Source organism: Benincasa hispida, chromosome 12 (genome assembly GCF_009727055.1).
Source record: "Benincasa hispida cultivar B227 chromosome 12, ASM972705v1, whole genome shotgun sequence".
Taxonomy (NCBI): Eukaryota; Viridiplantae; Streptophyta; class Magnoliopsida; order Cucurbitales; family Cucurbitaceae; genus Benincasa; species Benincasa hispida.
The window spans coordinates 33606107-33657893 of NC_052360.1; the positions used below are offsets into that span (position 1 = coordinate 33606107).

The window sequence follows — 51787 nt, forward strand, 5'->3', positions numbered from 1 at the left end:
TTACAAATGATTTGCGCCTAATCATTCTTATGGACACATGTGAGTGGAGGTATCCTATACAAAGAGTTTATATAAGACCAGGCCACAAAATTATTCGTCTCTCTTTATAATGTCGTTACTTGAAATGACTTACATTTCAATAGGATGATCATAAGTGACTTGACCTTAATCCTGAGTGAGTTGTGAACTCCTCCTATCTACAAGGGCGGTCATTTGACTGCATGGGTGAAAGTGGCCATTTTTACCAACTCCATATGACTACCATTTTGGGGATTTGTCTAAGTGGAGAGCTGGGAATACAGCTACACAAGAAGAAATTCACTTCTTCCAGTTGTTAGGGTAAGTAGATAAATTGTTCTCTTAAGTGCTGATTCTAAGTTTTGAATAATGAGAGCCTCACCCTCTCATTGCCCAGAAAGAGATCTAGTTATAGTTGGACCTAATTGTTCATTAGAGGGATTAGTGATGCTTTAGGAGTTAGATATAACTACATAGGTAAAGCGATAATTTTGACCCAATTGTAGTTATGAGCAATTCGTGTAGGGGTCAACTTATTATTGATTGTTTATATCCAATGGACACAAGAATATATCTACAATGTTAAGAGTATAATTGTCGATCTTTAGTGGAGTGACCGACAGTTATTGAATGTTGTATTTAATAAAGAGTTTAATTAATTAATCTCATATCATTGGAGCATCTAATTTGTAGGTCCATAAGATCCTTTTACTAGCTCAATAAGAGTCTATTGAGAATCAATTAATTTTGAATTAATTTGAATTGTATAAATTAATTAAATAGAATTAATTGTATGAGATACGATTAATATAATATATTTGGATACATTATAATATAAAGTTTAATGAAAGAGAGCTATATATTTAAATATGATTCATATATTAATTACATGAATGAGATTCATATAAAAATTATAGGTTAAAATTAATGTGAATATGATTCATATTAAAACTATATGTTATATGAGAGAATATAAAGTTAATTTATATGTGATATAATATAAAATATAGATGTGATATAATCTATAGTTTTATTTAATTATATTAATGTAATATAATTAAATTGTAAAATAACTTCCTTGGAAATTATTTCATGTTATGAAGGGAGTTATTTGATAACTCCTCTCATCTCTCATATATAGAAATACAAAGGAGTTGGGCAATGCAGTTCAGTACATGAAATTCTTTAGAGTTCTCTCTGAACAATTGATCTTCTTCCTCAGTAAAGAAGAATTCTCTCTCATTTTTTTCCTTTTCCCTCACCCAAAATTTAAGAAGGCAAGCTCATACCTCTGCCTTGATTCTCACATTAAGAATAGTGAGGAAGGTTCTGTGGTGGTATTAAAAAATCATTGTGTTCTTGTTGTGTACATGGTTGAAGTGTTCGAGAGGAGGAGAAGAGATCGTGACCACTGGAGAGGAATATCTGAAGATTGAGTATCTTTAGGGGTATATTATATCTCTACTTTCCTCTTTGTGAATTAAAAAGGCATGCTTTGTTTACTATTTGTTCTATGTACTGTTCTTCTCTGTTTTTAAGTTATTCCAAAATTAAATTCATTGACACAAAGTGGATCATTGTCTCTGAATTTTTTTAGAAATTAAAATCGGAGAAACTGTGGAATTTTTGCACTGCATTGTGGATGTGGTATGCAAATTAAATGTTTTCGAAAATTAGCACTTAGTTTTACTATTTTAATTCATTTAAAGTTGTAAGGGCTCATTTGTTTTGGACATTTAAATTCTTTCTAACAAGTTTGTAAGATCGTGTCGTTTGTGGTGAAGAGTTTTCCATGGAGGAGACTTCGATTCGGAGTAAAATTTGGTGAAAAACGAAGAAGAGCAGCAGCTTCTGACCTAGAGCTCTGCGGCACTCTTACCGTAGCGCAACGGTGTTCAGGGGATTTTACGTGAGCATCGTGGCACTCGTCACAGAGCACAACGACGTTGCATGAAAATCCACTGAGCGGGGCAGCGCTCTTGCCGCAGCATAGCTACACTCCAATACCAAATGCCAGAGCACAACAATGCTCTCCCACAACACCGTTGCGTTCCAAGACGTACGTGCGCGCGCCTAATGGTTTCCCAATCGTGGGTTCAAGGCAGTATTGGTTTTTTACCAGTATTTTTTTATATTTTATATATTTATATGGTTTTGATTAATTAAATTAATATAAGTATTATATTACTTTAATTAATTCTTAGGAGTACCATTTTTTTTTCCAATTTTGTTGTTTAATTAATTTTACATTTGATGTATGATTAATTTTTATATACTGCATAATGTAAGTCATATAGTTTAAAATTCCACCATAGGGTAAACATTTTATCATGCATCATATTTGTTATAATTGTTATATTATAAGTTGCATGATATATACTAAGCATACTCATGCATCATATTAAATATAAATGTTATACTATAAGATTGCATGCATAATTAATATATTCATGCATCATACTATGGTATAAAAGTTATATTATATGGTTTGTATTATGGATATGTTTTATTTTCATTAGTTTATAATATAAGTGTTATATTATATAATGGAAATGCATTGAGTATGACATTACTTGGTAAATATAAGTGTTGTACTTAATTAATGTCAAAAGATGCATGATTATAGGTTTTAATTATTTCATTAGCTTTATAAGTGTTATGGTTTAATGATTAAAATTAAAATCTATAATCAAGAGTTGCATGCAAAAATAGGTTTAAAATCAATTAACCTAGACCTATGTTAAAATATTTTTAATATGATTGGAGATAGGTTAATTTTTTTTAATATGATTAAATTAGAAATAATAAAATATTAAATTTATAAAATAATTGTCTATAAGGGACCTTTGTCTAAGGAAGATATTGTCTCGATTAGGTATTTAAGCTAATGAAAAATAGAACACCCCTACCTAGGAACCGACCTGGAAGGTGAGTTAGATAAGTATTTTATAAGTATGCAATACATGATTAGGTTTATTAAAGTGTTTGATAAACAAGAATCATATATTGTTAAACTATCTAATATAAGTTTTATATTGGACCGATTTAACAATACACTTAGATAAATTGTTAGCTAAATTTACCTAAGTAACGAACCCTGGGTTTAAAACACTTAGTGGGAGGAAAATGATGTATATGATATGTCAATTTTCTTTCATGTTCTCCCTAATAGTTTACTCAGTGAGATCTGTGCTTGACCTCATGGCACCGTTTGCTTGTGTCCCTCTAAGGAAGGTGTTTGTATAGGTCAATATCAAGGTGAATAGAGAAAGGGTTTATAGTAAGTAGGAGAGGGATGTATGTCGACACATCCCACGGTCTCTTTCATTAGTTTGTAGTAAGGTTTCATGCTCATCCTCGTGGCACTGTTTTCTTGTATCCCCCTAAGGAAGGTGTTTGCAAGAAATTTTACTCAAACTCTAGGAATGGATAGGATTACTTTAATTTTTTCCCCCAATCGATTTTTCCTTAAGGTTGGCTTATTAGGGCGGAATTTTAGAATCTAAGATGAAGGGTTACACTTATAAGGAATTATTAAGCAAGTTAATGATTTCTTAATCGAACAATGGTGACTAATCATTATAGGAATAAGAATTATTCTGGTGTAATGATTGGTTGAGAATGTCTCAATTCAGTGAAGCGGTGATTGTCCACACTACAGTGGCTTTTATCCTAACTCACTAAAGCATCATTACAAAATTAGATGTCATTAGAATTTTATTAAAATTTGATTGGTTTCAAATTAGTAACGCATATAACTAATATAAATAGTTTGTATGGTTTCAGCAAACTTCAAAATGACTAGCGCTACTATCAACCTACTTAGTATGAATAAATTAAATAGAGAACTATACAAGTTGGAAAAACAAAACTAATATTGTGCTAAACATCAATGACCTGCGATTTGTCATACTTTAGGATTGTCCTCACGTGCCTGCTTAAAATATCGCTTGAAATGTTTAGGATGCTTACGAGAGATGGACAAGGACAAATGAGAAGGCCTGAGCGTACATACTGTTGGGTTTTATGTCCTAAAACTCGTGGTTTGTAAACAATAAACTCATTCTATAAATCGATAAAGTTATTATTAAATATATGAATTGTTTATTTCGTTTTTAGAAATAAATCCAATAAAATAAAATATCCATGACTATTACATGAGTACTTGAACTTTATGTGGAGACATAAGAGTGGATCAAGTTCGAGTAAATAGTCAAAATGATCTATAGTATACGAATAAGGTTGGGTGCCTTTATTCTGGTAACAGTATTGGATGTGGCCTACTCTATAGTTGTTACAATTTGTTGTAAAGTGCTACAAACTAAGTGATCCTGATTCATTCATGTATTGACATGGGGAGCAGGGGCGTCCTATGCAATGAGTTTGCATAAGATCGGTCTAAGAATTAAGTCACTCTTACTTTATAATGTTGTTTACTGTTTAAGACGGACTATTTCAAAGCGATGACCAGGGTAATTTGACCTTAATCCTGAGCTAATTATGAACTCCTGTTTATTTGGAATTATCCTTAGATTTGCAGGTGTGAGGGTTGGCTCAAAAGCACCAACTCAATAAGCCTCCCATTTCAGGGGTAAGACCAAGTAGATAGCTGGGGACATAGGGTGCAAGACGGAATTCACTTCTACCCGCTTTTAGGGATATAGAGAAGTTGTTCATTAAAGGTTGATTCTAGGTCTTGAACAAGGGGCCCCACGCTTTCATTGGCCTGAGAGGGATTCAGTTTATTGATTAGATCACAAACCAATTGTTCATTAGAGGATCGATGGGACTTAATGAGTAAGATGTAATCTCGGGGGTAAAACAGATTTTGACCCAGCCGTGATTACGAACAACCTGTGAATGATTAACTTACTAATCATGGTTATATCGAGTGGACATAATATATCTACAGTGAGGGAAGTGCAACTACTAGGCTTTAGTGGAGTGACCCGGTAGTTAACGAATGGTGGTTAATTAGGTTAAAGAGTTTAACCTATTAATCGCGGATCATTGGAGTTTATGATCTGTAGGTCCATGAGGTCCCCCTACTAGCTCATATTGGACTAAACCTTAGAACAGCATGACGAACGAATTTGGAGGGTTCAAATTCGGTTTTTGGAGAAAATCGTTAAATATATACGATATATTTAACCTAATATTTAAATTGTGAATTAAACATAAAAAAAAAAAAAGAGAAAACATGAGATATTTAAATAAGATTTAAATATCAAGATTATGAATAGGAATTCATATAAATTGAGATTAATGTTGGATTTAATATTATATCAAATTAATTAAATTGTTTAATTAATTATTTAATATTAATTTAATTTTTAAAATTTATTATTAGAATTAATTTTGAAATTAAATAGAATTGGTCAAAATTGCATTAAAAGTCAAATTTTTGACTAGGTAAAAAATGCAATGGAAGTCAAATTGTTAACTTTTGATTTTTGAAAATCGAAATGTCAAATATGTTGACTTTGGACTTTGAGAGTCAAACTTTGGCCAAGTTAGTGTGAGTGGAAAATTCCAACTATTGAATTGCTAAGTTGTGTCTTCATTTAAAGACACTTGCTCCACTATATCTCACTTTGAGTTCATGAATTTTTTAGTATCAAAATCTCATCAAACTCAAAGTTGCAAGTTTTCATGTTATCTTTAAAAAGAAGTGTTTATTGATTTTTAAAAACTCTTGGCCATAGTGGAATTGGATGAGATTATGTGATAATCTCATTTTAATTTTCTCTCAAATTCTTAACATTTTCCTCTCCAAATTAGTCACTCACCGGATCCTACCATCTTGTTCTAAGGTTGGAGAATAGTCAGGAAGACTCTTATGATGGTCTAAACTGTTTGTGAGGAAATTGGAGCGGATCTGGAGAAGCTTCAAAGTCTACAAAGGTTGTATTCTTTTCTCCCTCTTATCTGCTTAATTTGCATGCTTATCTTTATAATTAACCTAATTAGAGTACTTTAGATCCATTTTTCTTTTGTTGTGCATGTGTTGGTTCCATCACATACTTGTCAGCTTGTCGAAAGTTTTGGCAAAGAAGCATGAATCAATGATCATCACATGCAAGATCATGGAATCATTGTGAGAGATGTTTGGACAACTATCCTCATGGCTCAAAATGACACTCTTAAATTCATTTTCAATACCCATATGAAAGAAGAGATATTTTTTTAGATAACACGTTCTCAACATGATGGTCCACTTTAACATGGCTAAAATGAATGGGATCGACATCGATGAGGCTAGGCAAGTTAGCTTTATCTTGGAGACTCTGCCAGAGAGTTTCTTTTAGTTTCATAGCAACATTATTATGAATAATCTTGACTACAACCTGACCACCCTTCATAAAGAACTACAGACTTACCAATCCTGGATAAAAGTCAAGGAGTAAAAGGGAGAAACAAATGTTGCCAGTTCCTCTAAGAATTTCTACAGAGGTTCAACCTCTAGAACTAAGTCTATGCCTTCTTCATCTGCCACCAAAAAGTGGAAGAAGAAAAAGAGAGATCAGGGGAATAAAGCTAACCTTGATATAACCCAGGAGCATGAAATCCAATGTTGCCAAAGAAATCTACTTCGATTGCAACAAGAAGGGACACTGGAAATGGAACTGTCCCAAATACTTGGCAGAGAAAAGGAAGGCCAAACAAAGTAAATATGATTTACTAGTTTTGGAAACCTATTTAGTGGAGAATGATGATTCGTCTTGGATAATTGATCCAAGGGTCACTAATCATGTTTTTCTTTTTTTTAGGGAATTAGTTCCTGGCAGCAGCTCGGGATTGGCAAGATGATGATGTGGGTTGAAATAGGGTATTTTGTCTCAGCAGTTGCAGTGGGTGGCGTGAAACTTCTCTTTCAGAAATCATTCTATTATTCGATAATGTTGATGTGGTTCTGGGTTTGAAACGAAACCTTATTTCTGTAAAAGCTTTATTGGAACAAAATTATATTATTTTGTTTCTTAAATAAAGCATCTATTTATAGGAATGGTATGAAAATTTGTTCTGAAAACTTAGAGAGTAGCTTATATATGCTAAGGCCGTTAGCAACTAAAGTGCTTCTAAATACAGAAATGTTCATAACTACAACAACTCAACATAAAAAGAAAAAAAAAATGAATTATTTAGACAAGTGGGAGATTGTTGGGGTTGATGCCCTAAATCTTGTGGTTTCATAGTTTATATACTATTTGTACAAATGAATTATTTATTTAATAAAATAAAATGCTACTTTATTTGACATTTAGTTTATAACCTAAACTAAGATTCTAGGTTATTTAATGTAGCTTAAACATGTATGTAGTGACATACAAGTGGATCATGTTTAAGTAATAACCTGAAAGGTCTATAATAGATGGATAAGGTTGGGTCCTTATCTTGGTGACATTACAAATACGACCCACTTTGTAACAATTGTTGTAAAGTGTTACAAATGATCTGATCCTGGTCATTCATGTAGAGACATGTGAGTGGAGGTATTCTATACAAAGAATTTGTATAAGACCAGACCACGAAATGATTCGTCTCTCTTTATAATATTGTTACTTGAAGAGACTTACATTTTACTAAGATGACCATAAATGACTTGACCTTAATCCTGAGTGAGTTGTGAACTTCTTCTATTTATGAGAACAGTCCTTTGATATGCATGGGTGAGAGTGACCAGTTTCGCCAACTCAATATGACTACCATTTTAGGGATTCGACCGAGTGGAAAGTTGGGAATACAACTACACAAAAAGAAATTCACTCCATCCCGTTGTTAGGGTAAGTAGATAAGCTTTCTTAAAGGTTGATTCCGAGTCTTGAGCAATGAGGCGTCTCACTCTCTCACTAGCCAGAAAAGGGGTCTAGTTATAGTTAGACTATGACTAATTATTCATTAGAGGAATCAGTGGTACTTAAGAAGTTAGATATAACGACAGGGACAAAGCGTTAATTTTGACTCAGTTGTAATTACGAACAATTTGTGACAAGTCAACTTACTGTTGATTGGTTATAAAGAGAGAAGAGTGTAGTTGTCGGTCTTTAATGGAGTGACCGACAGTTAATAAATGTTAATTAATTTAATTAAAGAGTTTAATTATTCAATCTCGTATTATTGCAGTTCTAATCTATAAGTTCATAAGGTCCCATTGCTAGCTCAATAAGGGCTTATTAAGAATCAATTAATTTTAGATTAATTTAAATTGTTCAAATTAATTAAATGGAATTAATTGTATGAGATACAATTAATATAATATATTTGGATACATTATAATATAAAGTTTAATGAGAGAGATAAATATTTAAATATGATTCAAATATTAATTATAATGACTAAAATTCATATAAAAATTATAGGTTAAAATGAATGTGAATATGATTTATATTAAAACTATAGGTTATATGAGAGAATATAAAGTTAGTTTATATGTGATATAATATAAACTATAGGTTATATATTATAGGTGCTATAATATATAGTTTTATTTAATTATATTAATGTAATATAATTAATTTGTAAAATAACTCCACTGGGAGTTATTTCAAGTTGTGAAGGGAGTTATTTGATAACTCCCCTCATCTCTCATATACAGGGAAAATACAGAGGAGTTAGACAGAGCAGTTCGGTACGTGAAATTCTTTGGAGTTCTCTTTGAACAATTGATCTCCTTCCTCTATAAAGAAAAAATCTCTCTCATTTTTCCCTTCTCTCTCACCCAAAATTTAAGAAGGCAAGCCCAGACCTCTACTTGATCCTCACCTTGAGAATAATGAGGATGGTTTTGTGGTGGTGTTAAAAAATCACTATGTTGTTGTTTTGTTAATGGGTGTTCGAGAAGAGGATAAGAGATTGTGACCACCAGAGAGGAATATGTGAAGATTGAGTATCTTCAAAGGCATGTTGTATCTCCTTCCATTTCCTCTCTTTGAACTGAGAAAGCATGCTTAGTTTACTATTTGTCCTCTATATTGTTCTTCTCTATTTTTAAGTTATTCCAAAATTAAATTCATTGACACAAAGGCGATCATTCGCTTCCCCATCGAGAATTTTATTCTTTCACATGGACCAACCAAGCCCAAGCCCATGAAACCCACCTAAAAACTCTTTAAAATGGAGGAGTTTTTCTTGATTTGAAGGGGTAAAAAATTTTACCCTCCAGAGGGCCTAGAGAGAGTTCTCCCAACAATCAGAGACTCTTTAACTCTTGAAGTTTACTATATTTGAAGACTGAAGTCCTTTGGAGATACAAGCATTCTTCCAAGACTTCAACTCCAAGAACATCACACGCTCTGCTTCTTCAAATCAAGTGTATGCATTCAACTAAGAGAGAATCAGATGATCGAGTACTAGAGATCGAACTACATCCACATCAAAACAAGTTCAACTTCACGAAACACATTTCTCTGGAAACCTCATGTGAACAAATTGGCACACTCAGTGGGACATCTCTATCTCTCATCTCTCTCTCAACAATCGGATCCAACAATGACACCCGTAGTCATTCAAAGGAGGTCATGCAAGAACAAGAACAAGGTTCTATAAACGAGAAGAAAATCTTGGAATAGCTGATGGAATCTCCTAAAGACAGGTTCGTCATCAAAGAAAAACCCTTATTTAATAACTCTACTTCTAACTGATCAAGGAAAGAATCACATCTTGATGTGATGTCTATCATGATGACTGATGTAAAATTCGAAGCAACCATGGTAGAGATGAAGAGAAAGATCAACCTCTAAATGAAAGTTATTGAGAAGCGGGATCATGAAATCACTTCCTTGAGAGATTAAATGCAAGCTCGAGAAACTGTTGAGTCAAGTCAAACTCTTGCTATCATGTATTGTTCCATGTCATATACTCGAGGACCACTTAAAAATTTTACTGGAATATGGTCGGAGTAGATTTCATCACCCAAATCTGAACCAAATAATTTAATCGTATCCACTACAAACTGCTTGTCTTAGTTGCAAGATTGGGTCGAATACAAAGAGCTCTTGTGATACCCTCACCTTTACAGGATTCCTTAAAAAAAAGGGAGTAGCTTAAAGTACAAGCTCGAGTGAAGAAGTTTTGCTAAACTATGCTTTAGAAGAAGAAAAATTTCTAGGTGTTGAAAGCATAGTAAGTTAAAAGCCTAAAATTTTGGCTTAGTATGGAATTAGGTGTGGGTACCATGAGATGTTGGTGTGAGGATTTGGTAGGCAAGGACATTGTCATTTGAGGTTAGGTGGGCACCAAGAAAAGCTAGCTTTGTGACTAAGTGTTGAATGCATGAAGGCACCATGCGTTGGTAAGAGGTGCGCTGTCAAAGCTAGGCACCAAGCATTGGGATGTTGCACTTGGCAAGGCAAGGTGTAAACGTTGGATGGTAGTGTGATGACATGAGAACATTGGCCAGGCATTAGCGTAAGTGGGCTGCTCATGTGATGAGCTAGGCAGACGTTGGTCTAGGGACATGCGACTAGGCAAGACGCTAACGAACGTGCAAGAGCAGACCGATTGAAGCAAGGCATAGTGCTAGGGTGAAATCATGGTTGCACACGAAGGGTTGCACGAGTATGAGCGCAAGGCGCTGGGTGTGCATTAAGGTGTACGGCTATGAGATGTGCGATGATAAGACCATGCGATGCCAAAACCATGCGATGCCAAGGCTATTAGGCTAGGCGATGAGGGTGAGCTATGCGTTAGTGGAGTGAGCAATGCGTGGAATATATGCAATGCCTAGAAGCAAAATCCATGATAAGGGGAGGTAGATAATGGCTTTAGACTAAGTGATGGGCAAGAGGGATGCACGAGGGAAAGTTGGACGCATGGATGGCGGTGGAAGCAACCATGCACTCAACTAAGGACATATGCGTTGAGAATGAGAACAATGTTATGAACACTTAGAAAAATAATTAGAAGTTAAACACCATGCATCCAAGAGGGGAAGTATTCGTTGAGATTGAGCATTCTTGGGTGTTAAGGAATAAAATGGCAGCAAGATAAGTTAGGTGGCTACACCAAATGAAATCTTGGCCAAAACCAAGTAGGAGGTGGACACATACATGTATAGGACAAAGATGGAGAAGACACCTAAAAGTAGAAGGTGGTAGCAAAGTAAGATGAGGACACTTCAAAAGTTCACAAGAAGGAAGTTTCATGTGTTGGATCTCTAAGGGATGATGAGGATAGTTTTATGAAGGCTATAAATACCCAAGGGACCTTCATTCGGAATGCAAATCAGAAGCCCTCTAAAAAAGGACTAAGGAGAGAATAGGGAGACCAAGTTAGGTGTTGAGGGAAGTCTAGCAGGCATTGAGGAAGGTTCCCTAGGCATCCAAGGTGTTGTCTGGGCGTTGAGATTACACCCAGGCGTTGGGAAAGCTTATCACAGCGTAAAGATTGTTGCACCAATTTCAAACGAGAAGTTTTTTTAAACTACTCGTGCGAATTAGGTGATTTTGAGCCGAAGTCTCAGAAACTGAGTGTAATTTCTATGTGAGGGCTGCTGTGAGGAAATTATGAGGGAAGGGTTGCTAGAATTCAAGGAAACCGAGAAGAACTCACAGAAGCTGTGACAACCGAGCAAGGTGGAGTAATATTGAGCTCTTAAGCTCTTGTGTTTGGATTTGAAGCTCAAATTTTAAAATAAGTAAGTTAAGACATTTTTAAACAAGCTTGTAGAAGGAAGTATCTCAAAATAAGGTCTGGAATAATGAGTAATCTGAGCTTCCAAATGAATCTGGAAATTAGGTTTTGAAGAGGAAGCTAGGAGGAACCAGGGAACTAGCGAGAAAATGAGAGTCCCTGCAACTAAACGGTGAGTGGTATTCTTTTAAGGTCTTAAGAATATCTTTTAGATTCTATGTTTATGTTGTGAATGAGTAGCCAGAATGAAAATGAGAATATGTGGTCGAGATGATCATGGGGTCAACAGACCTAGTTCCTGAGCCCAGAGCAGAATCTCACAGGATGGTCAGGGGGCCATAAGGCCTAGTTCCTGAACCTATGGGAGGAACCTTGTATGGGATGGTCAGAGTGTTGATGGGCCTAGTTTCTAAGCCCATAAGAGGAGAAACTATCTGCACATAGGAGATAGAGTGGATATGATAAGTAATAGCTTTAACTATCTACCGTGTATGTAGGTAGGGCAGAAAACAAACTCGTTTGAGGTTGAGGTTTGAGTGTTAACCTCATATTGTGATATGCTTCTATTACTAAGAGTTGAAAAAGACTCTATAATTTGTTTACAACTCACTGGGCTTCTTAAAGCTCATTCTTTTCTTTTATGTTTTTCTTTCCAGGTAACGAATGATGAAGAGTTCAGGGGTGCTGCTAAGGTTAAGGTCTGCCACGCCATAGCCACACTTCCAGATTTAAGTTATTGTTGTAAATAGTTGTAGTTAAGCATCTGTAATTACTAAGTTAATGTGAGAATTTCATAAATGTTATATTGGTTATAATAAGTATGTAAAGCCAAAAGTTGTTCTTTATTTACTTGGCTTTAAGTTTAGTGAGGCGAAACAGGTTCAGATAGGCAGTAGGTATCACAAAAGGATGGTATCTGTCATCCTCACGCCTCCTTTTGGGTTGAAGAGGTGAGCCCGAGAGGGGGTGTGATAGCTCTAAAATTTCTCGATTAAATGATTCAAAGCCAAGGGTAACCGAAAAGGGGGATTTGTGAAATTGTTTTGTTGCAGATAAAATCAAATGCATAAAACAAAATTAAGTGTTGAAATTCAATTTAAGAAAGCCTAGCTTGGGTTGTTTCGGAATTATCCTATTTAATGTGTTCGATTATAGAATTTTCATAATCAAAGTCAAGTAATTGTTTATACCTAACCGAATTAATTGAAACAACCAGTTAATTCGACTTTATCAACAAATTAACACAATTCAAATCGATAAACAACATGCAAATTCATGTTGGCCTAATTACATTAAGATCTAAGGCAAAGTTAGGTTGAACATATAATAGGAACAATCTTAGTTAAACATTCATGGATTCAATTCTAGATTTGTTAGAACAATACTCATCCAAATTGATTTGCAAGCAAACCTAACCTCTTTCTTCTAACTAATTAACACAAGGTTATATGTCATGTATCAAATGTCAATCAAAAGCAATAATTATAAAAGTGTTCAAGCATCCAATAATATAGTCATAATCAATCAATAACATAACCGAATCTAATAATTAAAATAAACTAGTTTAAAAAACCCACAAATACATCAAATAAGTAGAAATATCCTAAACTCAAGCTAGAAACGATTACCTTAGCCCATAATATTCATGGTAAACACCAAGGAATCATTTTGATACATCCTACTGACCAAAAAGAGAACAAAAGATGAAAGCAATCGTGTAGGAGTCGACTGGTTAGCAGAACCTCTGACCTAATTTGGCAACAACCCTATTTATAAAGTGGTGGAGTGTTGCAATGCTCCTTATGTAGGGAATCGAATCTCGAGCAGAAGCGTGAAGATGCCTTGCATTTGGTTTTTAAGTTTTTAAGGAAACAAAATAGCAATCTAAAACAGAGTAGGATAGGATAAATAATATACTTAGTATTCATTATAAAGGAGAAGCAAAAGGGAATAACGATTCTTACCTTTGTGACTCCCAAGCTTCTCCAAATTCCTCTTGTTCTTCACACGAACATCTACTCAACGATCACTGCCACTACCACAAGAATAACCTTGTTGTTCTCTAGGACTCCAAGAGTTGAATGAGTGGCCTCCAACCCTTAGAAGATGAAAAGGTAGAGAGATTATAGAGAAAATGTGGAGAGGAATTAATTTGATGGCTAGGGTATTATTTCCACAAATGTATGTTTTCCCTAAATGGGCTAATAAGATGAATTTATATGGAGAAGGGTTTTACCCCTTCTCCATGTATTGCTCATTTCACCCTTGATGCCAATTAATGAAATAACCCTTATTTCATTAATTGGCATATTGACTAAATAACCATATATTAAATCTAATTTAATATAGTAATTAATTAATAAAGATAAACATCACATGTTTATATTCTTCCACCTCTCTATCATTTCTTAATCAATTAATTAACCATTAATTAATCAATTAAATAAATATATTAAATCATATTTAATATAGAGTTAATTAATATATAAATATCACATATTTATATGTATAAATCTCTTTGAAATCCAATTCATATAAATCTTATATTTAAATCTCATTCAACTATATCTCTCTTACATAATTTGAATTATAGATCACATCTATAATTAATTATATATTAATCACATTAATATCCATTTTCCTCAATTGATTTAAACAATTTAAATCATTCCTTATTAATATCCTCTAATGAGATAACAAGGGGATCTTATGGACTTACATATCAGAAGCTCCAACGATATGGGATTAATTGGCTAAACTCATTAACCAAATTAATCAATATTCGTTAATTGTGGGTATACGCCATTAAAATCCCATAGTTTCACTCTTCTCACTGCATATATATTTCTGTGTCCATGGACATGGACCAATAACAGTAAGTTAGTCCTTCACGAATGTTCGTAATACCAACTAGGTCAAATTACTGTTTTACCCTTAGGTTACCTTTATATCCTTAAGTACCAGTGCTTCTTTAATGAACAACCTGTTTATAGTCCAACCATTAAACAAAAACCCTTCTCGAGCCAGTTAGAAGGTAGGCCCTTTATTCAAGTCCTGGAGACAACACTTAAGGGAACCCTCATCTACTTACCCTAAAGTCGGGAATGAGTGAATTCCATCTTGTAATATTATGTTTTCAACTCTCCACTCAGTCTTGTCCCTAAAATGGTAGGCTTATTGAGTCGAGAACTGGCCACTCTCACCCATACAAATCAAAGAACAATCCCTCATGAACAAGAGTTCATAATACACTCAGGGTTAAGGCTAAGTTGTCTAGGTCATCCTATTGAAATAAGAACTTAACTAGTCAATGGTGTTACATCTAGTGGTCATTATTTCGCGGTTCAGTCTTATGCAAACTCATTGCATAGGACACCTTCATGAGCATGTCAGTTACACGAACGTATTGAATCATTGCATTTATATGAAATACAAAGTGGATCGTATTCATAGTGTCACCAGGACAAGGTACCCAACCTTATCCCTATACTATAGGCCCTTTAGCTTGTATCTTGAAATTGATCCCTGTATGTCTCCACGTACTATTCAAGACTCATGAGACAGCCTTAAATGTTAGTTTATTGGATTCAGGGTCATTAAGACAAAATAGAATACAACACAATTAATAACATTTATTGAAATAACATCAATAACTCTTTATTGATGAGGTCAATTGATTACATTTACTATCTACGAGTTTTAGGACATAAAACCCAACAAACTCTCACTTGAAATAAAATTCTACTTAGTGGGATGTACATATCACTATCCAAAGCAGTGGGGATGGTAAATAAATACAATAAACTAGGGCATCCCTATACACATTAAGGCATCTTTATACCATTACACATTTCTCACTTGCCCTAGATTATACAATGTACATGTCTCACAAACTTAGACTCTCTACATGACTCTCAAACACTTTAGCCAAGAGAGTCTTCATAAATGGATCAATAATGTTGTGCTTCGAAGTGATTTTGTGATGAACACATCTCCTCGTTGCACAATCTCACGTATCAAATTATGCTTCCTCTCAATATGGTTTCCTCGTATGTGACTGTGAGGTTCTTTAAAGTTGACTACCGCCCCACTGTTGTCACAATATAAAGTGATAGGCAAGTCCATGTTTAGAACCACTTTCAAATCACTTAAAAACTTCCTTAGCCAAATTGCTTCTTTTGCTACTTCACAAAAAGCTACATATTCAGCCTCCATAATAGAGTCTGCAATGCATCCTTACTTGATGCTACGCCAAACTATAGCTCCCCCTTTCAAGGTAAATATTGATCTTGACGTGGATTTTTTAGAATCCTTGTTGGTTCAGAAATCAGAGTCGGCGTATCCCGTAAGGATCAAATCCTTAGACCCATACACTAACTTGTAGTCCATCGTTCTCCTAAGATACTTGAGCATGTTCTTAATCACAATCCAATAGTTTAACCCTGAATTGGACTGATACCTATTGACTATTCCCACTATATAACAAATGTTTAGCCTAGTGCGAAGCATAACATACATGAAGTTGCCCACAACTTAGGCATAGGGAATACGTCTCATATCCTCAACTTCTTGAAGTGTCTTAGGACACTATTCCTTAGACAAGTGAAACCCGTGCCTGAAAGGTAATAAACCTTTCTTAGAGTTCTACATCGAATATCGAGTTAACATTTTGTCGCGACAGAGTCAACATTCTGTTTTTGTGATCCCTAACAATTTGGTTCCCAAGTACATACTTTACCACCTCTCTCAAATCTTTCATTTGGAATTGTTCTGCCATCCAATTTTTAATGTCAGTAAGGTACCCTAATCATTCCCAATGAGTATTATATCGTCCACATGAAGTACTAAGAAAGCTACTTTACCGTTGATGATTTCTTGTAGAAACAAGGTTTATCAACGTCTTGATTAAAACCAAAAGATTTGATCACAATATCAAATCTAATGTTCCAACATCTTGACGCCTACTTTAACCCATAATGGATCGATTCAGCTTGCAAACTTTTTACTTCTAACCTTGAGCCATGAACCCCTTGGGCTGAGACATAAAGATGTCTCTTTAAGATTGTCATTCAGAAAGGCAGTATTGATATTCATTTGTCATATCTCATAGTCATAATATGTGGCTATAGATAAGAGAGTTCTTATAGACTAAAGCATAGCAACAGGGGAAAAAGTTTTCTGATAGTCACCCCTTCCCTCTGGGTATAACCCTTTGCTACAAGTCTAGCTTTGAAGGTTTGTACCTTCCCAGCTGCATCTTTCTTTCTTTAATAGATCCATTTATATCTTATGAGTTTAATCCCTTCAGGTAGATCTATAAGCTCCCATACTGAATTGAAGTACATAGACTCTATTTCAAGATCTATGGCTTTGACCTATTGGTCCTTGTCTACATCATTCATTGCCTATTTATAAAACAATGGATCCTCAATGCCATCATCTAGTATGACAACCTGAGTTTCAGCTAAACCCAAGTAATGGTCAGGTTATGATATAACCTTCCCATTGCATCGAGGCACTCTCAATGATTGAGAAGGACGAAACTGACTTGAAGTGTTGGCTTCTTCATTAACTCTTGATGAAGGATCAGTTGCATCAACAACACTTGTTGATTCTTCTGTAGCTTCATTTAATACTAATTTTCTCCATAGTTTATGATTTCTCATGTGGTCTTCCTCCAAGAATGTAGCATTTACTTAATCTACTCCCTTTTTTATATATGAAATTGAGATTTTATATATTTCTCATATTTTACTTAATCTTTTGCAAAATTTCTCGGTGAATTCTCAGACAAATTAGCATTGAGATTTTATATATTTCTCATATTTTACTTAATATTTTGCAAAATTTGTTTTTTTCTTAAATTTTAAAAATCACAAGTCAATCACTTGAAAATCATGGATAATTCGAAAATTCAATATAATTGTGGAACAGAAATTACTAAAGATTTTAAAAGTTACGTAAATATTTGACATAATATTTGTTGGCCTTATAGAGATTTTGAAAATATATAAGATTTGGTATAAGATTTTGAAAAATTATATAATATTTGAAAAAATTAACAGAATCTCAATATTAATGATTGAGATGTACTAGAAGGCTTAAATCAGTCAATAAGTTTTAAAAAAAGTTTATTTTTAATTAAATCTCAATGGTCGATCTCGACCGAGATGGACCAAGAAAAACTATTCTAACGAGTTTTTCAAAAATTATGCTAGTTTTGAAAGTGAAAACTTAAAGAGACTGTGGACAATTTCCCATCTTGAAGTCTCTCTTCAAATTGGAGAAATTTAATTCTAACCAATTGAAAAATCTTATATTTTCTTTTATCTCGTGCTTGAATTCAAGAAAAAACCAATTGTCTGGATTTGATTTATTCGGTAAAAAAATTAACTTGGAGACTTTCACCCAATGTTTACCTAGATCTAAATTATCTTGGTAAAAAAAATTACTTTTGGGATATGAAATTTGGCCAGATTCCAAAATTTATCTCAAAATTGAAGTTATCTTAGGTTTTTATCTTCAAGTTTAATAAAATTATGAATGAAAACTCAATTTTATCCCAAATTAAAATTTTGTAATATTCCAAAATTTATCTCAGACTCAAACCATCCAAGTTTTTAGACTTTTAGCCCCAAGTTAAATCAAATTCTGTATAATACCTCCAATTTATCTCAAATTTAAATAGGGGTCATAATCTGGAACTTTATCCCTATGTAAAATTGAGTGAAAGTCAATCACATTCTATTCTAAATTCAAGTCAAGTATCTTGGATAGAAGTTTGATTTTACTCCAAGCTCAACTTTGAATTACATGGAGCATAAATTCTACTTAAATTTAAATCAAAATTTATGTCTAAAAAGAAAATTAAAACTTTGACCTAGATCCATATATACAAAATTCAAATAAAATATATGTACCAAATTCATAGTTTGATTAAATTGACACATCAAATAGAGTCAAAATCAAGAACATATAATTTTATTTTGATTCAAACTTTATCCACCTATATATATGTATTTGTTGAATAAAAAATTTTGAATCAATCACAAATTGTCACGTCATTTACCAAATTAATCATCACTTCCATAACTTTTAATTATAGCCTTTTGTAAAATATGGGGAAAATGGCACTAAAGACTAAAAAGAAAAAAATTGGTTCGGTGACAACAAATTTGGAAAATGAAGCCCGCCTTCAAAACCTTTCCTTTCCTTTCCTTTTATTTTATTTTATTTTATTTCCTTTCCTCGCTTGCCCTCCTCTTTGCTGCTAAAGTAAAAAATTGGTTTCTATTTTGTCCTTTCCTTTTGCGCACAAAATTTTCATCAATAGTTCATAATTAGTCTTTCATTTTTACAAGCTCCCTTGTTTTCTTCCTCCCCTTTCTTTCATTCTGAATAACCTTTACTTTAGGGGCCAAGTCTATGGACCAACCAAACCCAAATAGGCCAAGTCCATGAATCAACTAAACCCAAATGCATAGAATTACAATTCATCAAATTTGGAACTAACTAAAAGTTGACATATGTCCTAAATTGAAATTGAAGACGTGGATTGGCAAAATCCCAATGAAAACCATATGTTTTTATCATTATTGTTGGATTGAAAAAATAATTTAGTCCAACTTATCATTTGGCCTAAAGTTCAATTGAGCAAAAAAAAAAAAATAGTCTTAATTTGACCTAAATGTCAAATAAGGCTCAAATCTAATTAGTTTAGCCTGTGGGTCAAGTCCATTGACCAACTAAGCCCACTCATGGAGCCCACCTAAGAACTCTATAAATAAAGGAATCCTCCTTCATTTGAAGGGATCAAGTCAGAAATTTTACACTCAAAATGACCTAAAGAGTATTATCTCAACAATTAGAAGACTCCTTAACTCTTGAAGCTGACCATACTTAAAGACTAGAGTCCGTTGGAGATACAAGCATTCTTTCAAGACTTCAACTTCATTCTTCCAAACCTTCAACTCCAAGAACATCACGCATTTCACTTCTTCGAATCAAGCATACACATTCAATTGAGAGAGAATCGGAAGATTAAATACTAGAGATCAAACCACATCTGCATCAAATCAACATCAATACAAGTTTAACTCTACGAAACACATTTTTCTAGGAACCTCATGCTAATACTTGTCTCTTCAAAAGATCTTTTATTTTTTCTCCTAAATTTTAGCTATATGAATTCTCTCTAATTAAGAAAATCAAATTAAACACTTTAATTTTTTTTTCTTTTATATATATATTTCACACCCACATAAAAAGAAGCATCTATTTGACATCACCCTCTGAATATTCACCTTTCATTGACATCATTTGCATCAATTGGTGCTCATTAAATACATACTCTCGAAGAATTGCATCCCACCAATACCAATTGCACCTATTCTACATAAAACTTTAATTTTGATATATATAAATATATTTTATAAATTAAATATTAAAGTCACATATATTTTCTTTTGAATGGACGCCTATAGGGTTAGCAAAGGGGCGGGACCGGGGATACACTCCTCCGTCCCCGTCCCCGCCCCATTCCCCGTTTTGAGGAGCTGAATCGGGGTCGGGGAATCCCCGTTCAGGTATCGGGTCCCCACGGGAAAAATTTTTCGTTTATATTTTATATTTTAATTATTTATTTATTTAAAATCAATTAAATTTTGATATTTATATTCAAATTTTAAATATTTAATATAACAAAGTAGTATTATTATTATTTTATGAAATAATTTTTTTTTAAAAAAAAGAGTAACTTGCTTCTGTTATATATTTATTTATTTATTTATTATTGTTATTATTATTAAAATTATTAAAAAAAAATATTCGGGGTACCGTCCTCGTCCCCGGTCGAGGACCCGTTTATTATCCTTGGTTTGACCTTCATCCCTAATCAGACTAGGGATTCCGCGTCCCGACCCGTGGGGATCCAACCCTGCAAGGATTTTTGCAACCCTAGACGCCTACACTCGAAAAGGCTCATTCTATCAATAAAAAGTAACACATAGAAATTTACTAAAAATAAAAGGGCAAAACAGGTATATAAAAATTATCCCTTTATAGCCCATTTTATATATAGAATATATTAAAAAAATAAATATGAATCATAACAAATCAATACATATTCCTGATTGTCGTAATACCTTGGGAATGCTAGAAAATCCTATTCAAATGTATTTATTCTTCGCCTTTCTACAAAGATCAAATAATGAAAATTCTTTCTCAACAAATATAATTAAATGAAAATTGATAAACAAAAAACATAAAAAGTTGGATCTAAAAAAACAAACAAATCAACAACAACAATTCATTATTCCAACATTTTCTAAAATATTCACAATGTCATAGATTGCTGCCTCTCGACACTTACACAACATAAGTCACAAAAATTCATCTAATTAACCAAAGTAAAAATTTTCCGACCATTAACATTTTCTCCAAAAAGTAATTTGAACAAAAATAAAACAGAGGAAAAAAAACCTAGAATTATCCTTTTGAAATTCAACTTTAATTTTTCATTTTGGAATTGTCACTTGACTATATCAATGGTGGCATGAATTCTCGAGTCATATGCGCTTCGATCCCATTTCGATCTCCAGTAATTTAGAAATGATTACTTATGAGTTGTGGTAGTTATTATAGAAGGGATGAAATCTCTTTACAGAAAGAGTGTTTTTCGAAAGGGTTTGGTTGATGAGGTGTTGAGATATAATAGGGATAAAATGGTAATTGTAAAATAGTAAGCGCAAAAAGGTAGAGAAAAATTTTCCCTTATTGCCATTTTTAATATAGTATAGGTTTGTTGTTTGTATAAAAAAATCATAAAACATAAATGCCTAGAAATTAGTTTTCTTTAGTACATTTGAAATTAAATTTAGTGCTTACAATATAACAAACTATAGGGCATGCATTAAAAGGCAAACAATCTCAAATAATTATGAGGAGTTTATTGTATTTAATACAATTTCATTCCAAAGTAAAATTAAATGATAATAATATTAAACTTTTAGGAAAAAAATAAATTTGTATCCCTAAAGTTTAAAGGTTATATCAATTAAAACTTCAAATTAATAATTTTGTAATAATTAAAATTTTAAACTTTTACAAGTACAATTTAGACCTTCTATTAGGTTTTCTTTTTTAATTGATAAAACATAATTTTTACATGTGTATAAGACTTCTTTATATAGGGATAATGTATATTAGAGGGAAATGTTGAAATCAAATTAATAGTAACATATTTAATAGATCGTAATCTCAAGCATGAATGTGTTGCTCGAAAACAACTTTTCAACTCGATTTATTCTATTTGAAGATCAACTTGCTAATATGATTATTAAGGAGACAACTTCATTTTGATGTCAAAGTTTTCGAACCAAGCTCATGGTTCTACCAAAGGCCCATTCACTTGCAAGAAGATATTGTAGCCTTGATTATATCCATCTCCATGTAGCCCATCATTTATCACATAAAGATAAAATAATACCTTCATTTTTTAAAAAAAATAATTTTTTGTCACGTGCATTTTTAATGTGGGCTACATGGAGATGGTGTAGCTTTGTATTTTTCTAGTTATATTATCATCTAGGAAAAATTATACTTTTTAGTCCGAAAGGCTTGGATTTAGTTGCACTTTGGTCTATGAGTTTTCAAACTCGATATTTTAGCCTAAAGTATGAGGATAACATTTTAGTTTTTGTCATCAGTTTTGTATTACCTATTTATATAAAATTGATCTTAAAAATTATTTATTTCTTTATTTTTTTAAAAATCTTTTAAATAATTTTATTATTTTTTTTCTCTCTTCCTTTTCCTCCATCCTCCTTTCTTTCTCCCTCTTCGAATCTTTTAAATATTTTGGTATCAACATGCCACAATGGCTACAGCCATGGATGGAGAATTGAGAAAGTTGAGAGGGAAAATAATAAGGAGAAAATTAATAGATATCAAAAAGTTTTTTTTTTTTTAATTTTACTTCTTGAAAATTCAGAAATTAAAATGCTACCAAACCCAAAATCTTAAATAAAAGTGTAACTTTCCTATCATTTATTATTGTATTTATGTTGTGTATACAATTATCTTCTTTTATTGGTTCTATTGCATCTCTTTTCTCTGCCCATTTTTTTTTTCCTTTCTTCTCTTTTTGAAATAAAGCTCTTCAAACCATTAAAATGTGCCAACTCCCTCGTTCCATTCCATCCATTTATTTGCTTTTTTGTTTTTTTTTTTTTATAATATTTAGGGTGGAGGAATCGAGCATCTGACATTAAAGTCAACAATACAAATTTATACCAACTGAACTATGTTTGTGTTAGTAATTTCTTTAAATATCGTGCAATTAATTTTTTTTTTCTTGGCATGAAAAAGTGTTTTGGTTCTTTTCTTACCATTAGTTTCTTGTTAATCATTTGACAAAAACCTAAGTATATTTAGTGACCATAACTTAAATTTTCTAGTGTTGCCTTCACATCCGTATCCATATAGTAAATGTCTACAAATTAGGTAAATAAATAAAGAAATAAAACTTATGCTCATTGGTAGATTTTTGTTGAATATTTTTTAAAGAATTGAAAGTGATTAAAATGGTTTTTCTCCTAGATTCAAATTTTTATACCCATATTTATTGTACTTAAAAAGAAAAAAATGTGTTAAATGTTAAATTACAAATTACATCCATGAAGAATAATTGAGTGATACATTTTAGTTATGTTAATAAATTTTTTATTTAAGTTCTTCCTTCTTACATTCTTCTAAAATATTGACATCATATACCGATTAAACTAATAAGTGAAAATCTACCACAATTGGCAATTGATGTCACAAGGAAACTCTGCTTAGATAAATTAAGGGCAAGTCAAAGTCGAAATGAGCCTGCCTTAGTGGTATTGACATGATGTTCATACCTAGAAGTCGAAAGTTTAATCCCCCACTCTTTAGTTGTTGTACTAAAAAAAAATATAAGATAAGATTTGATCTAACTTATCTGGAATAGAAAAACTCATATCCTAATCTAGTAGTGTTAAATTAGACCCTAGATCAAATCTCTTATAAACACATCATTATGGTTCCATATGAGATAACTAAAACTTCTTACTTCTTTATTATTTAATTCACGTATTGACTTTGACATTGAAACCATTTTTCTTTGTTTTGCAGGTCCTTTCTTTCTCAAATTACAAACTTACAATTGTTGTCACATGAAGGTCAAATACATTTTTCCCTATCCAAAATTTGGCATCAACACCACTCATCCTGATTTGATCAAATATTTAAAACTTTAATTTGGCACCTTAATGTTTTAGGTTCACTCTATTTTGGTCTCTAAACTAATGATTGTTTAAACCTATAAACTCCTAAAAAAATCAACTATTTTAAATAAACTCTTGAATGTCTACTTTAATTTTAAACCTCTTCAATAGAGGAAAAAAACCATTATAATCATGGTTAATATTTTGTTACTTATTATTTGGTTTAGCTTACCTATGTAGCTCCAATACATCTTCACATTAACACAGTTTTTTGGTACAACAATTGTGGAGGATTGAACCTTTGATTCAAAAGAGGAAGTACATATCAATTATTGTTAAGCTAAATTCACATTAGCCATATTAACACGTATATATATGTACTGAAAGCTATTGTTATCCGTATGTTAGTCATAAAATAAGGTTAAGAACTAAAATTGTTAATTATAAAAGTTAAAAGATAGTGAAGAAATTTGATGGAAGAATTTATTCGTGACCAAAACAATAAGGCAACCTCCTAAACCACAATTCAACTAGTTAAAGCATTATAATTCTTCGAATCTCTAGAGTGCATGGTTAAACTAATGGAGAAAAGAAAAAGGTTAACAAAAACAATTAGTATAAGGATTAAATATAAAGAAGATGGTTTAATAACAAAGAAAAGAAGAAATCATCATGATTAAAAATATAGGCACATCCATGATCTACAAACAGCAAACACATTTTTATTAGATATATGAGCACAACACCACAAACTGTTTCTGTATTCATTTTAATATCAATCTGCCCAACAAGAAAACAATCATTGGAAGGCACTTTGTCTATCCCAGTTTGGCAAGGAATGCTCAGAATCAATGCTCAAATCTTTAGTGAGAGTTCTGCTTGATCTTGTTGGCCCTGGAAGCCCCTTCAGCCCTGGTGATCTTTGCTGCTGATGAAAACCTCTTCTCCCACTGCTAATTCCAACTTCACTCACCATTGAAGAAACTAAACAGAGCTGCTTTGTCTTGCATGGAGAATTCCCATCCGAACAAGTGTCTAATCCCCCTGCTGGCCTTAGCTTGGGGGAGCTTAAGGATCTTGATTTTGCCTTTGCTGATTCAGTGGCAGCCATGTATGTTGGTACCAGTGGGGAGCTTGAAAATGAGCTGTTTGAGTCTATTCCACCTCCCAATGAACGTTGCTTCTTGTGGTGAGAGAGCTGTTTCAGAACTGGTTTTTGAGATGGAGATTGGTTGGGGTATTCTTCTATGTTTCTGTCCATATTTTTTGTTGTTGGGTTTGGTTTGAATCTGTCGTTTGTTGTCTCTTTGTGTTTTGGATTTGAGGTGAAAATGGAGTCCAAATCTTCGAGTTCTTTGCTTTTCGAGAGTTGGGTGTCAACCCATTGGTCTAGCCAGTATCTCCATCTTCCTTTTACTTTTTTTCTTTCTGATTCTGCAGACCTCTGCAAAATGGTGGAGGATTAGAAATTTGACTTCAGGAAGCAAAAGAACAGTAAGTGTTTGTTTTAGAAAGGTTGATGATTTGTACTATTTACCCTGTGGGCGAATAAGTATTCCTTCACTCGCTCTCTCCTGATCACTGCCTCTTTCCTGCTCAAAAACACTGCATCTGCTTCTTCTTTTGATAACAGGCTATCATCCCACCTTTGATCGTTCGAATCCAACTTCAAAAATCAATGAAAAATGGTAAGGAAAAAAAGGTGAATCGGAAAACAATTCGACTGAATAAAACTGCTACTGAATATTGATGCAGGATGTAAAAGAAAACAATTCGACTGAATAAAACTGCTACTGAATATTGATGCAGGATGTAAAAGAAACTCAGAGGAAGACAATGAAGAGACTTGTTAAGGAACAACAAAAAGTGGCCGTCTTTAGTAATTCGACAATGTGATTCGTGGTTGAGTTTTAGTGAATACACTCATGTGCTTCATAGAAGAGGAATTAATCTAGGTAAGAGCAAGCTTGTTAATGAGGTCTAGAGTGGATGAATAAACAACTATTTAAGATGTAGTTTAGTGGTTTCTTGTTTGAGTGAGAACTGTTGGGATGTGAATATAGCCCTACATCAGGTAGAAGAAAGATCTTGAATATGTAGGGTAGAGTTCAAGAGTAAAGTTATCTGGGCTTAGTACTTTTTCTGCTGTGTGGGAGAATTATTGATGGGAACATAATCCTACTTTCATTAGAGATGGAAAAGATCTTTCTTAGATATGTAAGGACAACATCTCCATTGATATAGGCTTTTAGAGAAGAGTCCAGAAGTAAAGTCATGCAAGCTAAGTCTATGAAGCGACTTCTTGTCTTAAATAACTGTATTCAGAAATAATAGTATCATCAAACCAATCATATTTTTAACAGAGTAAATCAACCAATACAGCTATACTTTGGCTTGGCCTACCTTTATAATCCTATCTTTCCAGCTCTGAAACTGCTTCGTTTCAGGAGAATTGAAAGTGTTTTGAGGAAGATGAAGTCTATTTGAACACACTTGTGATTGTATGCTAACGATGGACTGCAAGCATTTCAAAGTGGCAATGGCTTGGCGCCTAACAGCTCTTCCTCTAATAATTGCCTGTAGCCTCACTATTCCTTTCAATGCTCTCAATGCTTTTCTCGCCTGAAAATTTACATTCTTTACTTAATAATACAAGTATCACCAAGTAGACAAGGCTGGAGAGTCAAGACTTGTAATCATATACACGAGTAGTTAGGACATATTGATGCCTTAGGATTAAGTGTCTTTTGATAACTTTTTCGTTTCATATTTTGTTGTTTGTTTCCGTTTTTTGAAAAATAAATGCATTTAGTTACATTCTCTACTTATTGTTATAAATGTATACTAAGTTAAGTAAAAAGTTCTGGCGTTCCCTTCCTTGTGTTTCTAACTTTACACAAATGTTAATAGAAGTTCCATTTTTTTGTTGTTTCTTGGCTTTTTATCTTATATGTCTCATCTTCATCCGAAAAAAAAAAATAAATAAATGACTATTTTCTTGAATGTTTATTTCTTCAATTTCTTAAAAAGAAAAAAATTAGAGTACAAGGTTTAAAATCTTGCTCCATGGGCTACTTTTTTTAATTAAGACAGTAGCAGTACCAATTTGTTTCAGCATTTTCATTCTAGTTCTATTCAAGCAAAGGAGAAAGTACAGTCAGAAGAAGTACTCACAAGGAAGCCACGGAAAGCAGTTTGGATAGTAATAGCAGCAAACTCATGGATTTCCCTTTCACGTTTAAGGAGATCAGATGGAGGGGCCTTCTTGAGAGGCTTAAAGACTTCCTCAGCAGCCTCTTGTTGATGAGACTGAGGAGTCCCTGTGAGCCAAACAACCTCAACAGCAGCCTTAGCTGCTGCAACCGCCGCCTCGGCCGCGGCAGTACTCGCAATTGCCACAGAAAGAGCCTGCTTCCTCTCCTCTTCCTCCTCTTCCTCCTCTATTCTCATCGTCGCTTTTGATGGCGATGGCGCTGTCAGTGTGGCTAATCTCTTGTTCCTCATCCTTCCAAACACCCATTTCCATCTCTTTTGCTTCTGGGGACAAAAAAAACCAAATTCATCGGCATTGATGATTAGTTGAAGACAATGTTGAAAAATGAAGCTATATGTCAATCTCTCTTTACCTTCTCAGGATTTGGCTGTGTCTCTGAAACAAATAGCTTCTTGACTAAATAAAACCAGCCCTTCTTCTTGCCCATTTGAGAACCAGCAGACAATCAATCAGCTAATCCAATGAGATCAATGAGCAATGGAAATAGAACAGTATCTCAAGGGCCCTTCAAAATTCAATCCCAATTACAGAAAAGAAAAAGTAGAGGAAGCCATTGATAGAACCTTCATCAAAAGGGAGCTTGAAGCCACCCAAGAGGTGAAAACAATGGAGGATGCATTTCATCAAACACCAAGTAGGCAAAAGGACCCAGAACAGGAACCAGAGCTAGATCTTCCCCAAATCATCAGAAACTTTGAAAGATAAGAATCAACAGAGAAAAAAACTGAAAGAAGAACCCCAAATGGGCAAAATGTGAAAAGATGTCAACTCAATAATTTGATGTGTTTGTGAATTCATGTGTTCCTTAGCTCTTTGAGATGAGTTTCTGTTGCTTGCTTCCAGTTCTGTGGGCCTTTTCAATCACATATTGTAAAAAGAAAAAGAATGGCAGAGGACTCAGAGGTCTACTTTTGTGGGAACCTCCATCAGTGGCCATTTGAGAAAAATAAAATCCTTTTGACTTCAGATGGGTCCTCTGATCTTTTGTCACAGCCTTTACTTTTTTTTCTCTCAAATGCATCAAACATATTCAAAGGCTTGTTGGGTACCAAATTACTGAATTGCCACTTCATTTCTAACATATGAGAATGAACAACTATCTTTTCCAAGTTAAATTACAAAACTTTCAATTGTGTAATGAATAAGTTTGTTCATCCACTTTCAATTTTATGTTTTGACCAAATATACACACAGTTAAAAGTCACAATTTATTCTCAACTTTTATTTATAACGATTTAATTGTTGTATTCTCAATTTTGTAACGATTTAGATCATAAATTTTAATATATAATAACTTAGTCTCTGTACTTTTAAATTCATAACAATTTAGTCTCTAACCTAAATAAATTTATCAATATTAGATGTCAATTTTTTTTAATGACGTAGACTTTGTATTTTATAAAAATATTGAATCTATAATTAGTTTATCTATTTATTTGTGTAATAAATCTCATTAAATCTCAATGCTACTTTCTACAATAAGTATTAAATTGTTGTAAATTTTAAGTATAAGGATTTGATTGTTACGTAGCAAAATTTAGGGATTAAAATGTTAAAAATTTAAAATTTAGGACCAAAATGTTACAAATCGAAGTTCAAAGACTAAATTATTATTTTTTTTTCAGTTTAGGGACTAATAGTAACTTTTAACATTAAAAGTCTAGGTACTATTAGATACAAAAGTTTATTTTATGTCTTGTAGATGAATTAAAATACGTATATATTAAGGACTTATTAAACCTAAAATTAAACGTCCTTGATCTATTAAATACTTCTAAACCTTAAGGACCTATTAGATACAAAATTTAACGTTTAGGATTTTCTTTTAATGGTATTATATACAAACTTGCATGTTTAAAAATTATGTCACCATAACTATTCGGTTTCTAGAAATTGTGTTTGTTATCTCACCATTATTTATAATTAATATTATATTTTTTAAGGGAGCACTTGAATTCATAACCAAATTTTTAAAAACAAAAATAAATTTCAAAATTAGTTTTCAAAACTTATCTTAATTCTAAAAACATCCTTAAAAGGTAAATAATAACTTATGAAGAGTGTTCATAAACTTAATTTAAAAAACTAAAAAAAAAAATCATATGGTTAAAATATGCTTAAGCTTGTAGTTTACGCCCTCTTTGGTAACTATATGGTTTTTTGTTTTTAGTTTTGACTCTTTTTTCTTGTTATCTATTTTTTACCAATGTTTTTAAAAAACAAACCAAATTCTGAAAACTAAAAAAAATAGTTTTTAAAAAGTAATTTTTGGAATTTGATTGAGAATTCAACCCTTGCATTTAAGAAGGATGCAAATCATGGTAAGAAGATAAGGCAAAATAGACTTAATTTTCAAAAACAAAAAACTAAAAACAAAGGTCCCGTTTGGTAACCATTGAGTTTTTTATTTTTGTTTTTGAAAATTAAGCCTATAAACACTACTTCTACCTCCAATTTTTTTTTTTTTTTTTTTGTTATCTACTTTTTAGCAATGGTTTAAAAAATCGAGTCAAATTTTGAAAAAATTAGCTTTTAAAAATTTGTTTTCATTTTTAGAATTTGGCTAACAATTCAATCATTATATTAAAGTAGATGCAATATCATTGTAAAAAATTGAGAGAAAATAGATTTAATTTTCAAAACCAAAAACCAAATGATTATGAAAGGAGTCGAAATAGTGATCAAACACTTAGTTTTTTGTTTGGGAGGGGTTCACCATGATTGATAATGTACTCATTATTAGTCAAAGTACTAACTCATGCACCAAGCCATGTGTAAGTATTTAAGACATGTTCCTTTCCAGAAAAAAAGAAAAAAGTTTCTAAGACTGTTCAATGTTTTATTTTTAAGAAGTTATGGAGTTGTGTTTATAAAATTAGAAGTAGTAATTAAAAACATTTTTTAAAGAAAAAAAAAATTGATGGAGGAAATTTGTTTGATAGGATGATGAATTTTTAAATTGGTTCTGAAAACAAACAAATAGTACAAAGTGGTAACAGTATTTTATTGTTTTTATTTGTTATTTTAGTACTTTTAAAGTTATATGTTCTGTTACAAATCATATTTAAAAACTACACCCAAAAAACCCCTGGCTTATATTTTTATTTTCTAATTTTAATTTTATCTTAATAATTTCAGCCCATTTTCCAAATAAAATATTTTTATTTTTCAGCATTTATCCAGATTTTATTAGAATTTTCAAGTGAAAAATAAAACCATTAGAAACTTGTAATAAATATTTAGTGTTTTTAATTGTAACTATAAAATATATAATTAAAGTCAATATTGATTTTTAAATTTCATATTTAATATATTACCATTACATTTACAATCACCAAATAAGACCTCATGCTTCAAATTTTATTTTGATTTTTTTTTTTAATTTTACAATTGGTGGAAATGATGTTTTTTTTAGTCCAACAAGATAGGAGGATCCAAACCATAAACGTCTTAATTACTAACACACTTATATGTCAGTTGAATTATGTTCACTTTGATGTCAAGATGAAAACTTAAATCCTAACGAGTTGGACAATTTTAATTTGTAAACACTCTTCTTATTATTATTAATTTTTACCCATTCAAACAAGTTCGAGGTGAAAACAAACATTTGCATGTTCCTACATTAATGTATCATTGCAACAAACAATTGCGTAGAGATAAAATCAAAACAAATAACATGCATACGTACTCATACACGCACATGTGCATGCGCACACACATGCGCGTGTGCATATACACACACAACCTTACCAGCGCTCGACATGCCACGAATCCTCTTGAAAGAGAGGGATGCCTTTGAGAACATGGACACAGGTGGTGCATGCCTGTTGTAAGCTCATGTCGTAAGGTGTTGGGTTAAGTCCAACAATGAGTGCAACCCTTGTATTTAGTTGCCAACCATTGAGATTAGAACCCTGAACAAACTATCGGTGATACACGCACGCATGCAAACACACGCGCACAAACACAAACAGAAAATTTAAATAGAGTAGACACGCAAGTAAAATTTTAAATAGGGTAAAAAAATTATAATAAGTGATTTCACACGCATTCAGCAAAATTTTAAAATAGGGTACAGAAATTATAATAAACAATTTGGTAACCAGGAAAGTTGAGTAAAATGGAAGGGTTTTGAAAACTTTTTCAAATCTAAGTTACATATATATTAATAAAAAAAAAATGAACATAACTCATATTTTATTTAAGAAACCTTAAAAGTTTGGCAATCAAAAGCCCATTTAGGACTAAATCATGACATAAAAAGCTTGTTAATCTCTACTCAACATCCCTTTTTAAGTTGAGAAACAAAAAGATAGTATGCATGTAATCTTTGGGTATTAATTAATATTTGTGTGCTAACTGAGTTCATGAAAGGACAATTATAACCATTTCATTATCTTGCTTGGAGACTTTTGGTATAGGTGGTTACAATAATGAGACTAAATCTAAATAAAACTATATAATATTTGTATTATCAACCTTAAAGTAAGAGAATCTATCTCCCACTCCATATGTAAAAAGAAAATTGCAATAAATAACACTTTTAGAATTAATAATTAAGTGTATAACAACATTTTAAAAAGAATTGCATATATAGCAAAATCTATAAATGATAGACTATATTGCTAATAGACTCAACGATATATATAATCTATCACTAGTAAACTTCAAGACCTGGATCTAAATGTTATTATATTTATATAATTGTGTTATATCTATTAATATTTTGAGTGTCATTCCTATATTTGCAAGAATAAAAAGAAAACATACCAAAAGTAGTGTTCCAAAGCAACATACTTCTNAAACAACCTTGGATTGGTTATTTGGATATATTTCTTGAGAAAAAAAATCTTTAATGTATTTTTTTTAAAAAAAAAATTGTATTCTTGTAATTTTCATATTGAAAACTACTAAAAAAATTATCGTGTTTTTATATCCCTCATAATCCATTTAAAAATAAAAATTCATCTAACACAAGTTGATACCTTTTTCTACAAAATACTGTAATATATATATTTGTACTCATGTCAATATAAATATAGGTCAAATGACATAGAATATATAACATCAACTAAAACATCAAAGATTTAAATCTTCATCCAAGTATCGTTAAAATTTAGAAAGAAAAAAAAAATAAAAAGAACAAACAAAATAAAACAAAACTCAACACTTATATTTAATCTAAATAACAAAACTCAGAGAGAAAAACGCAAAATTTTGATTTCTTGATTTAAGCTCAACACTAGTTTCTTTTTTTTAAGGAAAAAAAGAAAAAAAACATCTAACATCTATTCGTGAAGGATAGGAAAATTAACTTTTAATTTTTCTACTAATTTGTCAAAGTTAACCTAACTCAACTAATATATATATAAATATGTTAGCGACCAAAAAGTTGGTACTTCGAATTCTCTTACCCTTATTGTACTAAAAAAAATCCCCTCAATCTCTTAAATGAATCCACTCAATCTTCACTAAATTTAGCTGATAATCATGTAAAATCTTCGTAAACTCGTTAATTTTAATAAAATAAAATTTTGCACAAAAATAAGTGTGACCATTTTGCACAAATTTGGAATACCTTTGCCAATATTAAAAAATTATATATATATATATATATATAATGTTATTTTCTCTAATTTTTTAGTTTGTAACACTTATCTAACTTTGAGGCTCAATTTAATGAAATTGAAAATTTAAGGTTAAAATTGATATATAACCTAACAATTTTAGAGTTAAGATTTCTTTTCCCTTTAGATTCCAAATAATTTTGAAGTCTAAAGTAATTATAACAACCAATACTTAAAATGTCTCGATGAAAATATCAAGGTCTTAGTTTTATAAAATTGGTGATATCAATGGATATTTCTAAAAAAATTTAAAAAAATCAAAAGCTAAATTTAAATTAGTAAATAAATATTTTGTGATTTTTAAATCAGTTAGCATATGGATAATTGTTTTTAATAGCAAAACTGTTGAAAATATTTTCAAACATAGTAAATTTGTCTATCATCGTTCATCACTGACAGCTAGTGATATTTTACTGTATTTGTAAATAAGTTAACTCATTTTTCTATATTTAGAAACAACCCTTAATGTATCTATTATTTATATAATAGTTACACCACCGATAATTTGTTTTTTTTTTAATATTTCATGGATTTTTCTACGATATAATAAAAATATCAATTTACCCATCATAGATATCGAACCTATAAAGATGTAGAAATACCAATGAAAATATTTAGACGTGGACGAAAATTTAATAGAAGGGTAATAATTCATGTGTATGTTTAAAATTTTATTTTTGTTTAATTTAATGTTAAAGAATGAAGGGTAAAATGGGGAATTGAGGAAGTGAAAGAGATGAGAGAATGTGAGAATGTAAGAAAGAAAACAAAGCATAATTGTTGAAGGGAGCAGGGAAGCCAGCTGGTAAAGGGTCCCACAAAGAGGCATTGTCATCATATATTCTCATCTTTCTCTCTGGCTCAGGAATATTATTTAGTTTCATCTTTCCCCACATAAATTCCCACATATTATATTATTCTTTTTCCTCTCTCTCTCTCTCTCCCCCCTTATTTTCATTTTTAAAAATTTAACTCCCACTTAAAAAAATATTAATTTAATCTATCGACTTTCAGGTTAGATGTTCGATTTTTCTACCTCACATAGTTTACATTCTCGTTATTTGAATTTGATAATGTAACTCACTCTATTTTTTTAATACAAGTGAAGATTTGAAGATTTGAACCTTCGACTTTAAGAAAAATAATACATGACAACTATTATTGAGTCAGACTCACTGTAGTTCTCTACATTGTTAGTACCATTAAATGAACATAATTAACATGACTCGTTTGTCAATTTGACAATAGATCGATTGTTTAAGACATTATACAATTTGTTCAGAGTTTCAAGCCTTCAACCTCACATTTTATAACTAAAGAACATATTTACTAGTTAGATAAAATTTGATTTAGTCAGTATGATGTGGTAGACTATGTTAGATAACTAGTTAATAAAAGCGTTATCGAGGTAAGGTAGGAGTAGAGAATGGTTCTTCATCCACATTCCATTCACCCATTACATTCTTCCATTAATTTTTGGAGATCAAGTTTCTTGAGAGGAATTATTTATTTATTTTCTAGAATTTTACCAATTAAATGCTAATTTCCTATGGGATATCTCCCTAGAAAATTATTTTAAGTTTAGAAATTAGATAATAACACAATACTCAAAATAAATTACTTAAATTTTAATTTAGTTTAAAATAACAACATTTTTTTTTTTTTATAATTCATGAAAAGAAACTAGTTTTCACTTTATCTATTCATATATAAAAAGAATGTACTAAAATGGAAAATGAGAAGTTTTCTATAATAAGTTAGATTGTGAATTTCTCCCTTAATATAGTAGGTTCTAAACTTATCGTCTCTTTAGAAGACATGATATATGAAATAGTAAAAGAAATCTATTTAATAATTTGTTGTATACTTTCAAAAAACAAAATATAATAATTTATTTTTTTTATGTTAAATTATATATAATGCTCATCAGTTGTATAATTGATGTCAATTATGTCTTAGTTTAAACTTTTTCATTTAAACTATTCAAAAACTTTCAAATTGTCAGGCACATATCTCTTACATGTGCTTAGGGTTTTGAGGGGAAGAAAATAAAGGTAACTACTTCTTTTCTTTACTTTTCATCTATTAAATTCAAGATTAAGAAGTAAAAATTTATGTCTCTAACGATCATATGACAACTCACCTTGTATATTATTGAGAGTTAATGGAATGTTCTACGTGGATTAGATGTTGGTATTGATTAGATAAATGATTTTTTTTTCATTACTGACGACTCTGTTGTCCTCCTGGAATGTCGTTTTTAGTCAGATTTATCTCTGTTATGCCTATCCATCTCACTTGTTTCCTTTGGCATTTTTTTTCCTCAAGTTTTCTATGAGTAGGATTGTAACATTTTTTCCCACAGGCGATGTCAGCTGTTGATGGCAAAATCTAGGCAGGCAGACTCATTTAACCTTCATGTGACTTCAAGAGTAAATTTATAATTTCAGGGAAGAAAGACGACCTGCAAAACAAGAAAAGAAAACACCGGTGTGGTGCCTGACACAAAACCTTCAATGCTTAAGTTAGTATGTGACAAAGGGTCAGAGCAAGTTAGAGATGGGGAGAAGAACTTATCTGGAAATGTGTCTATTACCCCCTATTTATAGGATTGTAGATCGTGGAACCTAAGCCTAAATAGAATTAGGAATAGTGGATCTTAAACCCAGAAGGGGTTAGGAAGAGTAGCTAAAATTAGGGAAATTCGGGTCGGCCAAGAGGACTTGGACCTATTTTCAGGCAGGGGGTAGGTTGGGCCATTTGGCCCAATCTGCCCCAGGCCAAAGTGAGCAAGTTTAGGCCAAACGGCCCGACTCGTCTTCTCCTCGACCGATGAGGACCAGTTGGTCTATTTAGCCTAATTTGCCCACTGTGACTCTCATTTTCTTTCTCTTCGGGCCATTGGCCCATTTCTTACATCCCTCACGTATTCCCGAGCTTGAGATTCTTGATTCAAAAATGATCTATAACAAAAGTAGAGTTGAAATCAACCTTTAATTATATTCCAATAACATATTAGATCATTTAGCATTTATGATTTTCTATTTTTAAAAACTATGCTCGTTATTTGCTTAGAAAAATGCTTGTTTATTGAAAATATTATTATACCATAATCTACTTGTAAAAATATTTTTTCAAACTATAACTAAAATTTCTTTGTGGAGTTGGATCCTGCAATTATTATTATATATATTTATACCCAAAATTTCTTTTGCAACAAAATATATATATATATATATATAGCTAAAATTTGAATATTTTAAAAGGAACTTAGTTTGTTATTTATATATTTTTTCTATTTTGAAATGACCAATATTAAAAGATTACTATTAAAAAGTGCTAACAAATGGACAATTTTATGTAATTTTATAATTTATACGTCAATTTTTTAGTAAGTATTTATAAAACAAACAATAATTTTTTAGTTCAATTAGATGTGAAATGGGAGGATTTAACTTAATTTTAAATCTCTGGGTTCTTTAAATTTAAATTGTATTAATTATTATTTCATTTTAATTTGGTCCTTTTAATTCTTAAAACTTTACACAAATATAAGTTCGTACCATCCTGGCCTAAATTTTCGTGTTACATTCAATATGAATTTTGCTTCAAATTATGATAACGTGGGTTTAAGTCGAGCATAACTTAATAGTCATTGTGTACTAATGATTAAGATATTTGTGATTTTAATTAATCCCCTATCATTTTTATCAAAAAAAAAATGTAAAAATCTATGAATCAAATATGATATCAAATTCGAAACAAGTAGGCAAACACTTTTTTTTATATAAAAAAAATTTAATAAGTATTTAAGCGTAATATGATGTTTAATAAGAAATTTTAGATCAATCATAGATTACCACATAATTTCTCTTAAATTAATGACGAGATGATAAATTATTAGAGTTGCGGCTAATTACAAGTTGCATGTATGTATCTAAAATTGAAAACAAAATTTGGTGAATCTCGTAATGTCATGTGTTTATGTCATTATCATTGAATTGAATAAAGAAATGATTGGACGAATGTCTAATTTTAAAAAGTGTCAAAAATAAAAAGTAAAGAACCAAAGGGTTACTAAACGAGATCATAGATATTTATTTCAAATTAAAAAAAAAAAACAAAATCATAAAAATATGTAGATATTTATTTTAAATTTGCCAAAAAAAAAAAAAATCTCCAATTTTAGCCATCCATTGGAATTTCTGTAGAAGGAGATTAGCTTATTAGTCCAATTAGGTCATAGTTTTTGGGTTCGTTTCCAATAACATACTCTTTTAGCCCAAAAAGTCAACCAAATAAAAAATCTAACGGATTAGGCCCAAAGGCCATTCAAACCAAAGCCCATATTGCTTTATGGAAACTCTATAAACAAAGAGCATTAGAATTTTTATGAAAACCTCATGCCAACAACCAAATGACAATATTTCAAAGAATGATAAAGATGTAAAAGAAAAGAAAGAAAGAGTGCGAAAGATTCAAAAAATAAAAATAAAATTGAATTATAATACTTATTTAACAAAGATACGTTTTTTATCCTTAAGTTTCAATTGGGTTGTATTTGAGTCTCTAAATTTTTAAACTCAACAATTTTACCCCTAAGGTTTGTCATTGATCATACTCTTATCTTGGTCTTTTCGTTAAGTTTTTTTTTTGTTAATTTATAAAAGAAATTGACGTGACACGTATTTTTTATTTTATTTTAAAAATATCTTTCTTTAACTTTTTAAAATAACTATTTAGTTAGTTAATCTTTCTTATATAAGTATTTAACACCTATTTAAATTTTTAATTGTTGAAGCCTGAATTTGAACGGGAAAAACACATGACCTTTATGTGACAACAACGATAAATTTGTAATTTGGAGAAGAATGTGACTTGCAAAATAAAAAAAAAATCTGCACATTCGTGTGGTGCATGCCATGCGGGCTCCAATACTTAAGTCAGAAAGTGTAACTGTGTAACAAGCAAAGAGTTTGAGTATTAGAATGAACTTACTTCCTCTTTAGTCATAATGGTGTATTTATAGTGAAATTCTAACCTAGAGCATTTATCTAGTTCCTAAGTCTTAGGTTAACTCTCAAGCCAAATGGGCCAGAGCATATATAACATGTCTGGTTCATCAAATTTGGAGGGCCAAAGATGGGGAAGTTGGTTCGGCCTTTTAGCCTAAACTATATACTTTTTAAGGCCAAAATAGGTCGTAGTATGCTCTATTCACCAAATGGAGAAGGTCAACCTCGACCTCAATAAGCCTAAGTACACTCCATTTACCAAAGAAAAAAGGGTTGGCCTTAGTCTCATCTTTGGCTGAGGCCGAGGCCGATCGGGCTATTTTGGCTTAAAGCCAACTTAGTTCTTTTCTTTAAGTTAATCTCATCTTCTAGGTTAGGTTGGTTGTATGTTTACTATCGTTTTTTTTAGCTCGGTAGCTTCCTCTTCTTACTATGTCGCTTCTACCGTTTAGTCCAAAATCTTCCATAACAGTAACAACTAGTTTTTCTATTCTTATAAAAAAAGAATCTTATTACAGTATAATGAAGAGTCTAGCATAGAACCATTTGGATATTATACGTACAAAAACAATGATTATGCATATGTAGAAGAAGAATGAAATGTCAATAGGATCTAAGTAATTGCCTTTCTCAAGCTAAATTTTTTCAAATTTTAAACTACAATAATTAAATTGCGACATATTAAAGTTGTGAATACAACAAATTAGTAGGCTATAGGTAGAGAATCAAATCTTCAACTTTAAAGAAGACAATAAATACCTCATCTACTAAGTTATCCATAGTTTGTGACTAAAGATAACCAAACTTAATGCTAAAATATATCTTTTAATCCTTAACATATTTTTTATGAAGTTATCTCTATGGTTTAAAAAGTTCTAATTTAGTCATCAATGATCATGTATAAACATTTTCCATTTCTTGTTTTATTTTTTTTTTTAAATAATTTACATTTAATCATTAAACATTAGAATGAATGTTAACATTGACTAGAGACTAAAACTACATGGCATAATACTTGGTGAACCTGCAAAAAATTATTGAAAAAAAGCTGTCTAAGGAAAAAAGTTTCCATTTCTCCAAATCTCATTGAAATTGGTTGAAATTCAAAGTTCTTTTTCCCCTCCTAGATAACATTCTTTTCCTTCCCAATTTTTGCAACCCATAACGTATTATAGTTTATCATCAAACGAAATATATATTCACCTATAGTGAGAGATTCAATTTGGAAAAAAAAAAATACTTAAATTAAGATTAGATTAGTTAAAGCTTTAGTAAATTACATTTTTTTAGTCGTTGAAGTTTGAACAAATGTTGTTTTGTCTTTGGCTTCAAAATTGTGGAATCTTACTGTTAAGATTTGGAAAATAATTCAATTTGGTTCTTGAATTAATGGCTCCATTAGAACTAGATGCTAACGTGGCTATGATGATGTGGCATTTTATATAATAAAAAAAATGACTTGTAGCCTCTCTCCTCGAAAAAATTTCTAGTATTATAGTAACATGAAATTTTTTTCATACTACTCATTTAATGATATGTTAAATGATGAATGAGAGTAAAAGTTTCCTTTTATCCTCTTTTACATTTTCCTTTCCTAGCTCCATTGTCGTTCCCATGTTTTTAATTATAATTTTATTTAAGATTTAAAATATCTCACATCAATATCTTTGTTGGATACTATAAAAAATAGCACAAAAAACTTATGTATCTCGACGAGGATCGGTACTAAGACCAAAATAAAATGTTAACTTCTTTTAATAACACACTAGAATCACCCACTTTTTGAATTTTCTCAATAGAATCTTGATTAGGACGATGACCGAGATTGAATATGGAAAGAAAAAAGAAGCGAAAGTTTTGGTCAATATCCTCACATCATGTATGATCAATTTTCCTCAAAGAGGGATGGTTTAGGGGTTGTTTGGTATAAAATCCACATTCTATTTTATGTTTTAGATTCACTGAATTTAGTAAGTATTTGTTTTGCAGATGACTCGAATTCAATTTTTCGAAAAATGTTTTCGGATTCTGTGATCAAAATAATACAAATTCTGAAAATAATATTTCTATATTTTCATTGTATCCAGATTTTGAATTTTAAAATTTAAAATACATAATTATATTAAATAAAGATAAAAACATTTAGAAAGACGTGTTAGGTTATAAACTCAATTCATGTTTCAAAAAATATAATGTGCATTATGTAATGTATTATAAATTATATAATATTACAAAATAATAACTATATAAATTTTTTAAACACAAGTCATATTAAAAACAAATTAATAATAGCTTATTGTCAACTAAATATTAGTGGGTAACTACAACTAATTTTATGATTGGTAAATATATAGTATCAAACACATTTTAAACAATTGTTTAAATTAAAATTAAATTTTGAATCTGTTATCAAACACATATTTGAAAACATCAAATACAACTCCATTTTCACTAAATCATTTGTTTTCAAATTTCTGCTTTTAAATGCTACTAAAGAGACCTTTATTCGCTCATAGTTTTTTTAGTCCCCAATTTGGTTTCTAGTGGTTCGCTCTAGATCTTCTTATTTTAAAGTTCAAAAAAAAAAAAAAAAAAAAAAAAATCTCACGTTAACTTTTTAGCTAAAAAAAATCTAAAAAACTTCTAAAATCTCTAAAAAAAAATTCTAAATTTTATCTAGAAAATCAAAACAATCAAAACCTTAAAAACTTATAATTTTTAGTCTTATGTTGGTCTTATCCTATTCAGGATTTTCACCTAGCATAAAATTTATGATTCAAATATACTACTTTTAAAAGGTTTGTTTTGGTTTTGATATCGATAGTTAATAACTTTTTAATGCTATTTCTAACAATTTAATAATTTAACGAAGCTATCAAATTAGTGACTAAATTGAACTACATTTTGATATATTGCCCAATTCTTAGGGTTCAAAATGGTAATTTGTCCAATAAAAGGATAGGGTTTCTTTCTGTCCCTCATTTAACCCCTCTCTTGAAGTTTATGTTTTGCTTCAATTTGGTCTTATAGATTTCAAGATTTACACTTTCAACTTTGATTTTTCATTAAATACTTACTTTCAGTATTTGACGTTAATTTTTTAATTTAATTTAAAGTAACAATAAAATGAAATTTTAAAGTTAATTTTGATTGTGTAGAAAAAAATAATAGTGAATCTTAATTAATTTTAATTCTTTTATTTTTTAAATTAATTAATAAACATTAACACTAAAGACTAAAAATGAGTATTGAGTGAAAAGTTGAGGTTAAAAGTGTACATTTTGAAATTCATGGATCAAATTGAAATAAAACTCAAATATCATGGATAAAATTGTAAGATTTTGAAATGTAGGGACTAAATTGAAATTAAACACAAAACTTAAATACTAAAAATTTAGCATTTTGAAATATAAGGACCAAATGAAAAGCTAGATAAAAAAACTTAGGGGGCGTTTGGGCCCCCTATTTATAGTTGGGTGGGTGGGCTATAATAACCCACCCAACGTTTGGGGCTCCAACCAAACGCCCCCTTAAGTGCTCGATTATTTTGGTCCGTTTTCTTACTCTCCCTCATTGTCTTTACTCCTATGCGCTCGATTATTTTACTCCAATTACTCGATCCTCGATGGCTCGTCACACGTTCCTCGATGCATGGTCACTCGATACCCAGCTTCATGGTCACTCGATAAAGCTGCAATCGCCACGTGTATACTCGATCATATCGACGTCATACTCGATGCTCGATTACTTTATACTCGACTATTTTGAATTCAAAACACATTTGAATGTTTGTTGATTTTCTTCCTAAATATTTGTTAGGCTTCATCACATTTTTCTTTTTATTGATTAATTTTTCATTGAAAACTCAAGATTTGATCATGNCACGTGTATACTCGATCATATCGACGTCATACTCGATGCTCGATTACTTTATACTCGACTATTTTGAATTCAAAACACATTTGAAGGTCACTCGATAGTCGATACCTAGCTTCATGGTCACTCGATACACCTACAGTTGACACGTGTATAATTGATCATATCGACGTCATACTCGATTATTTTGAATTCAAAACACGTTTGAAGGTCATTCGATATCCAGCTTCATGGTCACTCGATACGTCTGCAATTGACACGTGTATACTCGATCATATCAACGCCATACTCGATGTTCGATTACTTTATACTCGGTTATTTTGAACGTCATACTCGATGCAATCGACACGTGTTTGTTGATTTTCTTCCTAAATATTTGTTAGGCTTCATCACATTTTTCTTTTTATTGATTAATTTTTCATTGAAAACTCAAGATTTGATCATGAGCCTGAAATGAAACCTACTAAAATCAATACTATTTTATCAATGAGAATTTTAATTTCCATGTTCATATTAAAAAATGGAATTATTAGACAACATTGCGTAAAATTGAATATGGTTATTGTTGTTGATTAGAAAAAAAAATAATAAGTTGAACATATTTGATAAAAATGCGAACAAAATTTTATAGCTTCATTTGGTATGGTTGAATATATTTGATAAAAATGCAAACAAAATTTTTTATTGATAAATTATTAGTAAAGTAACAGCTACTAATTATATCTAAATTAATTTTCTTTAAGGATTAAGGTGAACAAACTTAAAAGTCCGTAGATAACGATTTAAACTTATTTGTTAAAAAGTAGAAAATAGAGAATAGTAGTAATAGTTCCAAATGTGCCAAGGCGTATGCATGAAGGGGTAGTAAGAGAAAGCGTCATAGCCTCAAATGTGCCAGGGTGTATACATGAAGGTACTTCTACTGATGATTCACAGGAACATGACCTATCATAGGATGAGTTCCATGGAACCCCGACTGGTTTTGGTTCCAAAGGAGGCAATTCATCAAGGGATAGTAAGAAAAAGCGTCATGGATATCAGTCCGAGTTGGTTGAGGTTTTTAAGAATGCAATGGACTTTGAAAATGACCAACTGAAGTCCATTGCTGAATGGCCGAAAGAGCAACATGCAATAGAGGTTGAGCTATGTGCCAAGGTTGTGAATGAACTTAACGATATTCCAGAACTACAAACCCGACAGAAGGTGTGTCACACCCCACTCCAGATTACCCTCTTAACCTGGATGGAATGGTGACTGCAGCAGTTACTAACCCTTTTGCTGGCACTTATTACCTAACTAACCTGTTAACTTTTACTCAAACCCTGAATACATACATATCATCAATATACCAACATATTAACTTGGAACGTAACACATTTACATTGTAGGGTTTCGTAGCATTGATCATACATGAACATTACAACTTAGTGAGCCCCATTTAGTATACTAGTCACTAGACAGACACATGTGTACTAACTAATACAGGTTTTCAATTACACTTCCTTCAACTTGTTTCTTTGAGTGGCAGAGCAGCAGCAGAAAAGTCCTTTGGGAACTAACCGCTACTTGAAAAGGAAAACATTTGAAAACGTGAGCTAAAAGCCTAGTGAGTGACTAATAAAAACATAAATCTCATGCTTAGACTGAAAGCTTGAAAACATAATACTGGAACTAAAATATACCAAGCAAACGTATACATAAAACCTTTAAAACCATTGTATCTGAAACCTGAATCTTAGTTGAGAATGAACATTCTTTGCTCTAGTTCCCAACGCCAAACCATGGCCAGATGAGACCTCTACTTCGATCTATTCATACTGAACTATGGCTAGGCGAGATCCCTACGTCGATACCATCTGTAACACCTTAGACCCAGGATTCAGACCAAGATTAGATTCGGAATCCGGATTCGCCCCTAGTGGCCCTGACATTCCCCTGTGTCCCTTGCGACCTGGCTATGTCATCCTCCATTTATCCTTAGTTGAGAGTGAACTACTAGATCTAACCCTCAAGGTCAACCTTAGTCGGGGATAACCCTTTTGCTCAATCCCTTAACGTCGTATTACCAACGTGCACATGGTGTTTTCTATGTACCGTCAACACCTTTGGTACATTTATTCAGATACCTTCCTTACCTTCGGTATCCGGCTCACTTAAGCTATCAAGTTCTCGAAAAGCACTAAAAAAATATTTTTCAAATATAGTATAGAAAACTCTTTAGGATACCTTCCCTACCTTCAGTATCCCTTTTCATTATGTTTAGGAATACCAATGCATGTACTTTGACAACCTTAGGTGTTTAAAACATGGTACATCAAGCTTCATTCGACCTTAGCTTTAACCCTAAAACATGCTTCATACTTTGTGAAATAAGTTGGCTTAAACCATATTGAACTAGCTTGTAAAAACCACTAGCATGCGTTAGACATGGAAAACATACTTGGAAAACCCATACATTAGTAAACATCATGAAAATGGAGTTAATAAAACCTGATGAAAGTATTTGGACAAGATAACATAGTTAAATCATGTCAATGTCCGTGGAAAACATGCTTTACTTAGCATGAGAAATAGCTTCAAACACATGTTGCTTGACACTTCACTTGAACACTTAGCATGAGAAATAGCTTCTAAGAAATCATAGTTTCTAAATCATTAAAACATTAAAGCATCACATGGTCACTCACAGCTCGTTGGCCTCTTAACGGGTTATACGCCTCTCCTAGCTCTTTTTGGCCTGAAAGGACATAATTCCCGGTTAACTACTTAGAATTCTTAGCAAAATACCTCAAATAGTTCATTTACTAATAGAACTTCCATCATCAAAGACAACTTTGCTAGCGAGATACTCATCATGAGTGCATTCTTCTCATGAGCGAGATCCTCATGAGCAAGATCCTCCTCATGAGCGAGATCCTTCATCCTAGCGATACTCACCTTTCCAGCGAGATTCAACCCAATTTCTAGCGAGATTTTCTTCTAGAGCGAGTTCCTCATCACAAAATTAGCGAGATTTCCTTCATTAGTGAGATTTCCTTCATTAGCGAGATTCTCAGCACAAAATTAGTGAGATTTCCTTCATAAGCGAGATCCTTATTCTCCATGTGAGCTGTTTGCTTGTTCTTCCCAAGTAGTTTTCTGCTTATGCACAGCTTCTCTGTTACAACTTCAAAAATTCATAACTAAAAATCCAGCCCTCTTTTGAAGAAACTTCCTTCTACAAACATGTTTAGAATTGAGTTATCTTACCTTAAAATTTCAGCCAAAAATTTCTTATAGTTTGACCTAGAGCTTTCAATCTTCACCTTGGGCCTTGATTAATCTGTGATTCTACCTCTTCTACAAATTCCTCACTTTTTATTCCTCTTCTTCTGCAATATTTCTCCAGCAAGACAACCTCGAAAACTAGATTCTCCCAGCTTTCAAATAGCACTGATTTCACTAAATTTGCTCATGTAGATTGCCGAAGCCAAGCTTTCGAAGTTCCTTTTCCATTTTAATCTTCCTATCGCCTCCCGAATTCAAGGATTAACCGCCACGTGCCAAACCAATAAGTGAGCTTTCTTATTTTGTGTTTTTCTTTTCCTTTCTCAACAACTCTTATAAATAACATGGTTTTTTTTTTTCACTTATTAGATATTTAATATATCATTCCTTTGGCTAAACATGCTCGTTTAGGAAACTTAGAATTCGGGGTTTACACTTAGCTACACAAGAACTTATTTCTTCTTGCTTCCATCTTCTCTCCCTCCTAAACTATGGCTTCATTTAATTCACTAGAAGACATCACATTACTTACTCTTACTTAAAGTAATTAGGGTTCAGGTTTTACAAGGTGAAGCTTATGAATATCATATTCTGCAATGTGCATAATATGGGGAGTTTTTTGTCTGTTCCAACGGATATGAAATTGGAGTATTGCAAGCTTCTTCTTCTAGACAACGCCTAACCAACTATTTTCATCACTTGCTTTTCCATGTTTAATTTGGACATATCTAAATTATGATTTGTACTTTATAATATTTTTTATGTTTGACTCCATACTATTTGATGAACATGAATGTGATTTGGTTTTCTTTTTTTGCTGTTTGTAAAATTTCTCTATCTCTACATATATTAATGTGTTGGGCAATGATTAATATCTTTTGAAGAGAATGGAATTTTATTTGTTGCATGCTCACGAAGTTTGATACGTCAAGCAAAATTAAAATTGGTGGAATGGACAATGCAATGTTCAACACATTTTATACAAATTGTTGGAACAAACAATTTTATTTAGGTTCGTGAAAATATGATATTTCATTTATATTTTTTTTCTTTGATATATGAAAAAGTAGAATCAATTATGATATATACTAAGATAGCATGCATTTAGTTTACATACTGTTATAACCGACTATTATAATAATCTGCACTCCAAACACAGATTATTATAACCCAGACTATAATAACCTGCACAACAAACACTGACTATTATACCACTGACTATAATAACCTGCACACCAAACATAGATTACTATACCACATACTATAATAACCTGCACACCAAACATAGACTACTATACCACATAGTATAATAACCTGCTCTCCAAACACAGACTATAATAACCTGCACTCCAAACACAGACTATTATAACACAGACTAAAATAATTTGCACACCAAACACAGACTATTATAACATATAGACTATAATAAACACTGACTATTATAACCTATAGACTATAGTAAACACTGACTATTATAACCCAATCAACACCCCAAATGCCCCTTTAGAGACTACAAGTTAGTACTTGAACTCAAACTCAACTTTAAAAAGTGTAGAATAAGTACATAAACTTCCATTTTTGTGCTCAATACATAATTTACCTATTTAATATTTTCTAAAATTGAGTGTGGTATTAGTCACATAATCTTTGGGGTTAATTAGACAAGAGGTGTAGTTTTTTTAAAAAAACAAAATTAAGGAAAAGAGGTTGTTTAGAAATAAATTAGGAAAATGGTGTTGTTTGTTTGTTTGTTTTTTATGGGGTGCTGTCTATTTTTATTTATTTTTTAGTCTCCTTGTCTTTTAAACTTATTTTTTTTAGTATTGAGATTGTCAAATGTTATTTTTTGTTATAAAATACAATTTTATTTCTAGATTTTGGGTCTAATTTCTATTTGATCCATAAGTTTAAAAATGTTATATTTTTAATCAATTAACTTTGAGTAAGTTCTGTTTCAATTTAGTCTAAAGGTTTCACAATGTTACAATTTTACTTTGAGATTTGAATTTTGTTTCAATTTAGTTTATAGGATTTAAGATTTGCTTTTTAATCTAACATATCATCATATATACACTACTAAGTAATACAATTAAAATTTAAAAATGTTACAGTTTCAAATTGAGTTTTTTCTTTCTTTCTTTCTCTCTCTCTCTCCCTCTCTTTTTTTTTTTGGCAAAAAAAACAATACTAGTAAGATTTAATTTTTGTTTCAATTTAATCGATAGGTTTCAAGATTTACACTTTTAACTTTAGTTTTTCATTTAAGTCTTTAGTAGTAATATCTATTAGTTAATTTAAAATAATTATAACTAAAATTAAGTTATATTTTTCATCAAAAAAATAAATTCAAAATTTTATTTCATAGGGAATTATTTTAAATTAACTAATTGACATTAATTTCAAAGATTGAAAGTGTCACACCTCGCTCCGAACTCGCCTCCTAGGCCCGAGGGGAGGCGTGAGGGACCGCAGATACCACCTTTTGTGATATCTACTGCCCATTTGAACCTTTTTACTACACTCATTAAACTCTAAGTCAAGGAGATAAACAACAATTGATTAAGTAGGTCCATTTTATTACTACAATGTAATATTTATACAACTTCAAGACTTAACTACAGAGTTTACAATAATAACTCTTAAAACCCCGGAAGTGTGACTGTGATTTGTGCAGACCTTGACCTTGACTTTAGCAGTGCCCTGAAACTCCTCACCTTTTGCTACTTAGGAAGAAAAACATTTGAAAACGGGGTGAGCTTGCTAGCCCAGTGAGTGACTTAAGAAAGAAAACGGATTCTCATGCAAAAGAAGTACCATAATGCCTTAGGTACTTTTGCTCAGATACCTTCTCAAAATGTCCCTCAGTATCGAGCTGCTCAGATACCTTCTCAAATGTCCCTCGGTATCGAGTTTCAAGTAAAACTAGTCATGCAATGACTTTCTCTTTAAAGCATGTAAAGCATAATGCATAGAAAACATGTCTTTAAAGATGCTAACACGTGCTTTGTGTAATTAAACACATATAAATAGTTTTTCAACAAACTTTCATACATGGCATGTATTTGAAAACATAAACACATAGTTTTCTTGGAAAACTACTTTGTAAAACTAGCTAGTATGAGAATAATATTTCTTAAAATCATGGTTTATTTAAAAAAACATTGTAAATACTTCGTTAGGAATCTTTCTCTTTAGAAGTTCTTTGATTTTCTCGGGCTCATCTTTTGAATCCTAAATTCTAGATGTAATTTTAAGCTCAGATTAATCATAGTTCTAAACCTTATCTCGAGATACTTCCTTTTACAAACATTCTCTAAAATGTCTCATGAAGCTTACCTTAAAATCTTAGCTCAGTACTTCTTGTGATTTGGCTGAAATCCTCAAAAAATCAGGACTGGCTCAAGCTTACCCGATAGCTCAACCCTTCTGTCTTTTCCTCACTCTCCAGCCCGATTCCTTGGAGTTTTTTCTCCAGCAGCACTACCCTGAAAACTAGACTCTCAGAGCTTTCAGGTGGCTTTAAAATCACTCCAAACACACGAGTATTTTGGGAGAAATCCTCGTCCCAAGTTGATATTACTTCCAGACTTTACTGTTCGACAACATCTCCTCCTCTTGGAACTTCATGACTGACGCATGGTCTCCTTTAAATCCACTTTCTAACACTCTTCCTTACGCTCTTTGAAGAGGATTTGGCTTATGACTTAAAGAGACATCTTGTGGTGGTATTTATAGGCCAAAGAAAATGATCCTCATCATCTTTTCCAAGTCTCAATGTAAGACACCTCCTACTTTGGAGTGTTTGTACCATTCATCTACTTCCATGCCACACACCTACTTGAGTTTTCTTCCTCATGCATAAGACTTCATTTGTATGAAACTTAATTCGTACAACTCTTACTAACTCAAGTCTAACCATCTCTTGGTATAGCCATTTGTCTAGATGAGCTCATCAGTCTGGGGTAATGCAAGCCTTAGCACCGCTCTATCGTTTAGTCCATCGTGCAACTCTTGCACTTCATTGCTTAGCTTCATCGTTTAATGAGTCTCTCACTATAATCGTCTATCACTTAGCATTAACGCCTAATCGTGTAGCTTAATCATTTAGTAAACGATCTCGTTCTCAGCGATCTTGCTCTCCACGATCTCGCGCATAGCCTATCGCTTAACTACTGCGCCCATCGTTTAGCTCTATCGTTTAACACCGACGCCTTATAGTCTAACGCGTTTGCTAATTGATAACAGGCAGAAATGCACGTTATCATAGTGCTAAGTTTTTAAACAATGTTGGCTTGCGTTGAGAAAATATGTTAAATTGCGTCCAAAAAGCATTAAGTTTATTATATTGCGGCCGCATGCGTTTAGCACATAGAAACAGTTGATTTTTGTGTTTTTATGTAGAATATGCGTTGACACAAGGCGAAAATTGCGATCATAGGAAATCATTGGTCGATCGCAGCATTACCGCAAGGCTTTTCAGTGATTATGCTTGCAAACATTTGCCCAAGAAGGATTGCTGCAACTTGGTCGGTGCATCTGGGTGAAAGACATAATTAATCACGATGGGACAGAAAGCAGATGACAGTCGAATCCGAATTAAGTTGACAGCCGCTAATGAACAAGTACATTCAGCTTTTCAGTGACAAATATTCAGTGCATCAGTCAGGAATTAAAGCTGTTCCATTTGCACAATCATAAGAGAGAAGTCGCCTTTCACCCTGGAAGTTCTATAAATACCAGAGGCATCCTTCAGAAAAGGGGTGGAGCGGTTAACTAGTTCCACCAATTCAACACGTCTTTGTCCATAGTTTTTCCTTTTTATTTTAAGGCGGAGCAAGAGAAGAGTAAAGACATCGGAGATCGCTTAGGACAACTCGAGAGAGAACCTTGAGGCGTAAGAGCGGAGAGCGGGCTGACTCTCGTGAGAGCGAGATTATCTTTTGAACACGAGTAGAAAGACACTGTAAAAGCCTGAGAAGCAAGAGATTGCTACCAGGCTCTTTATTCTATCATTACATTGTTATTTTGTACTTCATCTTTATATTTATACAATGGAAGTTCTTACTCTACATCTGTTCATTCTCTTTGTATGCTTGAGTAGCTAAACAAGTTGAATAGGTTGAGAAGAACTAAGCTAACATGACCTAGGATCATCAACGCATGCGATTGTCTTGTTTTATGTTGTGCCCAACACCCCTTTAGAGCTACTCGATAGAGAGTTTAAAGAAAGAATCTAATGAATCGAGAGAGCTAGGTTAGAATCTAGACTCGAGAGAGCAAGATTATAACTGCATAAACAAGAGATAGGGACTTAGAGATAAGCTCTGTTTGTCAACATTGCATCGCATGCACCTAGAGATAGGTATGATATTATGTGGTCGCATATTTGTGTGGATGTCATTTTGTCGTCGCATAAATAGGAATAGAGGCTTATGTATAGGCTCTGTAGACTTACCGCATATATCGCATGCGTTCTAGCCTTAGAAGTCGTGGCATTCGCATCGAGAGGTGGTTTACTATTATATGCATGTTGCATGATTGCATAGCATGAACGCATCATAGGAAGTGTTAGCCGAAACTTTTCTCAACCCGTTCACCGCATACCCATCACATATTTCGTTTATTCGACTCTTTTCAAACTCCGCTGCATTTATTTATTTTTCATCACTGCAAACAACAATCCCAACAACTTATTTATTTATCCGGTTACCGCAAAGTTTTCTAAAAAATTACCAATGCAACCTGTTTTCACAAGTCCCTGAGTTCGACCCTGGACTTACCAGGAAACTCAGTGGAATTTACACTTGGATTCCGCTGAGGAAACTTGAGTGCTCAACACAATTTCACCATCGCACATCATCCATAATTTCACTTCATAAAATAACGCATCAAGTTTTCGGCGTCGTTGCCAAGGACTTTAACAAAATAGTGTGCTAACAGTAATTTTTCTGAATTCTTTGCAGACTCTCAATCTCTGGTGAATTACGACCCGGAGATTGAGAGGACATTCAGATAGAGATTAAAGACTGCCAACAATAACAGTCAGATAAAGAAGAGATGGCGGAGCAGCTTGGAAACGGAGCACCAAACGAAAACAACGTCATGACGAATCCAATTCTTCTGGCTAACGATCGCAATAGACCCATTAAGGACTATGCATTGCCAAACCTCTATGATTTCTATCTAAGAATCATGAGGCCTGCCCTCAATGGAAGCATATTCAAAATGAAACAGGTGATGCTGTAGATGATCCAGACTGCAGGACAATTCGGAGGACGGCTTGGCGAGGACCTGCATGCCCACCTTCGTAGCTTTATCGAAATCTGCAAGACTTTTGTGTTCCCGAACATCTCTGCTAAAGAAGTTCGTCTAACTTTGTTCCCATTTTCTCTTTGTGATTAGGTAAGGAAATGGGCGTATTCTCTCGAGCCGGGAGAGATCACTTCATGGGAACAGGTCGTAGAGAAATTTATGAAGAAATATTTTTCGCCTACTGAGAACGCTAGACGAAGGAAACTCATAACAAATTTTGAACAAGACTGAATGAATTGCTCAGTGATGCCTGGGTGAGGTTTAAAAGGTTGGTTCGGGACTGTCCACACAATGGTTTACCAGACTGCCTTCAGATGGAAATCTTTTATCATGGTTTGAATCTCGCTTCGCAGACTACTGTCAGTCTGGCAGCCGCTGGTGGTCTGCTTGACAAAACGTATGACAAGGCGAAGAATATTTTGGATTGCATCTCTAAGAACTACGAAGATTGGAGGGATAGCGATCAGAGACTGAGAATCAAAGATAATGACGCAAGTAATGGTGCTATTGCTTCAC

General features: G+C 32.3%; 1 protein-coding gene and 1 long non-coding RNA gene across 6 annotated transcripts; one reads left to right on the plus strand and one right to left on the minus strand.

Moving 5' to 3' along the window:
* Positions 1–24596: 24596 nt before the first annotated feature.
* Positions 24597–28150, minus strand: LOC120068370 (protein IQ-DOMAIN 14). 2 transcript variants are annotated; one of them, XM_039020112.1, is made up of 6 exons: positions 27735–28147; positions 27524–27624; positions 27072–27434; positions 26301–26519; positions 25435–25563; positions 24597–25341 (listed from the first exon to the last, which is right to left on the minus strand). In XM_039020112.1, exons 2-6 carry the CDS (start codon positions 27596–27598, stop codon positions 24697–24699), a joined length of 1431 nt encoding a protein of 476 aa, XP_038876040.1. In that variant the 5' UTR covers positions 27599–27624; positions 27735–28147; the 3' UTR covers positions 24597–24696. The 2 variants fall into 2 exon arrangements, with proteins under 2 accessions (XP_038876040.1, XP_038876041.1); XM_039020113.1 differs by lacking the exon at positions 26301–26519 and having other exon boundaries at positions 27524–28150.
* On the plus strand, positions 24945–27159 carry LOC120068371. Of its 4 annotated transcripts, none has more exons than XR_005479181.1 (5): positions 24945–25086; positions 25338–25391; positions 25531–25585; positions 25707–25852; positions 26345–26481. It is a non-coding gene; the product is annotated as an uncharacterized LOC120068371 (long non-coding RNA). The 4 variants fall into 4 exon arrangements; XR_005479179.1 differs by lacking the exon at positions 26345–26481 and adding an exon at positions 27027–27159 and having other exon boundaries at positions 24993–25134; XR_005479180.1 differs by lacking the exon at positions 26345–26481 and adding an exon at positions 27013–27141 and having other exon boundaries at positions 24993–25134.
* Positions 28151–51787: the final 23637 nt, after the last annotated feature.

Coding starts and splice junctions, on each gene's coding strand:
- LOC120068370 (XM_039020112.1), bottom strand. CDS start 27,598: ATGGGCAAGAAGAAGGGCTGGTTTTATTTAGTCAAGAAGCTATTTGTT. Junction 25,564..26,300: donor GGAAAGATAGGATTATAAAG/GTAGGCCAAGCC, acceptor TGATTTTTGAAG/TTGGATTCGAACGATCAAAG. Junction 25,342..25,434: donor AATACTTATTCGCCCACAGG/GTAAATAGTACA, acceptor ACCATTTTGCAG/AGGTCTGCAGAATCAGAAAG.